A 72,089-nucleotide genomic window follows, 5' to 3' on the forward strand; every position below is an offset into this window, starting at 1 on the left:
TTTATTAGATTGATTTTGGGGGAAAGTGCTGTTGCTACAAAATTATATCTTCCCTTCAATAAATATGGTTTATATTTCCATCTATTCAGGTATTCTACTATGTTCTTCAATAAAGTTTTATAATTTTATTGATAAAAGTCTTGTGCATCTTTTGTTATATTTATATATAACATATATTTATATGTAACAAATATATGTATATATTTGTTTATAATGCTAGGTACCTTATATTTTATTGTTACCGTTGAAAAATATATCTTTTTTTTAAATTACATTTTATAATTTTTGTTACTGGTGAATAGCAATGTTACTGATTTTACATTCAACAACGGTTTTACTGTTTTGCATTCAACAACCTTGATAAACCCTTATTTATAGTAGTTTGTAGATTCTTGAGTAGTTCTTATTTTTTTTCTTTCCAATCTTTGTAAATTTTGTTTCTTTCTCTTGTCTTATCACACTAGTGAAAAGTTCTAGTACAGTGTTAAATAGAAGTGATGATAGAACAAATCTTCATTGTGCTCCTTATCTGAATGTTTCACAACTATAGATAATTTTTGCTATATAATTTTGAAGATTGCTATAATTTTGCTAGCTACTTTTGTTTTGTTTTTTTAATAATCTAGCCAGGAAAATGGGCTTCTCCTTGGGTTTTTTTTTTTTTCTCCTTTTTTTAAAGGTATGCTTTTTGGTGAGGAAGATTGGCCCTGAGCTAACATCTGTTGCCAACCTTCCTGTTTTTGTTTTTTTTCTCCCCAAAGCCCGAGGACGTAGTTGTATATCCTAGTTGTACGTCCTTTTAGTTCTTCCGTATGAGATGCTGCCTCAGTGTGGCCTGACAAGTGGTGCCATGTCCGTGCCCAAGATCCAAACCGGTCAACCCCATGCCGCCGAAGCGGAATGTGCAAACAACCACTCGGCCATGAGGCCGGCCCTGCTAGCTGCCGTTAACCAGGCTAAGAAAATTGCTTTCTACTTCCAGTTTTGTATGGGTATTACTTATGAAACAATGTTGAATATTATCACAAGTTTCTATACATTTTTTGAGATGATCATATGGTTTTCTCCTTTAACCAGTTAATATGGTAAATCTCATTAATAGACTTTCTAATTTTAACCATCTTTGAATTCCTAGGATGAATCCAACTGAGTAATGATGTATTTTTAATAGGCATTTCTGGATTCAGTTTACTAATGTTTTATTTGGGGGTTTTGCATCTATATTTAGAAGTGAGATAAACCTTTAATTTTACTTTCTCCTACTGTTCTTATCTGATTTTGCCATCAGAATTATTTTCCATCATAGAATGAGGTAGGCAGTGTTCCCGCATTTTATATTCACTGGAACAGTTTGTTTAAGATAATGATTATCTGTTCTTTGAAGTTTAGGTCTGACTGGTAAAATCTTCTGGGCTTAATGGGTTGTTTTATTTTATTTTTGGGGGGAGGAGGGTGGATTTTAAAACTCCTGATTCAAGTTAGGAATCTAACCGAAAATTCTGTTTCTCCTTGAGTAGTTTTTTAAGTTATATTTTTCTAAGAAATTGTACATCTTCTGTATGTTTTGAATTTACTGGTTATCAGTGTCAAGTAGAATTGTGCACAAATGACCCTAAGAGCTTGCTCTCTGGGTAGACTGGGCAAGAAGCCAGCTAGGACTGGCCCTGCCTTCTCCTAGAGGGAGGAGCTGCCCCCAAACTCAGCTTCCCACAGAACCAGTAGCTCCCTTCCTTTGGCAGGAGGGCCTGCAGCTGCCCACGGCTCCCCCAGGTCTCCAGGTGCTAGGGGTGCTCCAGTTGCTCCAGCAACTGCCATAAACATTGGGCACTAAAATCCAGATCACTCTGCCAGGCCGTCCCTTGGCCTCCCACGGACAAGCTCATCCCCCAGTTCCTGACGTGAGTCTCCATGCAGTGATGGGAGCACGGTGAATCACATATCTCATCTCTTCTTGGTGGCTCTTATGTTGTAGGTTTCCCCCAATAAAGCCTGTTCATTATCTCAAACTGTGGCACACTGTGGAATTCATCCTAAGCCCAGAGACCTGACAGGGGGTGATAGTGAAGGAACCTACCTTGCACAGCACTGGTACATAATTGTACTTAGTATTATGATTATTTCTCCACTATGCTGTTGTTTATATCCCATGTGTCATTCCTGATTATTTATTTGTGCCTCCTCTCTCTCTCTGTATCAGGTACACGAAAGGTTTGCTGTAGTTGCCTTTTACTTTTATTTTGGAATAATTTCAGATTTACAGAAAAGTTGCAAAGATAGTACAGATTCCTGTAGAACCTTCACCCATCTCCCCTAATGTTAACATCTCACATAATCATGTACATTTAAGAAATTAGCATTAGTACAGTTAGTTTAGCATAACACTACTAACCACAGTACAGACATCATTCAGCTTTTACCAGTTTTTTCCCTAATGTCGGTTTTCTGTTCCAGGATCCAACCTCAGATGCCACATTGCATTTAATGTCATTTTATTTAATTTTTTCAAAATGCAATTGTATTGAGTAAAATTGGCATACAATAAAATGCACCCACTTAAAGCATACAATTCAATGGTTTTTTATTATATTTACGAAGCTGTGCAGTTCTCACCATAATCTAATTTTAGAATATTTTCATCACCCTAAAAAGAAACCCTGTACCCATTAAGCAGTCACCCTCCCTCCTCCAGCCCTAGGAAATCACTAATCTTCTCTCTGTCTGTATGGATTTTCTTATTCTAGACCTTTCATGTAAATAGAATCATATGATATGCAGTCTTTTATGACTGGCTTCTTTCACTTAGCGTATTATGAGGTTCATCCATATTGTAGTATATATTAGTACTCCATTCTGCTTTATTGCTGAGAAGTATTCCATGTATGGATATACTACATTTTGTTTATCCATTCACCAGTTGATGGGTATTTGGATTGTTTCCAATTTTTGGCTGTTATGAATAATGTTGCTATGAATATCCGTGTACCAGTTTGTGTAGACATATGTTTTCATTTCTCGTGGATATATACCCAGGAGTAGAATGCTTGGTCATTTGGTAACTCCATGTTTAACATTTGGAGGAACTGCCAAACTGTTTTCTAAAGTGGTTGTGCCATTTTATAATCTACCAGCAACATATGAGGGTTCCAGTTTCTCCACATCCTCATCAACACTTGTTATTACCTGTTTTATTTTATTTTGTTATGGCCATCTTAGTGGGGTGAAGTGGTATCTTGTGGTTTTGTTTTGCATTTTCCTAATGACTAATGATGTTGAGCATCTTTTCATGTGCTTATTGGCCATTTATATATCTTTTTTTTTTTTTTTTAAAGATTTTATTTTTTCCTTTTTCTCCCCAAAGCCCCCGGGTACATAGTTGTGTATTCTTCGTTGTGGGTTCTTCTAGTTGTGGCATGTGGGACGCTGCCTCAGCGTGGTTTGATGAGCAGTGCCATGTCCGTGCCCAGGATTCAAACCGACGAAACACTGGGCCGCCTGCAGCGGAGCGCGCGAACTTAACCACTCGGCCACCGGGCCAGCCCCGCCATTTGTATATCTTTATTAGAGAAATGTCTATTCAAATCCTTTGCCCAATTTTTGAGTTATTTATTTTCATATTACTGAGTTGTGAGGGTTCTTTATATATTCTGGATACAAGTCCTTTTTCAGGTATATGACTCTATTTTCTTGCAGTCTGTGAGTTGTCTTTTCACTTTTTTGATGGTATCATTTGAAGTGCTGAATTCTGTAATTTTGATGAAGTCCAATTTATCAAAATTTTTATTTTATTGCTTGTGCTTTTGGTATTGTATCTAAGAAGTCATTGTCTAAGGTCATGAAGATTTACTCCTGTTTTTTCTAAGAGTTTTATAGTTTTAGATCTATGATCCATTTTGAGTTAATTTTTATATATGATGTAAAGTTGGGGTTCAATTTCATCCTTTTGCATGTGGATATCTAGTTGTCCCAGCACCATTTGTAGAAAAAACTATTCTTTCTCCATTGAATTTTCTTGGCATGTTTGTTAAAAATCGATTGACCATTAATGTAACAGTTTATTAATGCCACTCTATCTTGATTTCCATAGCTTTGTAGTAAATTTGAAGTTGACAAGTGTAAGTCCTCCAACTTCATTCTTTTTCAAGATTGTTTTGGCTATTCTGTGTCATCTTATTTTAACAACTCTTGGTTTTGTGATTTTTCTCTATTGTTTCTTAGTTTTCTATTTCATTCATTTCTGTTTTTATTTTTATTATGTCCCAGCTTCTACTTTCCTGGGTTTGTCGTATGTTTTATAACTGGAAAATGGGCGTTTCTCATTACTTTTCAGGCTTCTTTTCTAATGTATGCAATTAAGACCATAAATGACTCAAGTTCTGCTTTAGCTGCATCCCACATGTTTTATTATGTGTTGTTGTCTTTGTCTTTTAATGCTGAATATGTACTCATTTCCCTCAAGGTTTCTTTTTTGACACATGAACTATTTAGAAGTGTGTTTTTATGTTTTTTGAGAGGTTATCTTTTTGTTAACTAGTTTCAAATTATACTACATTGTAGTCAGAAAGCCTTGACTTTTCTGGTATACACTGAATCACCTAAATTGTGTTGTTCCAATCTTTCATATTCTATTTTTGTCTGCCATATTCTGAATGTGAATTTGTCTGTTTTACCATCTCATTCTCTCAATTACACTGTGTTGTTTGGTGCATAGAATATCAGAACTGTTGAATATTTCTGGTGAATTTTTCATGTTCTCATTTTGCCATGACCTTCTTTATCCCTAAAAAATCAGAAAATTTTAAAGTCTTTTTTTGTCTAATATCAACATAAGTACACCATCTCTTGGCCTCTGTTGTGGCTACTGAGTAATGTGCTGTCAATTTTTTTAAATGTATATTTACCTGGTATAATTTTTTTGCCATTCCATTATTTTCAGTCTTTCTGAGTCTTAGATTTTAAGTGTGGCTTTTGTGAACAGCATACGGTTGGTTTTTTGTGTCTGGTATCTGACAGTCTATTTTTAAATTCATGGATTTAGAATATATATATATATATATAAAATATGTACATGTAATGTATACTAATATAATATCATTGTATCTATCTATATAGTGATATAGCTTGACAGGCAGTGTTCTAAGCACTTTACATGTATTAACACATTTCATCCTCACTACACCCCATTGATGTGGGTACCATTAATATTCCCATTTTATACAGGAGGGACCTGAGGTACAGAAATATTAAGTGACTCACCCCAATTGACATAAGAATTGTGGAAAGCAGATAGAATGTTAGAGAGGAGCTAATCCTGGAAATTCTAAGAGGCAGGCAGGGTCGAAGGATGGAAAGCGTTCTTGGAAGACCAGGGCTTTCAGCTCACAGTCATCAAGAAATCAAGCTAATGAGTAGTACCTTCCAGCTAATAAGTGGTAGTGATGGGGTTTGAACCCAACAGTTTAGTCCCAGATTCTGAGCTTATAACTCTCATACAACAGTGCCTTTCATAGGACTTGTTCTTTCCTCGGTGTTTTAATTACATCTTTTAGGCCTTTAATAATTTTAAACATGATTATTTTACATTCTCTTTCAAATTGTCATTCTCATGTGAAGTTTTAGGGAATCTTTTGGTGCTATTTGTTGTGTCTGCTGGCTCTCACGGAGGATTTTGTCCTGCGTTTCATCACTTTTGTTTGTGAGCTCATCTTTGGAGAAGCCCGTTTTTCTGTGAGACTCCCCTGTGGCCTGGGTTTCAGGTGTGTCCCTCAAGAGCTGTTCTGCATTTGCCACAGAGAGATCATACCTGGACCACCTTTTTGGTCATTTATCATCCTGGAGGTCATTTATACTTGTGGTTCCTGGGTCATCTGCAAATTTGGACCTTCAAATTTGGGGGAGAAACAGACCTGGGGATTTTGTTTCTCAGATGGACATTTTTCCCACCCAGGCAGAAGCATACAAATGCCTTTTTGTCTCTCTGTGGCAGTGGATCCATTTTTTCCTAAGCTACTCTTTCAATGAAAATGCGCTTTGAAAACTGCTCTCTCCGGGAATCCCAGGCCTGACCCCAGGTGCAGCAGCATCTCACATCCTCACCGCTCAGTTTGTTCTGCGTCACTGACGCACTTGGGCCTTCCTTTCTCACTTGCTTGTTCATTCACGCATTTAAAGTAAGTTTTGCTATATGTTATCAAGCATTTCTGGGCAATATGACAGGAGAATTTTCAGCTTATCTTTTCACCTCATCTTCTGAGGATTGGAAGTCTCATTCTACCTTTAAAAAGGTATGATGTTAATTATTTTCTCTTGATAAGAATAATAAAAAAATTGGGGGAATGTATAAAAGTGTTAGGAGGGAAATGTAAACAACTCATGATTCCACTACCTAGAAGTGACCCCTGTTTATGTGTTTCTCTCTTTTATCCTTGTATGGGCCTAGATAAACAGGCACGTGTATGTATATATATATATTAGATAACTGGATTCCTATGTGTGCATCTGTTTACTACTTTTTTCACCTGCTCTTATATTTTGATTATATCATTAAAATTCATTAAACTTACTTTTCTGTACCCTGCAACCTAGAAATAAAAGAGGGAATACCTACTCTAAGAGTCCCCTATAATCCTACCTAAGTTGGTGCCACTGATAAATGCCTTATATTAAAGCAAGATAATGTTGTGTCTTTCCCACAGAACTGATTTTTATTGACTATTCTGAATAACTAGTTATATTCTGAATATATTGTCTGGCCTCCAATTTGCTGCAGCTGACTCATAGATGCTCCCCCATTCTAGTTTTCTTGTTGAAACGTCTCTGTTAATGAAGTTTGGAATGTCTAAAGTGGCCTCCCAACACAGTTGCTGTGTAAGGGCTGTGGGAGAACAGAATTTTATAGCAAGCCTCTCCGTGGGCCAAGGTATAAAGACGGTCTGAAACCATGGTTGGGGAATGACGAGTATGCTGGATGGAATGCCATTCATTTCTCTCTTTCTAAAAGCAGTTTGGCTTCAGGAGAATGGGCGTTGTGTTTCACTTGGTCTTGCAAATGTAGGTCTAACTTTGGCACCGCCTTTCCATCTGCCCTCCAGCATCTGTGCCCCAAGTGACATAATGATTGTGGAAGGCAGACTGAACATTACAGAGGAGATATCCTGGAAATTGTAAGAAACAGGCAGCGTTGAAGGATGGAAAGAATTTTTGAGAATGAAACCAGGGTTTTCAGCTCACAGTCATCAAGAAATCGACTCAGGGCCTGGCCCGGTGGCACAGCGGTTAAGTGCACACATTCCGCTTTGGCTGCCTGGGGTTCACTGGTTCAGATCCCAGGTGCGGACATGGCACCGCTTGGCAAGCCATGCTGTGGTAGGTGTCCCACATATAAAGTAGAGGAAGATGGGCACGGATGTTAGCTCAGGTCCAGTCTTCCTTGGCAAAAAGGAGGAGGATTGGCGACAGATGTTAGCTCAGGGCTAATCTTCCTCAAAAAAGAAAAAGAAAGAAAGAAATCAACTCAGACTCATGCAGCATGATGAAATGTGTGTTGCCTCTTAGCCCTCCCCAGCTACGTCTATGCATCACCATGCAGTGTCTCACCAAATGGATTTGAGTTCCAAACTAGGTTCTTGAAACTCAAATTAGTTCCAAGGTAGGTTCTTGAAATTTATAGTGGAAACAACAGTCTTAAAATCCAACACTTCTGATTTACAACAGTAGGATTTATGAGAGAAAAAGGAATTTCAAGTTTCAAAAGGCTGTCCCCTAGAAAGATGAATGTACAAAGTTTATGTTGTAAACAAGATATTAGAAAGAAATTAGGAGAATAACTAGATGACTCTACTTTCTGCAGATTAGATTACTCAGACTTTACTCAAAAACCTTTTTATTAGAAAAAAAGATATAAAAATATTTACTTGCTGGTGGGTTCCTGAAAGGGGCACACAAATGTCTGGCAGTGGCCAAAGACCTGGGAAGGGCTGTCATGCAGAATAAGGTGGGTGGAGTGTGGTCTGCAAGGACAAGATGACCTGGGATCAGAAGGAATGCATCGCATCTTGGTTACACCTCTCTCCAGGGGGATGAGCATGGACTAAATGCCTCCCCTGAGGCCAGGATGCCCAAGAAGTCCAGAGATGACAACATGGACAGGAGGAAATGTGTGAGAATATTCTGAATTGCGTGAAACCTCAAATACCTGAAAAATGCTGAAATGACTGAGTTTGCCTGGAGCTTACTTGATTGCTTTTCTGCCATCAGGTGGAATGAGGGCTCAAAATTTAATTGTGTTACAGGAAAATAAAGTTCAATCATTTGCTCATTTGAGTTCATGGCTTATGAAAACCTTGCTCCCCAAACTTTGACAAGCAACATGAGGAAATTTATTGTAAGTATGCAGGTGAGTGTCTCATGGAATCCAAGAGAAAAAATGTGAGCTGGGCTCAGAAAGGAGTAGAACCAGGTACAGTACTGGAACGCCAGTGGGGTCTTTTCTCAGCTCTCATTGCTGCCTCTTTCTGCATAGCTGCTTCCCTCTTTTCTCTGAGGACCAGCTTTCTCCACTTCTGTCGTCCATGTACCAGAACATAGTAGCATTTAGATCCTAAGTTATGTGACACACTTCTAGCTGCATACAGACTCTAACTGTCTGTCTCTTGGTCTTAATTCCAAATTCTTGTGCAAAACCTGATTGGCCCACTTTAGTCCCATACCTGTCTCCCTCAATTCAATCAACAGTGACCCGAGGGGCAGTGGCTTTTTGGTACAAACGTGACTGCTGTGGGTCCATCGCCCTGGTTCAGCCTGCAGTCCCTGGGGAGTTGGAAATGATTGTGAGCTGGGAAGACACCCCAGAAGGTGACGACTTCTCATTTCCCATCTACAGAGTAGGGGGAATAATATCTATAATGTCTCTACTGTCAAGTGAAGGCAAAGGGTACTAACATGTATTGACTTCTCTCCATGTACCAGACATTGTAGTAAGTAAATCAGGCTATCTTAGCTCATCCTGAAAACAACCCTAAGAGATGGGCATTTTAATTTCCATCTTTATAGAGGAGGAAATCGATGCTCACAGAGCTTAAATCTCATAGCTAGTAAGTGACAGAGCTCAGATCTGAACCCAGATAGAACCAGTGCTGCAGCGGGGGAAAGAGCTATTATTAAGATTGAGATAATGTCTGAAAGCTGTGCACTACATTCTCAGCTATTAATAAATTGCCTGGGACAGTATCTTACATGTAGTAAATGCTCCAAATTAAAGGTCTCATTAATAAGAGCACCTGACCTTTCAAGGAGTGTTTGGCTCACATTAATCCACCAAACACCTCTGGGAAGTGGGCATCCATCTGCCTTCAGAGGTTCCGCCAAGACATGTTTTGTTCAAAATGAAGAGGGAGATGAAAACAGCAGCCGATACCGGTTTTCACTGTAATTGACCTTCAGCCACTATTTGGTGCAATGGATGAGAGAGTTTCTAGAGTTTTCATTGCTGCTTCGTGTTGAAGTGTGAATTTGCCAGCTTAGGAGCCTGTTGTCACAGAGTCTCCGGGATGTATCTGTGTGCTCTGATCTTCTAACCTCCTGAAGCGAAATATAACTCTTTTTGATTGGTGCTGAGCTGATTCACAAAGCTCAGATATTCTTCGTAAATGCTTGTCGAATGAAAGACCTGTCAACAGGTCATGATTAATCACCTACTGTATTCTCAGCCCTAAGAATATTAAGCCCTTAAGATACAATCCATGCCTCTGAGAGTAAACAATCTTTTCTGTGCAATCAGAAACCTGAGAACTTACTTATTAGGGAAATACAAAGCAAAACCACAACGCGATTACCTCTTCAGACTCGCTAGGATAGTTATAGTCAAAAAAACGGAAAATAAGTGTTGGCAAGGATATGGAGAAATTGGAACCCTTGAATGTTGCTGGTAAGAATGTAAAATGGTGCAGCCGCTGTGGAAAATGGTTTGGCAGTTCCTTAGTAAATTAAACGTAAAATTACCATATGGCCCAGCAGTTTCACTCCTACCCAGGTGTTCAAAAGAATTGAAAACAGGTGTTCAAACAAGAGCTGTAACACAAATATTCACAGCAGCACTGTTCACAATGGCCGAAACACGAAAACAACCCAAATATCCATCAACTGATGAATGGATAGACAAAATGTGGTATTATCTGTACGATGGAATATTATTGAGCCATAACAAGTAATGAAGTATTGATACATGCTACAACATGGACTAAAACCTTGTGCTAAGTGAAGAAGCCAGACACAAAAGACCATATATTACAGGATTCCATTTCTATGAAATGTCCAGATTTATTTCTATATATACATTATATGTATATTTATATATATACAGAAGTGTAAGAGTTATGACCAGAGAAGAGAGTGTCCATGTGGAACGCCTTGCGATTCCTCCTGGGCATTCCATCGGCTGGCCTGTCTTCTAAGAGCTGGAATCAGAGCACATTAGCCTGGGAGCTGCTGTTGGAAACTGACCCATCTGGTTATTCTAATTTATTTCAGAAAAGAAATACCACCAGATCCGTATATTGATATATCAGTATCCTCACTGCCAAATGTATATAAATCAGACAAGACCCTAAAACTATTTATGTATTATACTTGTGGCTACACTTCCTACTGTGTTTTTTTCCCCACTGTTTTTTAGTTATTATGAGTCATGTTCAGCTTGCTAGACTCTGCAAATCCACGCCTTTTCAAGAAGTTTTTTTTTATCATGTTTGTCTTGCCTAAAAGCTTTATAGTTGTAAAGTTGTTTTTTCTTCTTTTTTCCCTTGAGGTATAATTGACATATAACATTATATTAGTTTCAGGTGTACAGCGTAATTATTCAAGTTTTGTATATATTGCAAAATGATCACCACAATAAATCTAGTTAACATCCATCACTACACATAGTTACAAATTTTTTTTCTTGTGTTGAGAACTTTAAAGATCTATTCTCTTAGCAACTTTCAAATATGCAATACAATATTATTAACTACAGTTACTGTGCTGTACATTACATCCCCAGGACTTATTTATTTTATAACTAGAAGTCTGTACTTTTGACACCTTTACCAATTTCACCTACCCCTCGACTCTGGCAACCACCAATCTGTTCTGTGTATCTATATGTTCAGTTTTAGGTTTTTTTAGATTCCACATATAAGTGAGATCATGTTTAATCTGTCTTTCTCTGACTTATTTCACTTAGTATAATACCCTCAAGGTCCATCCATGTTGTCGCAAACTGCAAGATTTCACTCTTTTCTGTGGCTGAATGACATTCCATTGTGTGTGTGTGTGTATATATATATATACATTTTCTTATCCATTCATCCATCGATGAACTTTTAGGCTGCTTCCATGTCTTGGCTATTGCAAATAATGCTGCAATGAACATGGGGGTGCATATATCTTTTCAAGTTAGTGTTTTCATTTCCTTTGGATAAATACCCAGAAGTGGAATTGCTGGGTGATATATGGTAGTTCTATTTAAAAATTTTTAAGGAAGCTCCATGCTGTTTTCCATAGAGGCTACACCAATTTACATTCCCACCAACAGTGCACAAGGGTTCCCTTTTCTCCATCCTTGCCAGCAGTTATTTCTTGCCAAGTTCCTCTTTCTCAAGATCAGTACCTTGCACTTGTCTGTACAGAATAATTACCTTGTTGAAATAGAGACCTTTTGAGGTGTCTTCCCAGTTCAATACCCCCCTTTCCTTGAGGAAATCTTCATCTCCATGAGGCAGTCATCTTTGTGATTGATGACCCTGCTTTGCCGGCCGTGAATGGACACCTGACTTGAGATGAGGTAATCAGATTGGAGTTGGGATTCAGAGATGATTGACTCTGCCTTTTATCTTGAATACGGGTTATGGAAACTGATGAGTGGAAGCTGCCATCATGGCAAATTATTCTCTTCCACATGCCAGGAGAAGCAGAGAAAGTAGACATTTAAAGAGAAGAAGGGAACTGATGTGCAAAGTAAAGGATAGTGGGAAAAAATGATCTGGCCAGAGAGAGAGAGACAGAGTGAGAGATTGGAAAAGAAAGGGAGGGAGGGAGAGAGAGTGAGAGAGAGGGAAGAAATAATAGTTTCTGGTAGTTTTCCAATTCCTGGTTCTCGGCTCTCATGAGGTCCACTCCTGTCCTTGGGTCCTGTGAGACACTTTGGATCTTGATATAAAGTTCTCCCAACTATTTTGCTTTTACCTAAGCCAGCTTGAATGAGTTTCTGTTATTGATGAACATAAGAGCATTTACTAAGACTACTAGAACCTACTTCTCCATCTTGTTTTGAGCCCCCAAACAGAAGAATAAACCTTGATTCTTTCTGAATTAATAAAACAGTTATAGACATTTAGATCTGGAACCATCTAATCCAAACGATTCCTTTTATAGATGAAACACTGGTGTCCAGGGAAGTGAAATAAGCTGCCCCGGATCACGCCGTTAGGAGGGAGCAGAGCCGGAACTACAACTGAGATCTTTTTTTGATTATTATTGAGGTCATAATAGTTGACAGCATTGTGAAATTTCAGTTGTACATTATTATTTGTCCGTCACCCTGTAAGTGCTCCCGTTCACCTTTGTGCCCACTCCCCAACCCCCTTCCCCTTGGTAACCACTGAACTGTTCTCTTTGTCCGTGTGTTTATCTTCCACATGTGAGTGAAATCATATAGTGTAAAACTGAGGTCTTTTGAATGCCACTCTGGTGTCCTTTCCGCTAAACAAGGCTGCCTTTTCGTGAAAACGGTTAGCATCACGCTTGGTGCAAAGAACACCTGCTCCCTGTTCTAAATGATGTGGTAGGTCTGGCGAAGAAGGAGCCCCACCTCCTCAGACACAGGAGTGAGCGGGCGGTCCAGGCCGAGCATTTGAAGTATCCTAGACTTTTGGAGTGGAGGGTCCAAGGATGGGTTTCTGCTCCACGTAGAGCTCCTTAAGGACTTTTTAGGGAGAACGATCAGATACTTAGAGAAAAAGAGACGATATGAATCTCATTCTCTGAGCTCTGAGCCACTGAGGATCATGTGAGCTTAGAGCTGCTGGGGTTGTCCTTCCAGCATGAGAAGATAGACTGCTGAAGAACAGGGCCAGCTCAGAAGAAAACAGAACCAGGAGATGGAGAGAGACAGACGCCCAAAGACTTGATTGGAGCACCTGAGTCGCCAACGCCGAAGTTACTCAACTCCCGAACTTCTCAGCCACCTGCCCCCGTGCAGTTCCTTTTGGCCCGAGCTGGTTTGAGTTGGCTTTCTAGTCTGTGCAACCAAGTAAGGTGGAATACCAAAACGTTGATTACTGACCATAATTTAGTTTTATATACTTTTGCTTCTTATTTTTATATGCTACAGCGAAGATATATCTTTGGGTCGTTATAAATCAAGTTAATTATTGTGGTTAAAAGTTTAATTAATATGAGTTATTGAGCCTACATTAGGTGCCATAGTGACAAAGAAATACAACTGTATTTGTGCTTTTGTTTTCCAGGGGAAAAGAGTAAATTTCTCTCAAGGCAGTAGTTCTTGGACTTTTTTTGTTTGTTAGTTTCTGGACCCCTTTTACACTCTTTTGATTTATTGAGGGCCTGAAAGAGCTTTTGTCTATGTGAATTATAACTACCAATATTTACTGTATTAAAAGTAAAGAAACTGAGAAATTTTTACAATATGTATTGATTCATTTGACAATAGCAATGATGAATGCATTGCATGCTAACATAAGTAAAATCTTAGTATTATTATAAAATTAGTTTTGACCTTGCAAACCCCCTAAGATCTGTTCTAAAGGAAAATGGCAGTTTGTTTCAGAATAGGAAAAAGCTTAACGGAGGACAAAACTTGGAAAGTGAATTTTATTTGCCTTAGTTCATAATACTTGAGTCTGAAAAGGAGCTCTGTGCTGTGTTAAAATCTTAGGAAAGTTTGCCCAATTTTGGTAGGCTTGTTGCCTTGGTTTACTGAGTAATGCCTTGGCCTACAATGTAAAAGGTTACTTGCTGTGTAATCTGCCTGGATAGCAAAGATCTTGGGTCTTACCACAATAATTTCCTGTGCTTTATGTTGACTTTACTATATCCTTGATTATTTAAGGAAGAAAAAGAACAAAGGTTATTTGATTGTGAAAGAGCCAAGGTTCTTTTTAATCCTGTTACCATCTCTGTTCATTTTAAATGCTTTATTATGACTCTAATTACATAGGTAATTAATTATCGTTTCTGAGGCATCCATGGTCCTATCTTAAGTATCCAAATATCTTCAGACAAGCTTTTTATTTTCAACCTCCCCAAAATTAGATCTTAAATTTCTGAAAAAGTAAAATAAAATCAGGATTTGGGGGGGGGGGCATTCTTTAATCATAATTTTTTTAATTTTTAATTTTTTTTTAAAGATTGGCACCTGAGCTAACAACTGTTGCCAATCTTCCTTTTTTATTTTTTTCTGGTTTTTCTCCTCAAATCCCCCCAGTACATAGTCATATATTTCAGTTGTGGGTCTTTCTAGTTGTGGCATGTGGGACGCCGCCTCAGTGTGGCCTGACAAGCGGTGTCATGTCCGTGCCCAGGATCCGAACCAGCGAACCCTGGGCTGCCGAAGTGGAGCGCACAAACTTAACCACTCGGCCACAGGGCTGGCCCCAAATTTTTACATCTTTTTATTGCGGTAAAACATATGTAACATTAAATGTACTATTTTAACCATTTTTCAGTGTACAGAAAATCAAGATATCTTTTACGCCTAAAACTATCTTGAGATTCCTTAGAGGGCCCCTGGAAATCATAAAGACTTGTTCTTTCACCTTATAAAAAGAGAGGTGCTAGGTTTGTTGGTGTGGTACTATTGTAGGAGTCTCCTGAGAATGCCTGTCAAATCAGAAGAGGAGCTCAGCTTTCCCTGGGTTAAATTTATATGGATAAAATATTGTAAATATAAATATTTCAGGAATGGGATGCTTTGTCAGAGGTCTCTGGAAACTTGTCAATGTCCTGTCCATGATCTGTATTTTTACCCTCAAGGAAAATACTGATCAAAATTCTCGTGAAATAGCTGTGTTGTGCTTTCCTGTATTTATCAGAATCCTGCAACCCTTTGCCTGGACAGCAGCAGTATAGTGTTCTCAACCATAATTTCAGTTATTATTTAACTGGTTACTCTGGCCTGGCCATAGTCTTATTTCTTTGATTTGAATCTAGTATCTTCTAGGTCAGTGGTTTTTCTAGGTCAGTGGTTTTCAAATTGGGATGCACATTAGACTCACCTATGGAGTTTTATAAAAACACAGCTGTCTAGGCCCTACTCCTGAATCTCTTTACTTGATAATCTTAGTATATTCTTGGTATATTATGTTTCATGATCATTATGTTATATCTCAAGATTTTCTTTCTCTATAAAAATTATGTTTCTCTATCTTTATGAATCCTATTTCTTTGAATATAAGCGTAATCATTATTCTTAGGGACAGTTTTTCTATTTATTCCTTTTTTGTTTTGCAGAGAAAGATTTGCCCTGAGCTACATCTGTTGCCAATCTTCTTCTTCTTCTTTTTCCCTCCCCAAAGCCCCAGTGCATGGCTGTACACCCTAGTTGTAAGTCCTTCTAGTTCTTCTATGTGAGCCGCCACCACAGCGTAGCTACGGACAGACGGGTGGTGTGCTTCCCTGCCCGGGAAACAAACCCAGGCCTCCAAAGCAGTGAGAGTGCCGAACTTTAACCACTAGACCATCAGGGCTGGCTCTATTTATCCCTTTTATGGAGTGGCTTTATTACCTTTCTTTGGCATGCTATAGGAACAACCACATTTCCTTGTTGGTTTCGTTGTTAATAGGCACCCTCATCAGACCTTTCACGTTCGAGGGTTACCAGTTATGAAGTAACCATAGCCGTCCTAAGTCTCTGCCATCTACAGATAGTTTTTGTTTTACTCTGATGCTTTCCTGCAGGCTCTGCTGTAAGCCACAGCCAGGTTTTGTCTCAACCAAGAAGGATGGTCTCAGGGCCTTTTCTCTGTACAGAAAAGGACTGTACCAGTTACTTCAAACCATCCACACTTCAAAACTTAGCCTCTAGAGTACCGGCTTCTGAGCTGGCATCTCTTAGACAACTTTCAGACCATATGGGTGGACTGAGTCAAGATCTCCAGGACTGTCTTTACTCAAGAAGACTGCTAACCCAAGACCCACGTAATTAGAATTGATTACACAATCTGAATGAACTGACAAGGGGAATTTCACTGTGGTGGTTTCTTTAGACTGTTGTTGATTTTGTTTCAGTGTTCTATATTCTGATTGTATAAATAAACCTTTTTCTTTCTTCTTAAGTTATATCTGTAACCTATAAAATTTAGGCTCTGCTTTTGTAAACTGAAATAAAATATTTTAAAATTATATTTGATCCTCACCCACCACACAGAATTCAGAAACTCTTACTGAGTCTCCTTGCTTTTCATGGCAATATAGTTATTTGCAAAGGTTTCATAAGAATCTGCTCTCCTCCTTACCAGGATACAAGTGGATGAATCGATTGTACAGCCAGGGCCTGGTCTGAAGTGCCATATTTGAGAACGGTGCTTAATTCATCAGATATGACCAGCCACTTTGAGAGAGCTAAGGTTGACTGTACTTAAGGAGCCCATGCTTACTAAGCCCTCCTAGGAAAACTGGCTGGTGTCAGGCTTATAGGATCCCAGCCTTACAGGAAGTGAGGGAGGTTACTTCCTGGCAAAGCAGGAACCTTCAGAAATTTTGAGGACTTTAAGAAGAAAGAAGGGGCGGGCCCCATGGCTGAGTGGTTAAGTTCACGTGCTCCACTTTGGTGGCCCAGGGTTTCATCAGTTTGGATCCTGGGCGTGGACATGGCACCACTCATCAGGCCACACTGAGGCGGTGTCCCACATAGCACAACCAGAGGCACTCACAACTAGAATATACAACTATGTACTGGGGGGCTTTGAGGAAAAGAATAAAAAAAAAAGATTGGCAACAGTTGTTAGCTCCGGTGCCAATCTTTACCAAAAAAAAAAAAAAAACGAACAAAGAAACTCACCCAAATTTATAGATACCATAGGTAAAATTTGATGGCAAAAGTTTCCTAGCCACAGGAGAGCAAATCTTTTACGAGATCATTCTGGGATTCCTTATGAAGACTTGTAGACAGAAATTAATTTTGTAGTTGATCAAGTTACAGTATGGACCTGGATTTTGCAAATCAAACTTAAGAATAATGTTTTCTTTGAGGTTGTTATGATCACAAAAGGAGAGGGGAGAGCAGGGACAATTGTGAAAAACTTTGACATGAAAGACCAAAAGGTTATTTGGTGTCTTCAATGGAAAATGAAGCCGTTTGAGAGCACACCCTTCAGAGTTTTCTGACTATAGAGTTTGTGATTTTCATTGTCTTTGAGCTGTTTTATAGAAACCTGATAGTAATGCAAATAATTCTTGCCCTTAGAAATAAAAATTGTGTCCAGTAAAATGCAATTGATTATCACTCTGTGGATATGAACCAATTTTGTATCTATTTGTGCATTCATTCCTGATTCAGCTATAAAAAGGGTATAAAAAACTTCGCATTCTCCTTTATAGCATCTTACTGGTTCCCTCATTAATTAAAGAGTTAAATAAAATCTTTGGTGTTTCATTTTCTATTTATATAAGTGTCATGATTTTACCTTTTAAAAAAATGATCATTTAACACATATTTGGCTTTTTATATTTTCATGCTCCTTTGCTCTCATGCGTCCTTGGTTACACCTTAGGTGTGTTTCTTGTCAACGGTGTACAGGTGAGTTTTCTTTGATTTTTTCTGACTATTTCTCATCTGTGGGTTAAAAATCCATTCGCATTGATGATGAGCACACTCACGCTGGAATTATGTACTCCATCTTATTTTGTGCATTTTCTTTATAATGATTTTTCTTGGCTTGTTTTTATCCCTTTCCTGCTATCTATTGGATTGATGGACTTTTCCTTGTTCCCCATTTTCCTTTCTTTCTACTTATTTGGAAATTTCTCATTCTGTTTCTAACATATAATGGTTATCCTTGTGGCAGAGCCTGCTAGATGCCTCTGCAATAGCCATTCTCCTATTTTTCCATAGCAAGAAAACTCTGGGAAATACAACTTGCTGAAAAACTACACTTCCAAATTTCTCTCACAGATAGAAGGGAAACATCATGTTAGGAGTTGGTTGGGACTTCTGGGAAGGTTTATGAGAAGAGTAATGACAGTTCGCTTGTGTTCCTTTGTCCTTCCCTCCTTTATCCTGCTTGGAATATGGGTGTGATAGCTGGAACTCCAGAAACCATCATGCCCCAGGAGGCAACTTTAAGGATGGAAGCCACAGCTTAAGGACAGTAGGGCGGAAAGAAGATCCCGAGCCCTAATGACCACAGAGTGGCCAAGTCTGCCCTGAACTGCCCACCTCCAGATTTCATTCATGTAAAACAGAGATCAGATTTGATCTTGTTCAAGTCACTCAGTCAAGATTTTTATTATTAGCTGAGTGCAATTTCTCACTGATACACCTTAAATTTTTCAACACGCATACTTGATTTAACAAAATCTAAAATTAGTCAATACGTCTACACACATTACAGACCAAGGACCCTACGAGTAGAATCTTGCATATAGAGTCAAATTTCTCACATTTTGTGTAACTCCATGCTGATTCTTTGCACACACGCTCACATCTTTATTTTCTCAAATTCTTACGAGTTCGCAAGGTATGTACCCTTATTTCGTTTTTACAGATGAGGAAACTGGGGTTCCCAGGGGTTAGGTAACCTATCCAAGGCCACACAATTAATGGCAAAGTCATGATTTGAGGTCTTTCTACCACCCAAACCTCTCCACTGCGTCACAAATCTGAACTGCACTCTTTCCACTAGTTGCTTCCCCGGCGTTGCAGCAGAGGACACTTACACTGTCCGTCCAGGGCAAGGCTGCGTCAAAGCACACTGTGCTGCCATCCAGATCGTCGAATGTGATTAAATGTACATATCATAAGAGATCAGTCTGCCAATAAAATGACAGCAGCTTCTGGCTTTGCAAATGACCTAGATCCAGCCTCTTCCCAGAGGAAATCCACATCCTCGTAGGAGATCTGGAGTGATACTCTTGGGATGCCTATCTAGAGGATGAGCTCCTATAACTCGGTCCTAATAAGCCTCAGCAGACAAATAAAATAGAGTCAGAACTATAACCATGATCAGAAAGGGAAAAGAGGAAAATGTTAAAACAAATGTTTTGCCGCCCCCCCCACCACCCCCACCCCCAAAGTCTGTGTTTCTCTCTCAGCACCACCAACGAGAGATTGCTGGAAAGGAAGTTTTGTGTGTTGTCCTGAAGGAAGGCAGTGAAAATGTTTAGAAATAGGGAGCAGGAGAAACTACGTTAGTTGAAAGTCAGGGCAAGGAGGGGAATGACTGAGCTACATAGATACCGAAGTGTTTAAATGAATAAAAAAAAGAAATTAACAAATCAAACCAAATCAAATTACTTCTGTTTCTTTGATATATATATAAAAGTAAAATGTTTACCAGGTGAATTTGATCAGATAGACATGTTTTGAAGGCAAATGCAGCCAAATTATGTAACCCAGAGCTTCCTCAAATTCTAGATGTAAGCCTTTTGGAGGGATGACAAAAAAGAAACGATATTGTAAAAACTAAGATTGACAGACTCAGAAACAAAACTCAGGAAGAATTTTTCTGGCCAGAGGGCAGGAATGTTGAAATAAATCCTTCTCCTGGGCTTTATGGAGTGTTTGGGTCACAATCACTCATTTATGGAGATTTTAAATGTTTGCTTATCTTCCAAATTAACTTTTTTTCGAACTCTAGTTGTAAAGAAACATAAAGTTGGCATAAGCTTAACTCCCACGTCTACCTTCTATATATCCTCCCCGTCCTGCTGCCCAGTGGGTGTACTGAGTATACTGGGAAGGCGAGGGGTAGCTTTCATCCCTCTCATGTTGCCCTCCTGGGTGTTGCTTCTCCCCGTCCCAGGTCCTTTCACCTGTCCCATCACTGCTGTGACAAATCACACACTTCTCTACGGAACCTCACCTCCTAGAACTTGGGGTCTACAATCCCTCTTGATACAATGTGACTACCTTGGGCTCAAAGTGTGAATGTGGAACCAGCCACACTTCCCTTTCTGCCTAATTCCTGATACCACATAACCACCAGGCTGTGTAGATGGAGCAGATTTACCAGAGGGTAGAGCTAATTAAATGGCTTTACAATGCGGGGGAACCTAAAAGGTAAAATTACATGTTAAAATTACACTAGAATAAAAGCCACGGAGGACCTGGGAACAGGTGTGGGTGGAAGAGTCGGCTCGCGCAGAAGAATCTGGGGTAGGCTTTGCAATTCCACATGGGGCTCCGGAGATGTCCCCACCAGCGCGGGATTTGAACAGGCCTCCTCTTCTTACCAACACACATCTCCCAAAGACAAACAGTGGTTCAGAGAGAGCGTGAAGTCTAAATTCATACGGGGGAAGAGAAACATTTCTCTAAATGTAATGAAGACTGCACAACTCTCTGCCCACCAATGGGGATATGTTTTAATTTTCCTTCTATTGCCAAACAATGGCCAAAGGCAAAGCATGAAAAAGAGTTCAGGAGGCCCCAAGGTTCCTTCACCCTCAGGCCACACAAAAGACCTGGCAGGAGTTCCAGAATGACCGCTGTCCTGTCCCTGGGACAGGATGCCTCCAGGATTCTGTCCAAACGAGAGGAAGGCTGAGAGATTTATCACCTTCCTGTCTAAGCGACTGACTTTTCCAGTTGCGTGAAGGAAACCAAGGTTCAAGCAACTTCTGTAGCTGCACTTTCCAGGACTCATTTCCACTGCTTTATGTGCACACTCTTTCCATCACTTAATAAAAGTGACTGAAGCAGAGCTAGTGCAAGACTTTTCTCTCTAAATCTGTGGTTCTCAAATGGGGGCGATTTTGCCCTCCAGGAAACATTTGGCAATGTCTGGAGACATTTTTGGTTGTCACAACAGTGGGGGGACTGGAGAGAGATGCTACGGGCATCCAGTAGGTAGATGCAGGGATGTTGCTGAACACCCTACAGTACACAAGACGACTCCCCACAAGAGAGAATTATCCAGCTCCAAGTACCAGCAGGGCGGCTATGGAGAAACCCTGCTCTAAATGCTTGGAAAAAATGAGATTTCTCTTCCTCCGTGACCAGCACTCACCAGTACTCCTGGCACTCCTGAATTTTACTTTAAAATTCATCAGCTGATCACCCTCCAAATCATCCCCAAGAAGCAGATGAAGAGTAATAATGGCATTTACTGAGTTCTCACTATGTGCCAGGTTCTGGGATGAGGACTTTACATACTTATCTCACTATTTTCCCCATTTTCAGAAGAGAAAACTGAAGCTCAGGGCAATTAAGTAAGTTGCAGGTGTACAGAAAACTTAAAATCAGGGGCCGACCCGTGGCCAAGTGGTTAAATTTGCATGTTCCGCTTCGGCAGCCTGGGGTCTGCCAGTTGGGATCCAGGGTGGGGACCTACACACTGCTCATCAGGCCATGCTGTGGCAACATCCCACATAGAAGAACTAGAATGACCTACAACTAGGATATACAACTATGCACTGGAGCTTTTGGGACGAGAAAAAAAAGGAAGATTGGCAATGGATGTTAGCTCAGGGCCAGTCTTCCTCATCAAAAAAAGCATTAAAAAACGCAAACCAAAACAAAACCGTACCTTTAAAATCACAGAGGTGGGAATCAACCCAGAACTCCAAAGTTTCTGCTCTTGAACTCAATGCCTCTCTAAGGAAACTAATAGTATCCATTCAATTCACCGAGCAATTGCTTTATACCCAGAATTCTATTTTTCATGATGAGAATTTTTCAACTTCTGACAAAAACTGTTCGTTAAATAAATATAACTTTGTAATTATGGTCATCCATCACTTGGAGCACACGATGGATTCTAAAACACATGTGTTTTTAAAACTCCCTCCCTCCCAAAAAGAATAAAACCTATGTATTTTATATATTTTAGTCTCAAATTTTAAAAATCTCTTCATTTTGGGAACTTCAAGACTGATGCATATCATGTCTTAAATGGCAGAACCAGGTAAAATTGCAAAGAAGTTTGTTCTGTCTTGAGGTCCCATACTAAAAAAAAAACAAAGAAAGAAAGAAGAAAGCAACATCTTGTAACATTTACAGCAACATATTGAATTTTTTTCTTCACGTGCCTGTCTCCTCCATTGTCCTGTGTATTAGTTTTCCACTGTTGCATGGAAAATTAAAACAAACTTAGCAACTTAAGACAACACTCATTTACTAGCTCAGAGTTCTGCAAGTCAGAAGTTCCAGCACAGCCGAGGCAGAACTGAGTTCTTTCCTCAGGGTCTCCCAAGGCTGAAATGATGGGATCAGTCAGGCTGAGTTCTGGTCTAGAGGCTCCGTGGAAAACCTGCTTTCAAGCTCATTCAGGTCTGGCAGAATTCAGTTCCTTGCAATTGTAAGACTGAAATCTCATTTCCTTGCTTGCTGTTGGGCAGGGGTTGCGCTCAGCTTCTAGACTCCACTCGACGGTCTTCCAGGTGGCCCCCTCCATCTCCAAAGCCATCAATGGACAATCTCCCTGATGATAAATCTACCTCATGCTTTGAATCTCTCCCCAGAAAGAGCCCAATCCCTTTTACAGGCTCACCTAATTAGGTCAGGCCCACCAAGGACAACCTCTCTATTTTAAGGTCAATTGACTTGAGACACCTGCAAAATCTCTCACAGCACTTAGATTAGTTTGCTTGAATAATTGGGAGAAGGTGTGTGTGTACCAGGCCAGCAGGGGTCTTGGGAGGTCATCTTAGAAGCTTGCCTGGTTTCCACTCTGTAAATTCCTTGATGGCAAAAACTGGGCCTTGTACAGCATTGTCTGGTACCCAAAAGATGCTCTATAAATGTTCACTGAACTGAATTGTTTTAAAGGAACTGGAAACTTATAAAGTCAGGAAATTGTCACACTGGAGCATTAATTTCCAGGTAAGGACAACTCCCATGAGGAAAAAGATCAGATAAGATGCAATGCCCAGGATGCCTTTGATCTGATCACTATCCTGACCTCTTCCTCTACCAAAAGATTAAGTGGAGTTTCTACTTTCACTATGGGAACGAAGCTTTGATTTTTAAGAGAAGGGAAAAAGAATTCCTCTCCCAGAAATGTGCAAGAGAAACAACTTTCCGTTTATTCTATTCTGTTGAGTGAAGAGTATGTTCAGTGGGTTCATGGCGTCATGAGCTTCCCTTGACTAGTCAGCTAGCTCTTTGAGGGTGGAACCACATATTATTCATAATTATGTCCCTAGGGCTAGCACCGTGCCTGGTTCAGAAGACAACTTGAAAGATAAAGGTTGACTGAATGTTTGTAGAATGAATGCTATTTAACGTGTCTCTGCTAGTAGTCATTCAATTCCTGTGGGCGAGGGCTCTGTCCAAGGCATTTTCTGCAATCCAGCAATGCCTGTCCGTTCCTGGCAGCCAGTGAGCATGCAACAGGTGCAACTGCTGGGCCATGCACTCTTGCTTTAAAATTTACTTTTTCCTCTTCCAAAGTAGCAGTTGATCATTTTAGGTGATGCAATACGAACTGAAACTGCATAATAGTCAAGCTAGTCTTATGGGTCTTATTTCTAATACTCAGCTTGATATTAACGAAAAAAAGAAAAAACTTTCATCTTCCTTTCCAAATGGCATTCACATTAGTGTCTAGTAAATGTATTTAGGGGAAACATTTCTTTACATCAATAGGAGTACAGGGCTTTGATTTCTGGAAAAGAAAAGCTCCGTTTCCCTTGGACTTTCCCAGTTCCTCCATTGCAGCCTCAGACAAGGTACAAGTTATCTGCAATTCTGCGGGCGACCCCTGCATTTAAATGGCATTCGGGAAAAGGTTTTCCCGGCCTTCTAACTCCAGAAAAACCCTAATGCGGGCGGCGAGCGCTCTCCGATTCGCGGTAACCCGGGACGCCGCGGATTTTCGGGCCCGCGCTGTGACGTCACCGGGCTCAGAGGCCGCGGCGCCGGCCTCAGGCTCCGGTGATTGGCTGAGGTCCATGACGTCAAGGGCCGGGGCGGCCCTGGGCTCGCGGGGACCCGGGATGCTCCGGGTTCGTTTATAAAAAAGGTGTGGGGGGAACGGAGGGGCCCGCCCCCCGCCGCGCCCCGTCCAGCCGCGCCCGCCTCCGACCGTGCCCGGCCCGGCCGCGCCAGCCTCCCGGGCGGCCCGAAAGGGGGCGGGCGGGCAGGCGGGGAGGCGGGGCGGGGAGGAGGCGGGCGCGGCGCCGCGCCGTCCCCGGCCGCCGCCCGCCCCGTTACACACAGCATGTAAACAGTCCCCGCCGGGAGGAGCCCGGGGACCGGAGGGAGCCCGCGCTGCCCGGCCCCGCCGCCTGCCCCAGAGCCCGCGGAGCCGCGCGCTGCCCGCCCGGGAGGAGGGCGCCCGAGGAAAGAGGAGGCGGGCGGCGCGAGAGGAGGCTGGGGAGCGGCGGGCGCGGCGGGCCAGGATGGATTTCCAGCAGCTGGCTGACGTTGCGGAGAAATGGTGCTCCAACACGCCCTTCGAGCTCATCGCCACCGAGGAGACCGAGCGCAGGATGGATTTCTACGCCGACCCCGGCGTCTCCTTCTACGTGCTGTGTCCGGACAACGGCTGCGGGGACAATTTTGTGAGTGCATGGGGGAGGGACCGCCGCAGCGCGCGCGAGTGTGGCCGCCCGGCCGCTCCCCGGCGCCCGAGCTCCCGAGGTGGGGCCCTCGGGGGGGGGGGGGGGGCGTAACCGGCTCGCCGCCGCGCGCCCCGCGGCTCCGCAGGCAAGCCCCCGGGCCCGGTGCAGTGGTGTCAGCGCTCCGGGTGGGGCCGGGTGGGCGGCGGGCAGGGGCGCCCTTAGGATCCTGGGAGCCGGGCTGGGGCGGGCTCTTTCGGGGACACGACCCCGTAGCCAGAGCGCGGTGCTCGGCTTGAAGCATCTCCGGAGTGTCGCCGCGTCGCCCCAGCACGTGCCGGGGCGCACGGACCCTCCCGCAGGACCCGGAGTCTAAAGCTTCCTACGCCCAGGCGTCCCGTCCGGGTGAGGAATCCCTTTCCCCTCCCAATGCGGAGATACAACTCCTCGAGTTGTCCCCGCCCGGGAGAACCTCTCGTCCCCCGTGTTAGTCCCTGCGCTGCCTGTTTGGACACAAAGCCCCTGTCCACCCTAGCGATGCCCCAGCTCCTGGACCTTCTTTGCGGAATTACACCCCGGATCTTAAAAACGCACGCGCGCGTGCGCGCACACACACGCGGGCACGCCTATCCCCCTTTCCTTCTGTGCTTCCATTGCGCCGCTATGAGCCTCCAGCGAGGTGTGTGGGGCCCGAGTGGGTTCTGTCCCGCGGAGGCGGCGGCCAAAGCCCTGCCGAAGCCCTTCGGTTTTCCCTGATGAGGAATTCTCCCTCCCCGCCCCGCCCCGGACTCGGGGGGACCGGGACCTGGAACTGCGGTGTCCCAATCTTGGACTTTGCATCCTGCGCCCACCTGGGGTCTTGGCACAGGCAGTTTAGAAAGGGGATGCGGAGAGCAGGGGAGTTAGGTGGGAGGTTCGGAGACTGGGCGAGGATGGCGCTCCATGAAGTGTTTGTAAGGACGGGGAAAAAATAATGGTCCCCAAATGTAAGATGGAGGCGGCTGTAAGCTCGGGTTACTGTGTGGTCGCCGGCTTGAGCCTGGAGCTGGCGCTGCTGCCGCCCCTGCGGACGGAGGTGGGGTGGCGCTGAGGCGCAGCCTGGCGCTGGCTCCTCAGGTGGGGTGAGACAAAGCTGGACAGGGGTCCGGGCCACCGCGCGCCCCTACCACCCGCGGGAAGTTCGCGAAGGAGTTAGAGAGACAGCAAGATCGCCTTTCTCGGCCCTGGAGAGGTGAAGGCTTGTGTCTGACTTGCCCATAAAGCGCGCCCCTCCCACCAACTCCACCCCGCCCCGCGGAGGCGAAGAACCCACCTGGTCCCCAGCCATGCGACACTCTAGAAGAGGGATGGCCTTGGGTAACAGCCAGATTTGAGTTCTGGCTGTGTGACTCTGGTCACATGCTTTCCTCTGAGCTCAGTTTACACATCCAAAATATGGGTATTATGCCAGCGCCCAAGTGATGGGATAGAAAAAACACCGAACAGGCTCTACTCCAGCAGGGCCCCCCCAAATTTGAGTCAGAGATCTGGGGTTCCCCAGAATTTAGAGCTTGTCTCTTTTTCTTTTAAAAGCCTTCATTTTCTCATCTGTAAAATGAGATTAATCCGAATGCTTCTATCACAGGTACCTGTGAAGAGCAAGTAAGCTGTGAATATATGTAAGACACTGTTAACTGTAGTGAAAGGAAGTAAATAAATGTTGTTGGGCAGAGTGGGCGATCATTAAAAAGGGATTCACTCCTTTGTAAGAGTGTGAGAAAGCCACAGGGATGTAGCGGAGAGGACACCAGGGTTGATTAGGACTCCATTCTAGCCCCGGGGTCCCTTAGTCTGTCAGTGGCCTTTCCCCTTCCTTACTGTGGGACATAGGTAGATAAGCATCACTCGTGGTCGGGATTTTCCCCGGGGAGTTCCACACAGCCTCCCTGCTGAGACTGCAGGAGAGAGACATCCACAGAGAAATTACTCCAAGCAGAATTAGTGGGTGGAGAAAACACAAGGCTATTGTCTGGCCTTGACTATATGTGTATGAAACCATCGTTCAGAAACATCACGTACATCAGGCCTTTTTCAAGGCCACCCATATTATATTTTAAATGTTTTCCCACCTGTAGGAGTAAAATGCTTAAAATAGCCATTTGCCAACAAATGAAATAGATAAGGAAGAAAGAAGGTGGTGGGAAAAGCAATTCCTTGGGTACACTGAACTTTCTCAAAGTTTCTGGAGGCCATAATGGACAAGATGCCAACCGCTGGAGTTTTCTTAGCTCAGACCTCTCCTGGAATCTGTCCTGGGCCAGGTTCGTCAAGCTGCTGTTTGCCTCTACTAAAGGAACTCAGGCACAAAGTAAATGTCCTACCTCTGTTCTTTTCTTTAACCCCAGGAAAATTAAGCATTAGAAGAAATTCAAGAAGAGTAGAATTCCTGTCATCTGAAGGATTTGTTAATAATAAGAGTGTTTACCTAGCATTTCTCAATTTACAGTGTGTTCACATCATTCATTCATTCAGCAAACATTTATTGAAGGCTTACTTTGCACCAGGCCAGGGCTACCTGGAATGCAGATAGGGTCTCTGCCTTGGAACTCCTGGGGCCATTTATCCTATCTAAGAGGCACTGTGGTGTAGTGGTTAGGAGCACACGGACTCTGGGGTCAGGCTACTTGGGTTTGTACCCTGGCCCCCTATGTCTAACTGTGTGCCTTAGGAGGAGTTATTTAATCCCTCTGTGCCATGATTTCCACATCTGTCGAATGGGGATGATAATATTACTACCTTCGTAGCAGGCTTATTTGGAACAGTGCCTAAAATGGGGGTGATCATATTAGTGCCCTCTGGCAGAGTCTCCACGTGGCAATCACTCTGGATCTATTTAAAGTGTAATCCAGGGCTGTCTCCACCACTCCCCACCTCACCTAAACTGACTTCCCATCACTTTTACAATAAAACCTAGCCCCTCACCCTGGCTTCCAGCCCACACGTAATCTGTCTCCTGCCACCTCTCTGACCTCATCTTGAACCATTCTTCTCCCTTGCTTACTATGTTCCTGCCACACTGGGCTTCAGACATGCCAAGCTCATTCCTGCCTCAGGGCCTTTGCACTTGCTGTTCCCTCTGCCTAGAACACTCTTCCCCCACATCTTTACATGGCTAGCTCTTTAATGCCATTCAGGCCTGCCAAAAACCTTCTTCACCACACACTCCCTCTCCTCGCCCTCTTTTATTCTTATCATGGCACTCATTAGTACTTGATAGTCTCTTGTTTATTTTCTGCCTTCCCCACTAGCCTGTAAGCTTCATGAGAGCAGTGATCTTGTCTGACTTATTCATCATTGTATCTCTGCACTTGGAACAGTGTCAGACATGTGATGGGTGCTCGATCCATGTTTGTAAGAATGAATGAATGAATGAATGACAGTCTAGTGTAGAAGATAGATGTTAAATTTCAAGAATGACAGCGTCAAGGAACAATAATAATGACGACTACCACTTATGTGCAGTTTACTATGTATCAGACACTGCTCTAAGCCCTTGGCTTATGTGAATTTATCTAATCTTCGTGAGCTCACAAGGCACTCTCTATAATTAGCCCCATTCTGCAGATGAGGAAATAAGCACAGCGAGGCTTCCTAACTTTCCCACAGCTAATAAGTGTAGAGCAACTTGAACCATACCCGACCCTGAAAACATAGCATCACAGGAGTGACAGCTGGGGACCCAGTTCAGACTGTGGTTTCAAGGACAGCTTGTTACTGGGCCTTACAAAAATTCTAGGCGGTAGGTTCTATTAGCCCCATTTTATAGGCAAGGAAACAGGCTTAGTGAGTTTAAGGCACTCATCCAGGACGGTCCCACTAAGAAGTGACAGCCAGGACTTGCGCAGACGCCCAGAGGCCACCATGCAGAAGGTCCCACAGGCCAGCAGCTCCAGAGGCCCAGGAATAAGGACTTCCTTTTCTTTTCCCTCCGCTCCGGCAGCTCCTGGGCCCCCCCGTGCACTCTTTCCCCTTGTGGCCTCCCAGGCCGGCCTGTCCAGGCCGTCGCTTTCCCGGCCGCTGCCCTGATGCGGCCCTTTCACCGGGATGGCCTGCGAGGTCAGGTCCTGGGATAAAAGGAAGTTGCCAGAGCCCCGCGTGTGCTGGCAGGTCAGGGAGGGAGCTGAGAGCTCAGACAGGTGGCACTCTCCCCTCTTCTGCCAACTCAGAAGGTCCTGGAGTGCTCTGTCGGCTTTGAGGAGTGGGCTTTTGGCGGCAGGGTTGTACCGGATGGACAGAGGTGCACCAGGTGGACAGGGGCGCGCGTGGGCTCGTGCGCATGCGCTCCCGGGCATGGCCGCGCCGGTTCCCGTCCCCTTGTCCTGGGCCCTGAGAAAGCAGCTCGCTACACAAAGGGCACTGCCCCGCCCTCTTTAGTGCCTGGGCACTGATGGCTGGAGGAGGGAAAGACTCCCTCATTGTCCTGCTTTTTCTGCCGACCCATCAGAAACATGTTTGGATCTAAAATTTTGTATAGTTTGAATCCCTCCTCAGTACAGAAACAAAGATAGCAGCTGTCGAGGTATTAAAGAAAAAGATTTTATTTCTAGAAGGACTATGTGGTTTGATTTTATATGTGTCTGCCTATGTCTGTATATATTTTTCCCCCGTTTTTGTTCTAGGCATGTCTCTATTCTTAATTATATGACCGAATAGCAACCTTTTTATTTTGGAGAAGAAACTACAATGTGTGTAAATGAGATTGCATCGTGTTTATATGGTGGTATAGGGGAGAGAGCACTTTCTTGTTTAATTTAAACTCTGCCCTCAGTTTCCTCATCTGTCAAATGGGGATAATCATACCTATGTTACATTATTATTGTGAGGATTGAATTGGGGAATAGTGGCAGACTGTAAAGCTTTCCGCAATGGCTGCACATTATTCGTATAGAGAGGTTATTTCAGGGAAAGATATGTCCTTCATATATCCCTGGAGTGGTAGTCCTGAGGAGAGTAGAGTTATGCCAATGAGAGTTCAAATAAGTGGGGATAAACACTTACTGGGCCCCTGCTAAATGAGAGTCTACAGGTTGTCTCCTATAATCTTTATAACCACCCTGCAGGGAGTATTCCGTGACTCTCAAATGAAGGAGCTGAGGCTCGATGAAGGCATGCACACCTCTGTTGACGTCCTGGATCCGCCCCTTGCTCCCCGTGTGACCACAGACAAGTTGCTTAACCTCTCTGAGCCTCAGTTTCCTCCTTGGTAAAATGGATCAGTGGTTGGCACAAAGAGCAGGTCGTAGGTATGGCCAGCCATGCCCTTCCCACGTTGGGTGGCATGAGATGGCTTGTGGCTTTTATCTTCTTGCGCCCTCTCTTCTGTGGACGGCAGTCAGTTTTGAATTAAGCCAGACTCAAAATGGACTCCCCAGTACTGATGACGGCAGAAAACCCTCACATCAGTATCACGGTGAGAGTGAGGCCCACCGCCATGGCCCTTTGACTCAGATAATTGAGTCCAGGGAGGAGAAATGGGTGTGTCCTTGGCTCCCCTGCCACCCCCCCTCTGCCTGAGCACCAGGAAGTCAAGCACCATCCAAACAAGTGTTAAAACAGTAGAGGCACACCGACGGGGCTCCAAAAGCTGTTTGTGGGATGGAATTACCATAATGATGTAATACCATTTCTGGATAAGCTGGATGTTCTCATCTACCCTGTAGAACACAGAAAGGTGCTCATTCTCCTATGTGCAGGGCACTTGGTTATATTGTCTTAGGCTGGGCAGGCTTTCATAATAAACTCTGGCCCAACTTAAGAGCAGAAAAAGGGGCCGCAGATGGCCTGTTCTAAATCGCAGTGTCCCCAGGGCTTTTCAGCTCCTAACTGGCAGGAGTCTGTAGGAAAGAGTAGGCTGCCCAGGGTAGGTACCGCGAGGGCCACTTCACTGCCGCCTGTGCCGTCCTGAGATTTGGTGTTGGTTTAAGTCCGTGATGACATTAAGACTTTTACATATAACACTCACCCCGACGCCCACGTCCCCAGATACATCGTTAGTCCAAGTTCTTCCCTAGTTCTGCTTCTCAGAGTGTGGTCCCGGCGTCGGCCACAGGAGCATCACCTGGGAACTTGTTGGAAAGGCAAACTCAGCCCCACCCTGTCAGAAACTCCAGGTGAGGCCCACCAGTTGAGTTTTAAAAAGCCTCCAGGTGGTTGTAATGCACGCTGGGGCCTGAGCACCACTGCCTTCTCCTCCTCCTGCAGCCCTTCCCTGGCGTTTCTCCTGTTACGGCAGGCGAGGGCTGCCATCTGCCTTAGCCTGACTCCCCTACTGGAAGTCAATGCATTCTGTACCTGGGTTTATATTTGCCGGGAGTTCCATTGTTCAAAGCCACAGGTTCTCTGACCCCTGCTGTAGTTTTTTCGTGGCCAGAGTGGGTGTTTGGTTACACATGCTTAAAATATTTTCCGAGTCGGAGTCATTGTGGCCACACCCTGTGGTCAGGGCTCTGGGTCTTCAGTTGCCCATTTGTCTTTGTACAAGACTAGACCCCAGATCCTGTTTTCAAGAGCTTTAGGCCAGCCACTAGATGTTCTCTTGGGCCTCCCCTGGTTTTGGAATGGGCCCGTCTACTTTTTCTAAGGGGGAACCATCCTGCCCCCAGCCCCTTGCCTGGTAGTTCTGAAGGGCTGGTCTGTTTTATCTGTGGGCACTGCCTCTGGAAAGTGATGGAGGCAAATCTGTGTCCTCTTCTTAGCAAGTGGCCAGGCACATTAGCCTTGCACTGTTTGTCCTAATCTCACTTGGGTTTGTCTTCTTTTCCTTCCCGTTTCCCCTTTGTCCTTATTTTCCCAACTGCAGACTTATTTTTTATTTCATCTTATTTTGTATTCTATGGATTTTTGCTGACTGCCTTGATTGATTTTGGAAGGAAACAGTTTCCATAAATAAAACTGAATACTTTTTGTATGAGAAAGAATGGAGATGAAACAATTAGCATTAATTAAGTGATGTCTTTTAAGTGGCTGTGTACACCTAGGTCTGTCTGGTTCCAAACCCCGTACTCCCTCGCATATCATATGGGCAGGCATTCAGGAAAAACTTTTTTAAACCCGCAAAACCAACACGACTGGGAGTCCAGAGTGAGCTAGACAGCCAGATGAAGGAATTCAGGCCGACTGGACAGAAGGTCCTTTAGCAGATGTGGAGTCTTCCGTCCGCAATATGGCCACAAAGCGACAACTCCAACAGCGGAGGAGTGAGCATTGTGGCAAGAACAGTCTCCTCCTAAGGTTAGAGGTGCCCTAGAAACCCTGCACTAAAGAAACCGCTTACCAAGCGGTGGTGGGTACGCTGCAATTCTGTCGTTGTTTGAGTGACAGACTTTCCTTAGTTTCCTTTGTAATTTAAAGTTCAAATGCACTTTAAAAAGAATAGGTATACAAGGTTTTCAAGATGCCTCTACTTCTCAATTAACTATAATCCAAGTTGTCTTGGACGGTGTTCTCAGTGAAGCCACATTAGGCCTCTGCTTTGCTCAGCGTGTGACCTTAGCCTTGTGGCAGGTGGAAAGCCTGCCCCGCCCCCATTCTCCTCCAGATGCAAGAGGGGAAAGAGGGTACTTACGTCACCATTTATTGAACATCCACTGAATGCCAGTCAGGCACTTAATAAACTTTTTACTTTTTCTCTAATCTTCCCAACAAGTCTAGGGAAGGCAGGCTTAAAGTTTTTTATTGTGTGGTGCTAGATGTTAATCTCTTTAACTTGGATAAGAATTTGAAATACGCTGGACCTTTTTAAAATTTGAGTATGAAAATGGGTACTGAGCAGAACTTACATTAAAGTGGGACTTTATTGTTCTTGCTGAATCCCCACTGATTAAGAATCAAGTGCGATAATGGATATAAAAGCACTTTGTACTGTTATACTTTTGTACGGTGTAAGAGACGATTACATAAATGGCATTTTAGTGGCTCGACAACTTTAAGGGTCTCTAATTAATGGGGAATCGTGTTTGAGCTATTCGCTAGCGTTAGAGAGTCTAGAAGTTGTCTCTGTTAGCTCAAGGCAGAAGCGACTCTAGAAGTCTGCTGGAATTAGAGCAGCGTGTGTCAGAAATGGACCTTTACATCTAGGAAACACAGATAATTAGGTGTGAAGATGGCATATTAGCACCCAGTTAGTCTCTCTTGGACCTGAGCAGTATTTTAGGTCTATAGATCTAGTTATTAGAAATGCTACAATGAGAAGAAAGGAGGTAAAATGTGTTTACTGAGTGATGGGCATATAACTTTCTGGGGTGATGCCCTAATTGTTTGTATTAATAGAAGGGAACAAGTGTGTGCTTGACATGGACCATTTCTCCAAATAGATCCTGTCTCCTGCTGCCTACTCCCTGCTTCTTGCTCTCATCTGCCAGATGTCTTCCTCTCTCCAGGCCTCTACACTTTTCCACCAGTGTTGAGCTGTCATTGATCGCCCCCTCTAAACATTCTTGGTACCTGACAGATACCCTGATGTTTGTTATCCTGGTAGCCCAGTGCCCCTCCCTGCTCACACACAGAGCCGGGGGCTTCCGCATCTCCATCTCTCAAGCTTGTTTCTTGGGCTTATTCCAGATCCTTGAACATTTATGGGAGAGACTTGTCTAGTGTTAAACATGTGCTAAGACAGACATCCTCACATGGGGAAAAAAAACTCATTTAGCCTTAAGAAAAAATAAAACCTAAAACCAACCTCCTCTGGGTGCATGTTAACATTGTGAAGCCATGTTTGGGTATGATGCCCCCTTAAAGCATCTTAAGGGAAAGTGGGCTTTCAGAAGCCTTTGTTTCCCGGTAACTTGTGAATGACTTTCTGTCTGTTCTCCTAAGTTCACTTCATTTTGAAGTAAATTTACCTTCACTCCCACTCTCAGGCCAAGCTGGGTAAAGGATGTCTCGTTCCAGGTCATTGGTTACAAACTATGCTTAATCAGTCCTTCAGCCATAGCTGAAGCAAAGTTAAGGATCATGCAGCCCCTTGGTTTCCCCTCCCTCCTGTGTTAAAACCACCCTTAGTCTGCACTAGAAGGGGGGAAGTGGAAATCATGGGTGGGGGACTACAGATCCCACTGCCCGTTTTACTCCATATGAGCAGGTCTGGTGGCGAATTGAGCAGGTGAGATTACGGACCAAAACTGTGGGGTTTTCATAGGGTCTGCTTTTTCTGATCTCCATCGATGCTAACAAATAAAAAATGAATATATGAATTTTACTCTAGAATGGAGGCCTGCAAGTTCATGTCATTAAAAAAAGTTCTTGGCTTTCTGTGTTTCACACAGAGTGTAATGACTGTATGTCTTTGTTTTCTCTTCCCCTTGCCCGTGGGCATGCAGCACGTGTGGAGTGAGAGCGAGGACTGCCTGCCTTTCTTGCAGCTAGCACAGGATTACATCTCCTCCTGCGGCAAGAAGACACTCCATGAAGTCTTGGAAAAAGTCTTCAAGTCTTTCAGACCTGTAGGTGCCTGCTTGGCTTCTAAAGCTGTCTTGTTCTCTACAGTGATGGTGCTTTGAATAACATGGATTGTGGGGAAAGTGGGCAAAACCTGGGATGACTAATTGTTTTTCTCCTGTTTGCCCTGTGGCTTAAAGATAGCAGCTAGCGGAGGGAGGCTGAGGGCGGGGAGGGAGGGGGAATGGGATGTGACACAGCTGTTTGTTGCAGGGAAGATGGTTATTTCTAGCATCACTTGAGTTAAGAATCTCTGATAGGGTGGGAAGCAAACAGAGCCTTTATAAGACAACTGAACATTCCTGGTCTCGTCCGGCAGATCTAAGCCCAGAGTCCTTGGAGGTGCTGTGGAGGGTCTCTTATAGTAGTAAGGCCGACATTGGGGGGATTTCCAGAAAGCTATATAAAGGATGTACCTCCATATCTGTGGGTATGGAGAAGGATGAAATTGGATACGGCTTCTATTCTTTTCTCTTTTTATAAACTCTCTTGTAGAGAGATTCCCCACCCCCGCTCAGGATTTAGGAATCTGTATGTCTGTGGCTATGTGACAGTTTCTTTTCATCCTAACTGAAAAATGTGAAGTGAATACTCACCCCTATTTTGAAGATTACCTGTTTCCCTTTATCTTTATTGGAAGATAAAGTCAGATCACCAGTGTCGTGACACTTGCCCCCAGTTCGGGTCCCTGCCCACCGTAAATCCTCTGCGTGGTCAATGATGTTTGCTCTAGAATATCTATTTCTTTCTTTTTCAAGTCTTTTAAAATAATATCTACTTCTCTGCTGAAGTTTTCAAGCTTGTCTTTTATCTCTCGGAACATAGTAGGCTCGGTTGCATAACAGACTGTGTGTGATAGGCCTGTACTGCAGGGTTTCTAAGTCTGTTTCGTTGTCTTTTGTTTCAACTGGTTCTCACTCCTGGTATCTTGTTTCTTTGTGTGTTGGATTATCTGTGTGTGCTGGTCATTGTATTTGAAAATTTACATATAGGAATAAAGTGAGGCCTAAGATGATGGTACCTTCCTCCAGAGAAGATTTTTCTTTGCCTCTGCCAGGGCCTGGGGCCTCCATCAGTCTGACACCACTTTCAAACAATTTAAGACTCATGGTTCTTGGAACTCTCCCGGTGATGAAAAGCCAGGCCGCAGGTCTGGTTTCTTCTAGTTCATCCTTGTCCTGAGGGTGATCTCAGTCTGTGGAGGCTGCTATAATAAAATACTATTGACTGGGTGGCTTATTAACCACAGAAATTCATTTCTTATAGTTCTGGAAGCTGAGAAGTCCAAGATCAGGGTGCTGGCAGATTCAGTGTCTGGTGAGGGCCTACTTCCTAGACAGACGGCCATCTTTTCACGGTAACCACACGTGGTAGAAGGAGAGAGCTCTCTGGGGCCCCTTTTATAAGAGCACCAGTCCTTGTTATGAGGGCTCTGCCTTCATAACCTAATCACCTCCCAAAGGCCCCACGTCCTGGCACTATCACCTCCAGGGTTAGGATTTCAACTTAGGAATTTTGGGAGGACATGAACATTCAGACCATAGCAAAGGTGTAGGCCTTTGGGGTCCCAGCTTAAAATGGCGGTGGATTATCACAGTCTGCTCCTTTGGAAGACTCTGCGTTTGACTTTGGTCCCCCCAGCTCTTAGAGTAGGCCAAGAATGCAGTCAAGTTTCTAGCTGTTTCTGCTAGGTCAGCTAATGCCCTCAGGACAAAAGCAGCTTTCTATGTTTGATTTACTTCTCCAGGCTTTAATTCTTCAATGTATTTAAGAAGGCATTTGTCATATTTAATCCAGCTTTTTCCTTTCTCCTCGGCAGAGTTGGTCCCAATCATTTAATCCACCGTTAGAAGAAATGAAATTTCATGGCTTTTGTTTCTCGGTCTGATTTGTATCATTCATCCAACCAGTTCATTTTTTTGTTGTTAATTATCTAATCCTGTTTGGCTCATTCAAAATAGTTTTTTGACTTAAAAGTACTGGCCTCTCCCACTTTCGTTCATTCACTATGTGTTTACTGAGTACCCACTGGGCATTTGGCTCTATTACTGCTCTGTTCCGAGCACTTGAATCAATCAGAGCTTATATTCTAGTGGCGGGGGAGACAGGACAAAGTACAGCGTATAATGTGTTAGTGATGAGTGCCAAGGAGAAAAAAATAAGTCAGGGAAAGGAGGTAAGAAATGTCAGAGGTACTGAGATGTTTGATTAGGGGAGCATGCAAGGCTTCACCGAGAAGGTGACTTGGAGTAAGACTTAAAGTGAGGTGTGAGCCATAGGAGATCCAGAGGAAGATCCAGGTAGAGAGAACAGCAAATATGGAGGCCACAGGGGAGGAGGGCACCACTGTTCAAGGCCAAGGAGGGGCTGGTGTGGCCTGGGTGGAGGGGGGAGCAAGAGAGGAGTCCAGGAATTTCAGGGGCTGCAGGTCACAGGAGGACCTGGCTTTCCCTCTGGTGTGATGGGGAGCCGTTGGACGAGTCTGAGCACAGAGGGATCTGACTGCACATTTTGAAAGGTTCCCTCTGACGGGTTGAGAATAGGCCGTAAGGGAGGGTGGGAGCAGGGAGACCAGCGAGGAGGCCATTCTTGTCATCCAAGTGAGAGGCCATGGGGCTTGGACTGGCATGGCCACAATGAAGGTGGAACAAAGGGATCGGATTCTGGAGATGCCTTGAAAGTAGACGCAGCCGGACTTGCTGGTGGATTGGAAATGGGGGGGCGAGAAGAAGAGAGAGGACAGGAAGACTCCAAAGTTCCTTGCCTGTGTGATGGCCTGTGTGATGAAAGATGTGGTGGCGTCATTTACTGATTTGGGGAAGGCTGCAGCAGGAAAAGTTGGGGGATGATGCTATCAGGAGCTCAGTTTTGATCATGTCAGTGTGTGAAGTGCCTATTAGACATCCGAGTAGAGATATCAAGGTAGGCAAAATATTTAAAAAATGGATTCCCCCAATTTTTTTTTTTAAAGATTGGCACCTGAGCAGACATCTGTTACCAATCTTTTGTTTTCTTCTTCTCCCCAAAGCCTCCCAGTACATAGTTGTATATTCTAGTTGTAGGTCCTTCTGGCTCTGCTATGTGAGATGCCGCCTCAGCATGGCCTGACAAGTGGTGTGTAGGTCTGTGCCCAGAATCCGAACCAGCGAAACCCTGGGCTGCCAAAGCAGAGTGCGCAAACTTAACCACTCGGCCACAGGGCCGGCCCAGATTCCCCCAATTCTTACCCAGAAAAATCGTAGCAAATGATACTCACTTTGCAGCTGGGTTCTTCACAGGGGTTCGGTTCATTAACCTGCCACCTGGTTCTCTTTGTGTGGACATCATCTCTGGTGGCAAGCAAAATACTGTCGAATTGACTTAACTGGAGAAGGTGAGCTCCTGCCAGAACTTGTTTTGCTGTTTTTCTTTACCAAGTATGTGGCTGTATTTCTGCAACCAGACAGCCACGTGTGAATGGGAAAAAAAACGCAGTCCAAACAAATCGAGATGCGTTGCTGAAAGCAGCTGGATCGATTGAATGCTCTCAGATCAAGCTGCTGCATGTCACGGAGACCACAGATTTGATCTAAGGTTGTTGGGCTTTTGGGGGTCATTTCTAAAGCAGAGCCCTACATTGTGGGCCGCGATGGTGCTCCCAAGGTGAGGAGGCCTTGACCCAGTACACCGCCCCCTCTGGTGGGGAAGGTTTTGGGTTCTGGGTGCCCTCTGGCTGGGCCTTTTTGCCCCTCAGGGAGAGGCCTGTGTGGGGCACCTTCTCAGGGTTACTGAAGGTGAAGTGCACACGGCCTTAGGTTTCTCTCAGTCAGGATGTGCCCCAGGCCGGATGAGAGGGAGTGGTACAGACCAGCACGAAGGACTGCTGGAGATCAGCGGCAGCTCTTACCCTCTCCACCTCCGCTGCAGAGTGCGTTTCTCCCCACTGCCGCTCTTTGTCTGTTTATATAAGGAAGCTTTGGGTTTAGAAATAAGACGCAAGAAGGAGTCTTGTTGCTGTCGTAGTTGGAAGTATTTGTTAAAGTAACGCATAGCCAAATGCTACAAGGTTATCAAGCAGGTAAACTTCAGCATATCATTTCCCTGAAAGTTTGTGGTAATCTGATCAATTCATGCAGCTGCTTTTTGTTTATAGTTGGAGAAACCACTGGAAGAATATTTTCACCTTCATCTTAGAACAGCCTCATCCGTGGCTTTGAATCCTTGTTTTTCCTTCGCCAGCCCCTGCCCTGTGCAGTGTCTCCAGAAAGATAAGGGCCGATCTGTTGACAGCCTGCTGCTGCCTTTTGGGGCATCAGTCGAGCAGAATCAATTAACTTTGCTGGAGCCTGTGCGCTCCTGCCTGCGCGGGCCAAGAGTGGGTCATCCTCTGGCCTTCCGCAGTGGTCCTGCCCGCAGCCTCAGCGTGCACTTGAGCACTGTGCATCTTTCAACGTACTAACTCTGTAGACCGTGTGCTTTTCTCCCCTTTCTCTTTCTGCCTTCCCCTCACTGAAACAATCAGTATCACAGTCAAAGTCCACTCCCTCCAAAAAATCCGTTACTGGATTTGGAAAGAAAAAAAAGTTATTTTTTTTCACCATCTTACTCCTCCTCTTTTTCCTCTACTTCTTTATCACATTTTCAACAGACTGTGTTGATCTTCCGCTCTTTGCCAGAGCACGGCTTTGGAAGTGAGGGGCAGGGCGCAGTGCCCAGTTCTTGTCCTCAAGGAGCTGACTTTCTTAGGAGAGTCAGCCACAGAAACATACAGAGAAACTCCGTGTTACAAGACACAGCATTCGTTGTGGTCCAGACACTCTGCTACTGTACACAACAAGCAAGGGAGTTCCATTCTCTGCACCGCTCACTCCACTTGGCTGGTTCTTTGGGGAGCTATTTCCCGAGAGGACGCTAGTGAGTGTGTACTGCAGGGTGTTGTTTGTGGTCTCTCCCCAGTCCTGTGAAATCAGGGTACTGCAGTGATGAGGAATCCAGGCTCTGTGGGCAGGCCGCCTGGATTCAAATCCCAGCTCTGCCACTTGCTGGCTGTGTGACCCAGCCAAGTTACTTAACCTCTCTGTTTCTCAGTTTCTTCATTTGTAAAATTGGGTAATAAATGATGATTATTACCTTAGGGTTGCCATGAAAATTAGACGATACATTTCTTGTGGGGTACTTAGTACAGCACATGACACACGGTAAGCACTGAATAAATGCTGGCATTGATATGGACGGGCTGAGGACACTAGGCAGAATACCTTTGAGAAGTGAGCAGGATTTAGTGAAACGTCTTGTAAGAATCTTAGATTTTTGATGGAGAGAGAAAACAATTGGCTAAGTTATTTCAACACATGCTTAACAAAAACATCTGGTTAAGGTGAGAGATCTTAAAGAGGTATTGTCGGCTCTTATAATCAAAAGTTTATCTGGGCTGGCCCAGTGGCATAGTGGTTAAGTTCACACACTCTGCTTCACTGGCCTGGGGTTCGTGGGTTCAGATCCTGGGCACAAACCTACATACCACTCATCAAGCCATGCTGTGGTGGCGTCCCACATACAAAATAGAGGAAGATTGGCACAGATGTTAGCTCAGAGACAATCTTCCTCAAGCAAAAAGAGGAAGATGGGCAACAGATGTTAGCTCAGGGCCACTCTTCCTCATCAAAAAAAAAAAGTTTATCAACATTGGTTTGGGCACAATAATAAACATCCATTCAGTACTTAATCCATCCAACTCACTGTGTTAGATGCTAGTGCTACAAAGAGGACGAATGGATGCTCTTGTCCCCCTAGAGGGACATATGATCAAAGAGCCTCTGAGTGGCAGGATTATAAGTGATAATTATTTTCTTCTATTCTGCATTTTGTAAATTTTCTGTGGTGTCACAGAAAAGATTTATAATCAGAAACTGTGTTTTGTTTTTTAAAAGGCTGTGTTGTCTATGGTGTGTCAGAAGGGCGCAGAATATCAGATGTGAGCAGGCTCATTGAGGCACGAAGTGCTGGGCATGGCTTTGTGAGGAGGTGGGACTTGAAGAAATGGCAGAATCTCGTTGTGCTCAGAGCGGGAGGAAGGGTGGCCAGGGAGAAAGTCCAGGAGGTTCATCTTGGCCCCTTAGCTCAGCGTCTTACAGAGGTCCCTGGGTGGGGGAAGTGGCTCAGCCCTGCCCTGGCCTGCCTGGCTCCCATGCTGTGTGGCATCTAGCAGGTCGCTCAACCTCACTGTCCCCATCTTTAAAATGGGGGTCATACCTATTTCGCTGTCCTCTGGATTTGCGGGGGCTTCAAAGTCAGACTGAGAACACAGAGGGCTGTCAGAGCCCAGCCAGCCTGCTGACGTTCGTCTGAATTTCTGGCTCATAACGGCTGTTAGGAAATGCTAAGTGGGTAGACACATACTCTGTGGGTGCAGCGGGGCAGCTCCCTTCCTGGGGTGACCCCCATTCTGTGCCACTCCAGGGACCCCCTAACTTGTACCTAGATTCTTTCCTTCCTGCTGGAACGTCATATCCAAGTGATACATGTAGGCAAGTGACAGTGCCAAGCAGCCCATCACTGCCATCCGTGGGCAGCTGGGTTTATCCATGTCGTGTGACCAATAATGGCTTCAGAGACTTGCTAAATGTGAATTAGAGAATTGTTGGAGTCCTACATTTTTCTTGCTTAAGTGGCCCGCGGGTGACAGTTGCTGGTCATCACATGACTGAGCTAGATAATAAAATAGTGGTTATGGGTCTAAATAATGGTGATTGTGCCGTTCATTTTTTTCCTCACTGTTTTTGTATCTTTTACTTAGTGACGACTGACAGACTTTCCCCTGGTTAAAAACCAGTTCACAAGAGAAGAGTGCTTACTACTTGCAGTTTAGCTGTGAAACCAAACCTTACCTCTGCCCTTCAAATCCTCTCAAAGCTTTATTTTATTTTCCTGGAGTATGACTCTTCTCTCTCACCAGCGCTGTGGATGTTGGGGTCATGAGGCATCTGTTGCCATGACGATTTGTGTGCTGTTTTGGTTGCTGTTGCTTTGGTGGCGCTACCTGGAGCTAGAGCCCGTGGTCCCTGTGTTTTCTCACTCTCATTGACCCTGGTCCCCTCCCTGGGGATGCTGTGTAATCCACATTTTTTCTCTCGAGAAGCAGAGACACTTCTGCCAGAAAAACTCCCCTAATTCTAGCTCACTGGCATGAGCAAGATGGATGTTCTCAGTCTGCCATTTACAGCCGGAGAGCGAGGGCTTAAACCCCACAGGAAAACTTCCCTTTAGGATCCAGAAAAAGTCTCTTCTCCTCTTCTAGTCTGGTCAGGAGCCTGGACGAAGAGAAAGAATCCACCTGTGGGAAGCTCCCCCTGTGGGTCAGAAAGTCTGATAAGAAAAGATTCTGCACACATGTGGGTTTTAATGAAAGACATTGAAAGTTGACAGTTTAAGTTGATCATGGCTTTTGGTGCTTGCTCACATTCTGAACATTCAAGCCCTTGTCTTTTTAGAAGTACAGTGGCCCCTAAACCTAAGAGAGCACTTACTATTCTTGCCCATTTGGGTCTTACGTCCATCTTGCCACCTACCTCTTTTTTTTCCCTAGTATCAAGAAGACAGACTGACCAGGATCCCATCAGAGGTTTCTTGGTACCACTAGCATCATTGATCATTAAGATAAATAGTGGCAAATTCCCCGAATGCTTTATAGTCTCGATACTCAGAGTGTGGGTCCTGGACTAGCACATTCCTGTCACCTGGGAACTTGTTAGGATGCAGAATCTCAGGTCCCACCTGAGACCCACTGAGGCACAATCTACATTTTAGGTAGATCCCTGGGTGAATCATATATACACGAAAGTGTGAGCAATGCTGCTTCAAAGAATCCTCTGGAAGGAGCTTAGAGGGACCTGTGAAGCCACAGGGCATCTCTTGGAAGCGTGAAAGCCCTGGCTAGTGGACTATGTTCTCGAAGGCATAGACACCTCCTCCCCTTCTTTTGTAAAGACACTCACCCACTGTGCTGACTCAGTGCCACCTTCGGAGATAGCAGATGCTAAGTGCCAACTGAATATAGCCTCAACTAGTTTACACCACTTACCAAAAGACCTAGGGTTTGTCCTACAGATAACCCATACTCTCTGGGGTCTGAAGAAATTTAATTCTCAAGGGATGGCAGCTCTCCCTTTCCAGTAGAACTCTGTTTGGATGGGTGACCATAGGTTATTCAAAGGAAGCTTGGTGGACAGCAAGACCCTGGAAATGCCAACACTGTTGTCCAGAGTAAGCATGAAGGTTTTTTTTCCAGTCAGCTGAAAAAACTTTACTCAAATAGTAATGACTGATTATAGTGATCAAAACTAATTTAAATATGGCAGACAGGATTTTTTGCCTGTCTCCTTTTCCTTGTAATAATGTGTGGGTGCAGTAAAAGCAAGGACTCCAGGATTCTTACCAGTCAATTTGGACTCCTGTCTCTGAGATGTCTTCTTGACTGTTAAAAATTTGGATCCAGAAGATAAATTTAGACTTACCCACCATGGATGAGAGTGAAGACAGAGGTGGGAATGCTAGATTATTACATATCTGTAAGAGATCCTTTGGATTTCCGGGCCAATTCTAGTTCTAGTGCTTTTTCTGCCCTCTTCTGCATGCTTCCAAATTGTACATACTCATAATTTTAGACATGAGCATTGCATATTGTATTTTTAAAAAGGTGTGTACCCAATACAAAATATTGAAGCATCCATCCATAGGCACAGCGCTGACAGCTGGAAGGGAATCGCCTGGGTGGCCTGGTGGTTAGGCGTGTAAAGTCTGCAGTCTGATGTCTTGGGTTGGATCCTGGCTCTGCCGCATCCTGGGTAACTCCAGGCAAGTTACTCAACCTCTCTAGGTCCTACCTGTAAATGGGGGATAATGATAGTCCCTGCCCTACAGGGTTATTATGAAAACAAAGGCATTAATATCTGTAAAGCTGCTAAAAGCATTGCCTAGCAGATAGTAACTTAACCAGTATTAGCTATTGTTATTAAATCTGCAGTATGATGGATTTGGTTGGTTCAGTGGAATGCTGAATGTAAGCCTGAAAATCAAATGAGGAGGCTGATAGACTTGAGTTCACATCTTCTTGCTTCCTGCAGTGGTAATGAACAGTGAGGTGGCCCAAAATCAAGGGCAGCGGAAGAGAGAGGGAGAAGCAGGGGCTGGAGGTAGTCACTTATCCCCTTGAATAGTTGAACAGCTTGTGCTTTAAAACGGGAAGCAGGACAACATAACACAACTAGATGCATTGACTTAAGGCCCTACAGTTTGCAGACCATGGCCACCTTCACTTATTTAATCTCCATAGTTTCTCTGTGAGGTGGAGGAGGTGTTAGGGTTCCCACTTTACAGAGGGGGGCGCTGAGGTTTGGCGAAGGCAGTGGCTTGGCAGAGGTCCCCAACTAGAGCCCTGGCATCTGGATGCCAGTTTCAGTGCCTCTTCCACACAGCCTCTCAAGGAGTCTGCAGACTCTGAGCTGAGGTGCCTTAAAAGTCCAGAGGGCGTTGAGAACCGCTTCTCTTCCTTCTCCCTTCTGTAAGGGCGAGGACTGGTCGTCTGAACACTTCCTGCCAAAGGGAAGGGCCTCCCCACGTGGCTGATGCTCTAGACCTCGAGCCACGTCCTTTGGGTTCACATCTCAGTACGGCAGCAAGCTAGGAAGAGGAGACAGGGGAAGCGTGGTTTCATGTGTGACTTGTTGGATCCCCATCTACAAGCCACTCTGGGCCTAGGAGAGAGAGGGTCTTGAAGGGACCCATGGTTGGGGTCTGTGTGAATTACCTGAGTGTATTATGAAGAAGAATAACGAATGGCACGTCTCTTTAGAACTGGATAGCAAATATGTAGGTACATACCTCAACTGCACCCTCTTTGCCCATGACAGCCATTGCTAATTGACTGTGGTCTTTCCTACTGAGCCTCAGAATCCTCCTGAACCCAGGGCTCTAGGCAGCCACTACCAGTCAGATTTGTTAAGTGAGGGGCAACCCATTGGCCATTCCTCTGTTAGGTATCCCTTCAGTGCAATGAGGAGTTACATTTATTGTTGAATTAATGCATCGTCTTTTGGCATTTAGTTGGTTCTGGAGTTCTTGGTAGTGGCAACAATATTTATATTTTATCACTTACAAATATTACCACTCATTTGACACTTTCACCTTGCTGTGTCATCAAGCAGCTCTTCAAATAAAAATTGAACACCAAGATATGAGTCTTCTGTGTTCATTGTAACCAACTATCTTTTCTCTCTCTTTAGAGGCAAACTTTATCTTTCATTCCATCTGCTAAGACATGGAAGGGAGACAGTAGAAGGAGAAACGGGCTCCTCCCTTCTCCCAAGCACACACAAGATTAGTACAAACTCTGGACAGACTGGGATGTGCTCCTCTGCCCCACCCTTCCAGGTCAACAGTGTCTCTCTGAGACAGCACTCAGCTCTAAGGGGCAAGCACATGTCTGCAGTTGGCTGTGTCCACCCTGGCAGGCCACATGCATCATATGACCAGGAGTGCCTAGCAGATGATTTTGTCCTCAGTGTGTTCACAGGGCTCTGTGAGACCTGCAAGAATGGCAGTTTGAGAACTTCAGAGTAAAGACATTATTTTGATCAGGACTCTGCGTATCTTTTTCTCATTTTTGCGTTTGGGAGGGAGTGGGAAGGAGAGATGGTGGGGGCAGGACACCGGGCAGGCAATGCAAAGTGAACAGAATGGTCCATCTTGTTCGGTATCTTAATGCAGTTAGCATCTGGATCATAGGGCCAGTCAGTGAGGTTGCCTGAAAGTGGTTAATCAAGGGGCCATCACCTGAGAAAGTCCTTTGGCCATGCACAGACTGTAAATCGAGGAGCTGTGGGATGGAAGCCCCGTGATCACAGACAAGGCCCAGGAGCACCCAAGGCCATGGCTTCCCGCCAGCACAAGAGCTTTTTGTTCATATTGATCAGGCCCAGCAAATGGCATTCACAGTTTCTAACCAAAGACCAGTCAGTGCTTTAAGAAAATGTTTACTGTGAATGTATTGTGAATTTCCCTGGTGATAATTGTAGAGCATTTGGAAAATACAGAGAAATAAGGAGGACAAGATTTATTCATAATCCCACTGTCTACAAGAATACTTTTAAAATTTGGGTCTATTTCATGGAAGCCGTTTTTTCTATGTATGTGTATAAATTTTAAGAAAATCTGTATCATAATGAAAATGCAATTTTTATCATGCTGTTTTTATACTTAGCATATTTTTTATATAATTAAAGTATTCATCAATACTGTTTTAAGTGAATGTGTGATTCCATCTTGTAGATGCATCATAATTTATTTAACCATTTTGTTGAACATTTTAGTAGTTTGCACATTTTTATATGTGTGTTATAAATAATAGCAGCATGTATTTTTAGGGGAGGAAATGTAGAGGAAATAGATTTTTGACATCTCAGTGGGACAGTCAGCACTGCTCACTGTACTATTGCTGATGTCCCAGATGTATGTGTGTGTGTGCGTGCGTGCGTGCACCTGCATAGATATTTTATCTTTGTGCGAAGGTGGTATGTGATGCTATGTTTTGATACTTAAAAGTAGAGAACCTCCAAGCTCCCCAGTAAAACCTAGCCCCTTTCAGCCTCAATCCATTAAAGGATTGACGTTTCCATCTAATGAGTTTATAAACATAATTATGGGGTGGTTGACTCCCGTGGGAAATCTGAGCTGCTGTTTGGTGCTGCTGAATTTGGGTCCGATACATTTGGTTGTCTTCCTGCCTGCAGACCGTTTGGCATTCACAGCTGCTTCTCTTCTCTCCCCTGTAGTTACTGGGGCTTCCAGATACCGATGACGACGCGTTTGAAGAGTACAGTGCAGACGTGGAAGAAGAGGAGCCAGAGGCGGACCACCCTCAAATGGGGGTCAGTCAGCAGTAAACTTCTGAGGGCTCCTGCCTGAGAAGGAGTGAGCCCCGTGGTACCCGAGGTGGGGTCACGTGCTCCCGGGTTAGCATTTTGCGTTAGCACTTCAAAACAGGACGTCTGACTCCCAGCACCCGAATTAAAATGAAATACCTTTTTAACAAAAAATCTGGGATGAGCTTTGCTCAGAAGTGACCTGAATCTTACTCCCGTTTCAGTGGGTTTCTATGGAGTTGTCTCGGTAGCCTTTGCCGTTTTGAATTTAGAGTCCCTTTTGTGGCTGACCGTTCTCTCTTGAGTTTGTGTTAGAGGAATGACGTTTGCTGACTTGAATGTAGAGAACTCTGAATGTATTACGGATATATTTTGAGTGCTCCCAGGTGACATTATTGAGGGAAAGCATGGCAGAGAAGAAATGCAGTCTGCACTTTTTGTGTACCTTTAAAGTGTCCGTAAGTGAAAGGTTTGCTTAAAAAGCATGAGTTTTAATATCTAGTCATTAAACTTCACAAGTGCAAATACGAGGGCAGAAAAGGATAATCACTTAGTTTTGGGTGAAGAGGATAAGAGAGGCCTTCATTGAAGTGTTCTGCCATTACTGAGTTACCTGGATACGTAGCAGCTGGTTTGTGGTTAGATATAAACCTTACTTGCACGTTCAGTTATTTTCAAACATGCTAATTCCAAAGCCACTTTTAAAGTCTAATAGTGGGAAATATAAATGGGGTGAAAGACCTAAATTATTGATTTCCTTAAAATGTTGATAAACCGTCCCACATATAAAATGAAACGTTTACCTTCTCTCTTTATCATGAGATGGCAACTTGTTAAATCATGAAAACACCCACAATCCAAGTGCCACTTACACGTTGAAGCCATAGGTAGATTTAATAGGAAAATAAACCAGGACAAAATTTTTTAAAAATATGACGGAATCCTTCTTTCCTTTCTTAATGTCTTTTTATCCTTTAAAAAAACAAGTCAAGAAAAGGATCCCACTGTATAACGTATTAAAAAATTATAATCAAGTGCTTCAAGGAACCTAATGCAGCGAATTTTTAAAGCGACATGAACACGGGAATCTTTTAATTGTGGGTTAGCTTGGTGCAAAGAGGAAGTTTCAGTGATCAAAATATTCAGACAACTCACAGAAACAATTACTGTAATAACTGGAAACACTGCTGTCATCATTTAGTCAACAAATATTTATGGGGGAAATTGTCCACAATGCTAATATGGAATTATTGAAAACGTTCACTTTCTTGGGCCCTCAGCGTCTCTGGTTCTAATAACTTAGGATGCAGAGTCCCTCTTTCACAGCACTTGACTGAACATAGCATTCTGGGGTGGGAATGTTTGTGACATCCACACACGTGCCGTTAGGTTGTCAAAGTTTTGGACTTCAAAAAAAGCAGCAGCGGCGGAGGCCACAGAGCTTGTAGGAGTCCTGTCCATCTCCCAGGCACGTCGGCGTAAACCTGACTCTCTCAGCCTTTTCCGTTTGATTGATTGGTGCTCTGAGGAACACGGCTGCTCGTGGTTAGAACAGTGTACTGCAGTGCCAAGTCATCGGGTAAAATAATAGAACGGTTTCCATCTGTGCTTTGGTACCCATGTTTGTTTCTTTCCTTGGAAAAACATATTAAAGGTTAATTTCAAGTAAAATGAATTTCCCTCTGAGTAGCGTGTGAACACCCCACCCCTTGGTGTTTCACCCCGTGGGGTGAGCGTGCTCCGTGCTTTACTCCTTGTCCTGTTCTCAGAGGCTCTGTTCCTGAGCAAAGCTGATTGTGAGCTGTACCTTCTGTAGGTATCATACGCCCAGGTTTTTGGGGAACTTCTGTTTTAACCCAATAGGCTGCGAGAATGACTTCGGCAACTGAAATGAAGACGCTTGACTAGCTTGCTCTATTCAAAGGTAAACTGGAATTTTATACTTAGAGGCTTAAAATCTAAATTTACGTATGTTTGAAAATGGAATGGACATTATTATAAGATGTATTTTATCAAAAAAGTGTTTAGACTTTGATCACATACATTTTGGTATTATTATGTTAATGTTCTCTGTTTATGAAAACTGAGCTGCGCTATATTCAGCCCTTCAGTGGGCTGAGGAGTAATCTGGTCTTTGTTCCACCCCAGGGGTAAGGGACAACATCATGTATGTTACTTATTTTGTGGCAAAACCCCCAAAGGCGTTAGCCAATCGGATTGTTTCCTGTAAGACTGCCCTTTCTCTGGTTGTGCACACACCCCAGCCAGTGCTTGCTCACACACGCACACACTCCCTGCTGCGCTGTGGATTCTGTTTGGGTCGTGTGTGGCATTAGAATTTGCACAGGATAGGGCTTTACCTGGTTCATCAGGGAGTCTGACGGCCCGTGGTTCTTGATATGGAGGTGGTTCCGTGGCTGGACAAGTTCCTGACTTTCACAAACATATAAACACACTTACCAAGGGGGCGGCATGGCACAGCGGGAGGAGCGCTGACCCGGGAGTTAGGAGAGAGACCTGGGTTCTAGTCCTGACTCTGCCAGTGACTGCATAATCTTGGGCAAGTCGCTTAACTAGCCTGAAACAAGGGGTGTTTGTCCTTCCTGCTTAGCCACTATCCGTCCATTACTGCCTTCTGACCTGTGTGTGTGTATGAAGAGCAACACTCAAGGAATCTATGGGGAGAGGAGAAGGAAATACATTTTAAATCTTGTTGTCCTTAGGATCCTGGGCACAAGACTGCCTTAGAACGTGTTTCTGTTGGACTGTGAGTGTCCAAAGCCCCTGGGGCCTGATCCTGAGGGCCAATGACATTCTCTTCCTTCGGTGAGCGGGTAAAGTAAGGCCGCAGAAGATGTGGAAACGTACTTGTCCCGGTTGTGCGTGCTCCGCCTATGGAAGGCATAGCTTTTCTTTGTGCCCTGATGGACTGGGGCTTTAGACGTGAAATAAGTTTAACTTAACTGAGAGGGGGAGGTTTGCATGAAGAATAGCTGGAAGAGAGTAAAAAACGCATTCTTTTACTTTTTTACCATGTCCTCCAGTAGAGAGAAAGAGAAGTAATAGAATGAGTGAGAGTGAGTGTGTGCATGTGTGTCTGCATGTGTCTGTGTAGGTGTGTGAATGGGGGAATGACTGATTGCTGGTTGATCACTGTAGGCCAGCTGTAAAATCGTGCCTATGATAATGTTACAAAACCTTGATCCTGGGTCTGAGTAAATCACAGAGACATTTTTCTTATGGCCGCTTGGTTACTTTTCTCTGCCTGATAATCGTACTGAGCAGACTTCAGGGAATCGGAGAATGACCTATGGAGCCAGGAGGGAGGTGAGACCCCACACAATGCCTGCCACCACCCTGGACTCAGTTATACTGAGGCGTCCACTCACGTCTCCCTGGCTCATAGCAGCACATAGAACTTCTTTTTTTCCATGACTAGAACAAGAGAAGTCTCTCATTTAGGCATTCTCCTTGTATCCTGGTACCAGAATTGGGTTTCCAGTGCACTTAGGTGAAAACCTCTCTCCTCTCATAGTTACTGTCATTTTTCATATATAAGCAGAAACCTTTCACTAGCACAATTACGTCTCTGAATATTGTTTCTGTTTCGTAAGAGCACAAAGTGTATGGACCTAGGGGAGCTGTGACACCAGAGCAGCATTGGAATTTGTATTTTAGGAATCTGCCTTGCATATTAAAATCTACAAGGTGGGAAAGTGTGCTCTGAACAGATCTGCTTTCCCACAATTTGACAGGCAGTTAGGAGCAGACAGGATGTAATCGGGGCTGGGAGGAGATGGGTAAGGCAGAACGGGAGAGTTAGAGTCTGATTCTAAAAAAAAAAAAAAAAAAGAAACAAAAGGCCAGGAGGCAGTTATCATGTAAGGCATAGGACAAGTGCTCCTGGCTGTCTTACTAGGAAGGAGGCTGCTTTCCTCAAAGGGACTGCCTGCCTTTATCGCAAGGCCTGTGTTGGGGATGGCTTTCTGGCTTTAAAAATACCACCCAGCCAAGGAGACAATGGGTGTCCTGCAAAGCTGGTGGGGTTCTTTTGCTCAGTAAACCAGCTGCCAGCCAGAGAAGCTTGTCTTTCCAAAGTGCTAACAGATCTGAGAGGGGCTCCAAACACCTGGCAGGAAGAACATGAACCAAACTTGATTTCGCTGTCAGCTGCGGAGGAGGCCATGGGTCAGGAATGCCCCCGTGGGCCAGAAGGCAGAGCCCACCTACCCCACCGAGCTTCAGGATTGTAGAAAGAGCAAAATTAAAACGTGAGTGATCGCAGATCCTTCTTCCACTATAGTGAGTGTTAACTGCAAAGAGATGCCATTGCCGCTTAGTCTTTAGATTTCCAGAGAAGCCTAAAATTCTTTTTGAACTCAATACTAATCCTCCTTACTAAATACCCAGTCAGTTATCTTGGTTTTGTGATACTAGGTATAACATGAAAGGCTGAAGTCTTTTTAGATTTTATACAGAATAATTCTAAAACTTGCCAGAATGCCAGTAGCCTCTGGTGTCCATGGCAACCTGGTGTCCGTGGTAAAATATCTATAGCTCATGTTCACTGGGCAAATTGCTAAATAATATGTTGTCTTTGATATTTTCATTTAAATTTGGATTACAAAAATAGAGGACCTCTGAGCATTTCACGTTAGAAACCCCATTTAAAGCACTGTAAGGCTGAATAGGCACAAAGAGTTAAAAAAGTGCACCAGGCCACATAAAAATAAACATTTAATTTGCTGAGAAGTGTATTTGAGTTATTCGGTACCACAGAGAAAGCTGACAGTCTGTTCTTTGTAAAACTGCCTTTCCCTGGTTTTTCTTATGTCTTTGTTTCTTAAGATTCATTTTTTACTGTAAGTACCTTCTGACGGCTAGGCGGAGAAAGATGCAGAGCAGTGCTCTGTAAAATGTCAGCGCTTTAGAGGACAAAGTAAATTGTTAATTCGAGGGAAAAGCTGCAACTCTCTGTGACCCATTCTTAATTTGTGTATGAGAGCAAAGTTTAGCCGTCTACACTAGAAGCAAAAGCAAGGAAGAGTTTTGGGGGTTTTTTTTAGGCAAGAAATGTTTCCTGCAGGTGTGTACGCTTTCTCTGCCTATTTCCTTTCAAAGAAATCTCTTGTAAATGACAAAGCTGTGAAATGGGTTGCCAAAAATTGTTGCCCTTCAGTAGATGCTTCAAGCGGTGTAAATCCTCAATGGAACCCTGTCCACATCTGCTCCTTCCCCCTCCCCTGAGAGTGAAGATCTCATGCAACGATGTAATTCCCATACGCTTGCTATTAAAGAGCCTTCCAAACTCGGGTGATGTTTGCCTCTTCTTTACTCCCTCCACAATGGGTGGTCCTAGAAGACACCTAATGTGATATAAACAAGGCACAAGGAATAAGGACCATCACGTGACTTTGTGGTGCTGTTGTTGGGGCTGAGTGGGGGTGATGGCTGGGATGCTAGAAGGAGGAGGTGGTTACATGCACCACTGATAGGATTCAAATGTTAATCATTGATATGTTTTGAGACATTAATATGTCCTGATGCTGGAGCTGGTATTTAGTAATTTTCCACTCTTCCTTCTAACTAGTACTTTAGCTGTGTATGTGAGGACCCTATTTTTTCTGTCCTGGTTAGGAATCCTTTGTGGCTCCAATTAGAAAGCTCTGGTCATTCTATGACGACATGACACCATTTCCCCACTACTTTCCTCCCAGTTATTGTTATACAGAAACAATGGCATTTAAAGAATAAATCCGGAAGTTGGTGGTAAGTCCCATTATGTGAGTAAGAGCAAGTTTCTTTCCCCAAATGAATAGGTCTCCATAGATTGTTGATTTAGATTGGACATTGCCTTAATAAGGCACAGTGTAGAGGCTTGTGTGTGTATTCCAAAGAGCTTAATTGGTGGTTCTTTGTTTTCGATGTGGCTGTTGTCAGAGATTGCCCTGAGTGGTGGGCTGTGTGCAACCATTCCGGACCTCACCCAGGCTAAGATTCTGACCTCAGCGTGATGGGGGCGTATCTGCTCCCGCTTACACACAAAGCCTTCCTGGAGGGAGAATTCTTTCGTTACTGTTATCTGATCACTGTCACAGGTAAAATGCCACTGCCTCTTTGTCTGAGTGCAGGGGCCTTCGGTGGAAAGAGCCACCTGTCCCCTTGCGGTGAATCATTCTGAGTCGATTGGCTGGGGGGAGAGGTTCCAGCCCAGTCTCCTCCTTCAGTACCTGTGTGACCGTGGGCTTGCCACCCCTCCCACAGCCCCCATCTTTGTTCCCTCACCTGTAAGAATAAGAGTAAGGACTTATTTCCAAGTTCCCTCCAGGCACTAGCATTGTGGGGATGTATCTTCTCTTGGCTAGTGAGGTAAGGAGGGCGGGAAGCAAAATTATGTGGAAAATAGTGTCTCAGCAAGCCAGGGCTCGGCAAACGATATTAGCAAAACTGTATTTCTCTGATTTTGAACCCATCTTCCTAGGATCCCTTTTAGAAATAAAGAGCCCAGCCAAAATAGCGGGTGTATATCAGCGCAAATGCTGATGTCCCTGAGTACTTTCTCCTGCCCTCCTACGCGTCCCTTCTCTTTGTGATCAGTAACATGGAACAAAAATCGACAACGGAAGAGGAAGATTTGGGGTGTTTTGCTAGGAATGTAATAAACAATCTCTTTTCTTTTAGAAATGAGTCCTGTTTCCACAGTAAAGTCAGGCCAGGTGGGACACCCATTGTCCCTCATGTTCATTGTGGGCGTGAATGGGTTGAAATAAAACAAAGTAAGCAACCACCCCTCCCCCAAATTCCCACACCGACCCAGTGTCTGGACCCTGCACCCGAGCTGGAGCAAGCGGGTGTGCTGCCTGGATGTGGGAGGGTCTGGCAGATCGTTCTGCTGGTGCCTGCTGAATTGGGGTGAGCGGACCTTCCTTTCTCCCTGGCCATCTGGCACTTTGGGAACTCAAGAAATGCATCCTGAAATAGCTGGCACTGTGTTTTTCCTCTTAGTTCCGTGGTAGGCAAATAACTTTGGAATAGTTTCCCTATCTCTGGCCCACCTTTTTCCTTTTTTGGAGCAGAAAACAATGACATTCATAAAAAATCTGGGCAAGCTGTAATTAGGCAGCCCAAGAATAAGGTGGGCATTTCCTATTAGGTAACGTTTGAAGGAGCAGACATATTTTCTAGGAAAATATGACAACAACACGGAATGTGAAAACCGGCAGTAAAATTAAGTTGGTCCTTGGGGGTGCTTTTTAATTGGAAGCCTCTAGAGGTCAGCAGCACATAAAGAAAGGGCTTTCTGGTTCTGGGTAGTCCTGGTGCCCGTTTCCTCGTGGAGCCTTCGGGAGAGGAATGCTCAGGAGAGGAAGGTGCAGTCCTCTCTATGCATAAATCCTGCCTTTTGACTTGAGGGCTTTTTCCCTTCTCCTCTGTCTTTCTCTACAGCTGCCACACCCCCGTATCTACACCGGAGCTCAATAAACATGGCTTATTGACCGATCGATGAAGCGTGGCATTTAGTGCACTCTGAGAAGGGCTGGGGAAATGCCAGAGATGAGACGGACGGCACATTCCGTTTTGCTTTGAGCCAACTGAAAAGCCACCCTGTTTCCAACGCAGCTGGGCCTTTCTGATTATTGGCCAGTGGGCTTTGCTACACCCCGCCACTTCCCACCAAGCTTCGGGGTGCTGTGGGCAGTGCAGGGCCACAGGCTTCTACTCGGAACCCAAATCTGGCTCCTTGAGGCCTCCACAGATAGGCGTGGGAAGGGTTTGAGCATCTTTAGATGGTCTGGCCAGAATTGAGGTAGTTGGAGCTCCTGAGAACTGGTCAACACTCCTGGGGGCTCCTGGGCACAAGATGAAAAAGCAACAGGCAGTGATGGCTTCAGGCTTCATGGGCCACCAGAAGCCAAATCCAAAAACAGGGGCTGCTTGGGAGCTGCCAGCACGCCCAAAGTTGCCAGGGAGTTCCTTTTAGCCCAACAAGGAACAGGAAGGCCTCTCTTCCCCTGCCCCTCTGTTGTCCAGGGTTTTTATTGTTCCTGTCAGCTGAATTAGGCCTAACCCACACCACAGTCAAACAGTGTTGACAGTTGTCCTTCGCTGGGTAGTGGGCTGAGCCTGGGACCCACTCCCTGAAAATCAGCATTGATGGAAAGGATAACAAACATGTCACAAGCACAACAGAAGCCCAGACGCCCCCGAAAAACATCCCAACACTGAGCAGCCTAGCAGCAGTGTCACTGCTGCCTTCTGGGCTCAGAACGATGGTTTTTGATCCTGTGGGTGATGATAAGGTCCAAGGTCACCCTGCTCCCCAGTGTTCGCAGGATTCTTTGTGAGTATGGAACAGCCTGATGGCTTTTCAATTGTTGTGTCATGAAGCAAACAGTGCTGAGTGAATACCCCAACTTCAGTATGCTGTTACATACAAAATTTATTATAACAGACTTTCATAAAGCCCTTCCTAAGTACCAGGGCCGGTACTAAAGCTCCTTGTAACTTCTTGAATCCTTCCAACATAGGGTAGATGTTATGATTGATATCCCCCTTTTACAGATGAGGAAACTGAGGCACAGAGAAGTTAAGTATCTTTCATAAGATGATCACACAGCTAGTAAGTGCTGGGGCTGGGATTCAAACCAAGGCAGTTTGGCTTCAGAGTCCTCTTAACTATTCTTCTCTGAATAGTGTCATCAGGGTTGGTCTTACCTTTTTTTTTTTTTTTTTTTTGCTGTGGAAGATTTGGCCAGAGCTAACATCTGTTGCCAATCCTCCTCCTCTTTTCGCTTGAGGAAGATTGTCCCTGAGCTAACATCTGTGCTAGTCTTCGTCTACCTTGTATGTGGGATGCCACTACAGCATGGCTGATGAGTGGCGTAGGTCCATACCCAGGAGGCAAATCTGCGAACCCAGGCCACTGAAGCAGAGCACGCTGAACTCAACCACTAGGCCGTGGGGCCCGCCCTGGTCTTACTTCAAATGACATCTCTGGTTCTTTTTGCCCAGCACTCCAGAGGCCCTACCCTTAAGCTTCATGCAGTGAACGTGGTTGGCTGTGCACAGGTCGGAATGAAGAATACATTTCAACAGCTCATTGCCTTGCCTGTGATCAGGTTGGCCGTGCTGAGTGGATTAAGATGATGATAATGGATACATTTTTTTCCACTGTCCATGCTCTTGCAAAGATTTGAAAGTGACTGGAAGAACTGGAGTGACAGGTTTGTTGAAATAACTTGGTGATTGGTAGACTCAGAGGCCCCTCAGGCAGGGGCAGGGCTGCGCCAACAACCAGCATGCCTCCTTTCTGGACCCTTCTTCCTAGGTCTTGGTCCTGAACAGCCCTTTACGAGACCATGACAGACTCTTGTAACAACAGAAGCGGTTGTTGTGGACTCCTTTTCATGCAGGGGCTTTTACCCCAGCTTCCTCTGAAATAACCCGGAGCGGAAACTTGCTCTGTAGTCAGGCCAGAGCCTGGGATCAAGAAGAGAGCTCTCCTTGCCCACACACACCTGATGACAGCCGGAGAGTCACCAGCACGCACGACAGCTTCCGTCTCACTGTAGCTCACTGAGCCATCCAAACCCTTCCAGCCCTTTCCTGCTGAGGCAGCGACGCACACACCTGGATGTCCTTGCCCCTGCTGCATAATTCTCGTGCTCGTCTTCGTACAGTATTGTGTCGAGGGAGTGGAAATTGGAGAGCACATTTCAAAGGCGATTCGCTTTGAAGCTTGTCTGTTTGTTTGGATGACCTCTACCGTTGTTACCTCCACAAAGGCAGGGAAGGAAAAGCCTGCCATATGCGTATCCCATAGGAAGTGTTGGCTCCCCAAGCCTGCTCTTCTTCATTCTGAGATCTGAGTGTCATCCCATGGTCCCCTCATGACTGGGACCCCGTGGGTGTGGGCACGTGAGCCTGGGCTCGCTGGTGACGGGCTACAGGGAGAGTACGCTAAACCCAGGCTCAGGGCTGTTCCGTTTTCCAAATGCTGCGCAGATGACAGGAAGGAAAGCAGAAAAAGTGAGTCAAAAACAAACCTTTGGACGTATAAATTCTCCAGAGGACTGAAGCTGCACAGGTTTGGAAAGAGGGCACAGTGCCACATGGGGACAAAGAAAAGTTGGCCTTCTGGATCTGACTCTTGCTTCCCGTGTGGCCTTGCTCTTTCAGATCTTTAGTTTCTTCTGCACAGAAGTGTTAAGGGCCACTTTGAGCCTCAGGCTGCAACAGGCTAAAACGATCCAAACCGTTGGGGAGAATCAACTTTAAAACAGGTCTGGAAAGTGTCAGAGTTTAACCATTTCTGACTCCAGGATTCCCTGTTAACGGAAATGTAAATCTAATCACTAAAAAGGACATGCCTGACAGAGTCTGCCCCCGGCTGTCAGTCTGCAATAGGATTTCAAGTTGAATGTGCCTCTCGTCAGGTGCCCCCCTGAAGGCTGTCTCCAGGTCTGCCTTGCCCACCACACCCCACCCTCCCTTCGTTCTCTCCTCGCCCAGCTTGCCACATTGAGCACTTTATAATTCAAAGTTCATCAGCTGGATTTAACGTGGGGATATAATTAAATCCTTTACTTGACAACACTACTTACCTCAGAACCATGGCCTTCATATTTGCAAGTGGCCTTAGCTTTCAAGCTGGACTCAGAAAACTCCCTGTATGGAAAATGACTATTATTAGGTAACCCATTCCATTTACAAGCTGGCTTGTCCGGCCATCGTTAAAACTGGTGATTTGGCTGAGGAGTGGATTATGCTTGGTGGTAGAGCTCAACTTTCCTGATCTCTTTTGATTTCCCCTTCCTTCAAAGTCTATTTCTGACCCTGGCCAGCTCCCAAACGCCTCCTGAAACTCCTTTCAAGAAGGGCTAAGTGAGATAATATGAGGGATTTGGTGTGAAGCTCTTGCCGTGCTAGAATCGCAAGCCAGCGCCCCTCTCATGGCGGGTGAGGAGCGTCTTCTCCGTGTATACCTCGCAAGCTTTTGAAGATCTCTTACCCAGAAGCAAGCCAAAAATGTCATCCAGATCAACGCTAATGAACTCATCAGACACATCCACACAGTCTAGTGTCTTCAGAACTCTGGCCAACTCCTTGCTTCATGCATGAAAGCATGCTCCCTGGGGTGCACTTCAAACCTTGCTCTGACCCTGCCCTCTTCTGCTCTGGAGGAGCGCAAACAAAATTGGCCACATGCTCTTGAAAATTCCATTTGGAAGCTGGTGTTGGTGACTCGGGATAGAATTTTGACAGAAGGAAACAGATGCTGAGTCAGGTGTGCTGCTTGCTGCTTGAAGTGCATCTCCCGGGGGCGGTCCTGCCTGCTGCTGAGGGGGAGAGTTACAGATGTGGAGCTGGCAGAGCAGCTGCTGGGAAATACAATGACCTTGGTCTGTTAGTCCGTCATCGAGACAACGGCACTTTTGTGAATCCTCCAGAAATGGAGCTTTTCATCTGGCACCACAGTGTGCTATGCTTTTGAGCAGTGATGTCACAAGGAGGCAGAAAGTAGGGAATTCATTCTCTTGGGCAGAGTGACTAATTCTGTTTCCCAATCTCTCCACATTTACTGATGTCATCCGTCCATCTTCCCAAACCACGGCAGCCTGGGGGTGAGGAGAGAGGCACGGCTATAGACACAAAGTCACATTTCTCTGGCTCTGACACTTACTCTGGGGATTCCCAGCCCCCCTCAGATTCCTCCCAGATATTCTGGGGTGGTCCTCAGGATGTCTTCTGTGTGGTCCACAAGCTTGCCTTTGGTGGCACCTGGCGTTCTCCTCTCTGGCTTTAACTCACGGCTGTCTCTGCTAATGCTGCAGAAATCCCAAATGGTAGCTGGGTTGCTGGTGCCCACAGATGGGCCCAGTTCTTGTCCACCAAAGGTGCCCACTTTCTGCTGCCGCCTGCTGGTGTTGGCCCTGAGGCTGCCAGTGAGGCCCTGGAGGCGTGGTCCAGGGTGCTGGCACCAATGAGGGCGCTACCCTGGTCACAGCTCTTTCAGTTTTTATTCATCTTTTATTCTGGCCACTTGCAAAAGGGGCAGGAGTCCAAAAAGTTGGACGCTTCTCTGAGTGATGGGCTCAGAATCACCTTTTCATCCAGCCTTTCCCAATGTCATCCTGGAGCCCAATTTATGGGCCTGACATGTTTCCCTTGATTTCTGTCCAAGGAGACACCTAGCTCCTCCTTTAACAGGCTTCTGGCAGGTCCACTTCCTGTCCTACCCATCTGTCCACAAATGGCAGAATCTGGGACTTGCCATCCTCTGGAAATAGGGTGAGTATATCCCTCGGTTGCCCCCCCCCAAGGTGCTGAGTGTTGGTGGTTTAGCCAGAACTGAGGAAGGCTGAACGTTTCGGGTGATTTAAAGTCCTTCTTCCCATACAGGAAGTACTTGAGTGAGGACCTGTCATCAGGTGACTCCACACCTGTGAAAGCTATTATGCTCAGAGGTGAATATTAAAAAGTGATTTCTTGACCCTCAGAGTACAAAAGCCTGGGCCACCGATCCAGGCTGTAGATGAGCAAGTCCCAAGCTTAGGCTCTTAAGAACCCCCTGGGGAGCCTGTGAGACATGCAGGTTCTTGGACCCCCCCCACCCCAGAGCCTGACGGACACAGACAGCCACGTGTTTACAAATCCTCCAGGTGGTCCTGTTACAGGTGGCCCATGGATCACACTTTGAGAAGCCCTGGGGTTGAGCTGGCCTCCAGGCTAGGAATCATTCACCATGTGGAGAGGGCCAAGGCCCATCATGTGGTTCCCGTGTGCCTGGCACTGGGCAAAATGCCCTCGTGGTCCTAAGACATCTTATTCCGCAAAGAGGAAATCCTTACAGAGATGCCACAGTTTTATCTCGATTAAAATCTCATGACTTGGAGAAAAGAAAGTCACTCCTCTAAGCGCACGTGGTGACAGAACTGGAAATACAATCTAATTCTGCCTGTTTGCAAAGCCTAGTTTCTTGTCACAGGACGTCACGTCGCTCCTGTGGCATTTGGGGAACAATAATGGGCAGAGGCCAAGTTGTAATTGGCAACAGTGCTTTATTACAGCTGAAAACTGTTATACCACCCTCCGTACACCGATCGGCCCCAATAGGAAAGAAATGAGATTATTGCAAAGGGACCAAAAAGCCTAAGATTGAATCAGAGGACCCCATGAAATTCACCACATATTCCATGATATAAGTTTACCATCAGGCTGACCAATTGAAGATTACACTTACCAGAGGAGGACAGAGGGCAGGAGACTGCATTATCTAAATACATCATTATGTACTCATGTCTTTGTTTACTTGTTTATTGCCTATTGGCCTCACAGGATCATAAACTGCATGAGGACAAAGATCGTGTCTGTTCTGTTCTCCACTGCATCCCCAGGCTTGGCACAGTGCTGGCATGTAGTAGGTTCTCGAGAAACTTTGTGCAGTGAATGAATGAATCAATGATTGCGGGGTAGGGAGAAGAAGGCAATGTTACTCTTCCTCCTGCGCACGTGGAGAGCCTGCTTTGCTCTGAGATCAGCCTGCTCTTGTTCACTCACGTGTTGAGTGGCAAGCACTGGAAGTACACAGCCCCCAGGACACAAGCTCCAGGGACCTGCCTTTGACCTTCCATCTCAGGGAAACTCTCGTGTCCTAGAGTGGGGAATATTCTCGGTAACTCTCTAAGACTTCTGAGTTTGCCCAGGGAATGGGAATAAGAGTGGGTGGATGGCACAGGTCTCTGTGCCCCTACCCCATGATCCCTGAACCACCTTTCAGGAATGGTCATCAGTAGACAGGAAAGTCGTGAAGCAGACGCAGGCCTGGATGCCTCCTGGTGGGAAGACAAGAACATATGCTGTGGCCCCTCCTGCTTTCTACAAGAGTTCCAGTGTAGGGTAGGGGCTGCCCCAGACGTGAGACACCCACTTTTTGGTGGCTGGTGCTGTTCTCCAAGGCTGCCGGCCTCTACACCATCTCTGAGAAGACTCAGAAACTGCCCCATTCCAGCAGGACACCCTGGGAGCAGGAAAATGGCCCGTGTGCCTCCCAGGCAATGGTGAGAGATTGCTGTGGCCTTGGTCTATAAAAGGTCGTAATCTACTCAGGCTGCTGTAAGAAAATTCCATAGACTGAGTGGCTTATCAACAACAGAAATTTATTTCTCACGGTTATGGATGCTGGAAGTCCAAGATCTGGCAGATTCAGTGTCTGATGAGGATCTGCTTCTTGGTTCACGTGTCCTGACATGGTAGAAGGGGGGAGGAAGCTCTCTGAGATCTCTTTTTTTTTTTTTTTCCTCTTAAAGATTGGCACCTGAGCTAACATCTGTTGCCAATCTTTTTTTTCCTTCTCCCTGAAGCCTCCCAGTACGTGGTTGTATATTCTAGTTGTAGGTCCCTCTAGTTGTGCTATGTGGGACGCCACCTCAACATGGCTTGGTGAGAGGTGCCATGTCGGTGCACAGGATCCAAACCAGCAAAACCCTGGGTCACCGAAGCAGAGCAAGTGAACTTAACCACTTAACCGCAGGGCTGGCCCCTGGAATCTCTTTTAAAAGGGTGCTAATCCCATTCATGAGGGTTCCACCCTCACGCCCTAATCACCTTCCACAGGCCACATCTCCAAACACCATCACAGGGAGGATCAGGTTTCCACATGTGAATTGTGTGGGGACGCAAGTATTCAGTCTACAGCATCCAGTCACCTTGGTTCCCGCATCTAGAATGACATGCATCCAGGCCCCTGTCGTTTGTTCTCAGTCACAGGACCCCTGGAACTCCAAGGCCTCTTTTTCCAACACTCTCTCTTTAAAAGAATCCTCCGTGAATCCTCACCATCCCCCATCAGGCCCCACACTTCTGTGGTTAGTGAGGGAGTGGAACAGGTTCCCGAAGACCTCGCAGGGCCAGTCCACCAGAGCTGGGCCACTGATTCCATGAAAGCTGTTGGCACAACCAGCTTTTGAGATTCCTCAGAACCCTATTTGTTTCTCACTCCCATCTTCCTTTTTTTTCCAGTCACTGTATTCCAGTTGGTGCTCATTTCCTACTCCTGGGTTCACACCTCCCTTCTCGTTACTGCGCTGACATGCTCTCCCGTTACAGGCCTGCCCTTCTCCCTCGTGACTATTCAGGCAGGCTTTGGTTACCAGATATGGTCACCAGCCATAGACTTGACCTTTCTGCTTCAGACCCCGTAGAAGATTGAGTGGCATTACCCTGCTATTTTCAAAATGGGCACAGAAATTTTGGTTTGAGAGAGCTGTATTAGAGTTCTGACACCCTCTCAAAGCCAGGCCCCTGGGTGGCAGAACTGGGTTCTGATTGCGACCAGATTCCACCTGTAGCACCCTCTTCCAGCAGGGTCTGTGTTGACTTCCGGGAGCTCCAAGCCATGGTTAACGCGTTCCCAAAGACACAAACTGGATCCAAGAGGATCAGTGAGTCTGGAGTGATAAAAGGTTCATTTACTTGCCAGTCAGACAAAACCTCTAAGCCGTCCAGACTCTGAAACTTCTGCCGGCAGAAGGAGTCTGACCCAGGTGCTGGTCTGTGATGGCCCCAGGCTATTGGATTTGAACAGCTGCCTACTGACAGCACCGGCTCCTCTCCTGGGACTATCTTACCCACCACCAAGCCTGCAGCTGGTCCTGTGCAGAATGTATAACGTGGTGCAGATGCTGTTCAGGCTACCAGCCAGTGGAAGCCCTGCACATACTTCTATTTATAGGGAAGGCTTTCCTCGGGCACTCAGATGGTCTCGGGTCTACTGAGAAGTAGGCAGAGTCCTGACAGATACTGCAGAGCCGGGCTGCAAACCTCCTTTGCCAAAGAAAGGCGTTCTGCCACAAACAATGGTAGGGTGGCCCTGGCGTGATGTCAGATGAGTTGATGGCAGCTGCTTGTGAGTTCCCTCTTCTCGTTTACAGCTGAGCACTGCCAGATCCAGGGAGCAGTCTTGGGCTTGGAGTTTGGCGAATGAATTGCACCAAAGCCAAGGACTGTTTAGCTCTAGTTGGCTTAAGTAAGGAAATGGCCATAAGCCATAAGCTGTTACTTAGTTCTGGCTGCCTGTTTCTTTAGAAGCAATGTAATTGCTAAATGCAGTAGAATGGGCAGCCGGAGCCAGCGCAGGGGAACAGTCATGGTGGTTGGCCAAGTAGCCTGTTGGCCTTCCCCAGGGCCTTCTGAAGGTCCATCCCCCACCCCACCGCAGGCCCAGCCCCTGGAGGGAGCTGCAGCCCACAGCTGGGCTGTTCCAGGTAAAAGCAGGAAGGTCTGCTAGTGACACTGGTTTCCACATGCAGCCTTCAGATTTTCATTCATGAGTTAACCCTGACCACACCCGAGAAGGCAGAAGAACTGACCTGGTGGTTGAGAGTGTGCACTTTCAAGAAACAGAGCCAAGCTCAAGTCCCAGCTCTGCCACTTCACTAATTGTGAGTCTTCGAGCCAGTTCCCTTTGTTTCTCCAACCCTCAGATTTCCCATTAGCAGTTTGGGATAAATAACCCAACAGAAAAATGAACCAAGGATACAGAGAGGCAAATCACCGAAGAACAAATACAAATGACCAACAAATATGTGAAAATGTGTCCAAGCTCACTGGTCCCCAGGAAGCTGCAAATTAAGACAAAACCTTATTCTTGGCAAATTTTGCAAAGATTGATAACACCCAGCATTGGCACAGAGGCCCTGTCACGCACTGTTGGTGGAAATGTGAATTGGTTCAGCTACGTTGAAAGATCATTTGTCAGTCACTACTAAATGTTTTCTCTGCAAACCCTTTGACTCAACAATCCCACTTCTAGGAATCTGTCCTGCAGAAATAACTGTGCATGTGGATAGGGATGTTCATGGTAGTATTGCTTGTAGTATTGAAAAAAAAAAAAGGCAGGAAGCAATCTAACTGTTCATCAATGGCAGGAAGGTAACAAGTCATGGGAAGGTGGCTGCAGGGGGCTCCATAGGGTCTGATGTGGAAACAATTCTAATATGTGATGGGAGAGAAGTGAGGACAGCAGAACACAGTAAGGAGACATTCATTTTTTACTCTTTACTTAAATCTATATTTTTGCATCTTTTACAATATATATTGTCCAGTTATTCTAATCTTCTGTCATTCCAGTTCCCCACAGAGCTGTCGGAGGGAGCCTGAAATGGGAAGATTGTAACTGGAGCAGAGTTTAGAGAAAAAGTTTGAAATCCAGAGTTCAGATTCAGACATGTTAAGTTTCAGATGCCCGTTAGATATCCAAGTAGAGATGCCAAGCAGGCAGCTGGGTGGAGAAGTCTGATATGGGGTTTGAGAATCACACATAATCCCTAGGACTTATGGGCAGTGTGGAGAGAAGTTCCGTTAATAAGACAGCTCAGGGCTCAAAGCCAAGTGCCGTGGGCACCCAAGCCCTAGATTCCAGTGTCCTTGGCGTGAATCAATTTCTGGTTTCTATTTCAACAACTGTAGTGTCTTAGTCGATTCTTCCTGCCCATTGGCATCACTGGCACCTTATAAAAGGCTCCCTCCATCTCATTCTTGGCGCTGCTTCCTTCTCTTTTTTTGAATCTACAGCTCTGGCTGAACTCTTTTGATGGTCTCTGGGATCCCCAACTTTGTCTTCTTTTGACATCCTGCCTTTAGATCTCTGTTCCAAGCTTCATGGCTGCAGCGAAGCCCTTCCCACTCCTGAGTAACTCCACCCACCCCTCTCACCCCACTCCCCAAACTCCAGCCCAGGTGGAGCCCAAACCCCTTACTCACTTAGGAGATTTCAACCTCCGCACACTTTTTTGCAGTTTCTCCTTTAATTCCCAAAAGGCAGACATATTATTATCACTTTTATTATTAGCCCTGCCATCTTGGCAGATAAGAAAATTGAGATTTAAAGAGAGGAAATAACCTGCCCATATTTACCCAGATGGGAAGGGTCTCAGTGTTCTATTGCCATGTGACAAATTGCCACAAACTTAGCAACTTAAAACAACACATATCTAGTATCTCACAGTTTCTGTGCTTCGGGAACCTGGGCACATCTTAGCTGGGTGCTCTGCTTCAGAGTCTCTCATGGGCTTCAATCACTGTCAGCCAGGGCTGGGGCTTCATCTGAAAGCTCGCCTGGGCAAGCATCCACTTCCAAGGCACTCAGTAGTTGTTGACAGAATTCAGTTCCTTTTGACCTGTTGCACTGAGGGTCTCAATTCCTTGCTGGCTGTTGGCTGGAGGCCACTCTCAGTTCCCTTGCCATGTGGGCCTGTGCGATGTGGCTGTTTACTTCATCAATTGTGTGAGCTGAGAAGGCAATAGAGAGTCTGCCAGTAAGACAGAGCCTACAATCTCTTATAACCTAGTCTCAGAAATGGCATCCCATCCCCGTTGCTATATTCTGTTGCCTAGAAGGAAGTTCTGGGCCAGCCCACTCAAGGGGAGAGACTACACAAGGGCATGAATGCCAGAAGTGGGGATCATTGGGGGCTGTCTGCATCAGCCTGCCACAGGAAGTAACACCTGGTGTCTTAACTCAGGTGTGTCAACCTCCACCGCTTGGGTTCTTCTTTCTATGCAGGCCTGGATCCTTGATAGTTGTTCCCTGCGAAGGCCTGAACTAAAATGTAACAGTGGTATCATTTTCCTCATGTGACTCCATCAACTAAAAACTCCTTGAGCCCGGGGTATTGAGTAACCTGATTTTAACAAGTAAGAAATGGGACTTTCAAATTAGCGTGCTTTTCCAAAACAGAGTGTTATTTAAAGCTGACTAGCTTAAGTGATGAAGGGAGGAGCAAATGGTGCCCTGTTATAAAGGCAGCTGATAATAACTGTCATCACCTTTTAAACCATTCCTGTACCCATAGACCACTGGTAAATAATCCCCGTATGCCCAGCCCAGCAAATTGACCATTTGTTGAATGCTGCTACTCTGGAGAATTCAGGGGGTCAGAAGAGCAGGAGAAAACCAAGGATACAGAGAGGTTTCTGTGCTTCAGGAACCAGTCACATGAGCCTTCTCTGTGAATCACCTTCTTCCAAGCCACCTGGGTGGACACAGCTTCCAGTCTCTGTCATGAACCAGTCCCTGACAGACAGAACGTCCTTCTGTGGTGACAGCTGGGAGGGATGGTGAGGGTCAGCCCTCTCTTCCCCACCACCACCACCCCCCTCCAGAAAATTTCAGACAGGGACGATTTCCAGCACTGTGGCTTCTCAGCAGCCTGGGCAACCATCTAGGGCATCCCTCTGCTCCCACGCCTGTTTCTCAGGCTGCTGCTGCATGGGGCTCTCTCCTCACCGCCCCCACTCCTCGGAATGGTCTCTTAGTTTCCACAATCCCCATTCATTCATCTTGTCATCTGGGACCCTCTGTCTCTAGCTTGACCCGGATGTATACATTTACTTAAGAACTCACTATAGGCTAGATATTCTTCTAGGCACTGAAAAAGATATATTCTCTGTATGTGGATATACATGCACATAGATACCTATGACATAGAAGCTAAGAGCACAGCTTTGAAGTCAGCTGGATGCTGCCATTTAGTGACAGTGGACTCCACTTCGGCAAGTCACTGAAACTTTCTGAGCCTCAGTTTCTTCTTCTATAATATGGAGATCATTATGCCTACCTTGCAGGACTGTTGTGAGAATTAACTAAAATAATTTGTGTGTAGCACTTAGTACCGTGCCTCACACATAATAAATACCCAGTAATACTTCTGTGTGATCAGCACCGGACAGACCATTAGCAGCGATTCCCCATCCCTCCAAACTGTAGGCTCCATGAAGGCTGGGACCATATCTTTCTTATTCACAGTTGTGTCCTCAATACCTGGTACAATGCCTGGTGCATAGTAAGTGCTTAATAAACATTTGTGGCATCGGTTAATAAATGAATAAATGTTACTGCAGTTAATGACAAAATATCTATCTAGTGCAACTTTCCAAAAAGCTCAAAGATCTCTCAATATCATCTAATTCAGTTTCAAAGTCCACCTTGGATGGTAAGTAATAGGTTTGGCCATTTAGTGAGGCATTTGACCAAGGCCTCAAGGAGGAGACTTGCCTTGCCTAAAACCGTCCACTTCATCTGGCCTGGTTATAGGTTTGGGATTCAGATTCTTGGGCTCTCAGCTCACTACTACATACCCGGTATGTTGAGACCATCTTCCCAGCCTGACCGATTTAGTAAGTAGGTAAAAGCCCCTCTGAATGGGGACTTCCTAATTCCTTGTGACCATGACTCATTTTGGAAGAAACCAATCAGTTGTCCCAGCCTTTGGTGCTGAGCAAGTGGTGGAACAAAAACCAGCTGCCTTCTACGTGTTAGTCCACGAGTATGGTCTGCAGGACCCTGCGGAGTTCGTGCAGTACATCCCTGGCTGATTTTTCTGCATGGCAAGTCATCTGCTCAAGCGTGACCAGCAGCCCTTCTTGGAGAATGAGAACAAATCTCAGTATCAGGTGATCTAGCTTCTAGTCCCAGCTGCACTCGCTGTGTGACCTTGGACACATTTACTTAACCTCTTTGCACTTTCATTCTCTCCTCTGAAGAGGAAGGAGAATAACACCTTGTAAGGATTCAATGACGACAAAAGGTACCTAGCGTGGTTCTCAAAGAATGGTTGTGGAGTTTGGATCTGAATGCAGGGCCAGCATGAATCATCCCACGTGGTGACAGGCCCGTGAAAATCTTCTGGTCCCTGCCCCCCGCCACCGGCCCCCATAGTCTGGCCCAATTCCCATTGGTATTTTGGGTGAGGCAGTGATTTTCAAAGTTTATCTTAAGCAGAACTCTTTTGTCAAGCAAACAAAATGGAATGGAACTGAAGTATATGAAACTGATGCAGTGGAACTCCCTTGTTATAACAGAGCTGGGGGACTACTTAGATCTCTGTCTGTGACCTGCCCCTCAACATTTTGCGATGGCCTCCTATGTATCTCTATGAGCTCAAAAGCTTCCCTGAATTTGGTTTGAAAACAACTGAACTAAGATATTCTGCATAATCCCTGTCAAAGTAATATGAGCACGTTATTATAATGTAAAGGCTAGCTATATTATTATTATTATTAATTATAGCTGACATTTACTGCATTGCTTCTCAAACTTTAGCTTGCATCAGAATCACCTAGAGATCTCATTAAAGCAAAGATTGTTGAGCCCCACACCCAGAGTTTCTGATTCAATAGGTTTGGGGAGGGACCAAGAATTTGCAATTCTAATAGATTCCTAGCTGCAGATGCTGGAGCCTGGGAACACACTTTGAGAACTGCTGATACACTGTGTGCTTTCTGTATGATAGGCATCTTGCTAGTCCCTTTGCCAGGAAAGTTTTATTTAATGCTCACAACTATGCTTTGATATCTATTTATAGCTCTTATTATATTATTTATATTTACAGATGAGGAAACTAAGGCTTAGAGAGTCCAAGTGACTTGCTCAAGGTCTTACAGCTACTAAGTGGCAGATTCCAGTCCAAGTCTGACTCCAAAGTCCTTGCTCTTAACCGTGACATTGACTTGAAAATGTAAGATATAGGATGGGTATACTTATTCCCATAAACTTACGTACATTCATTGACCCGGTACAAATAACTTAATGAAATGAACTGGCTCTGAGGGAAAAGGTTCAGCATACTTGAGTTTTGATGGAGAGCAGAAAAACAAGACAAAACAGGAATGCCTGAAGAATAGACCATTGCTTATCATGGTCTGCCCATTTGGGGCATCTGGGCAGCCATACAACTTTTCAGGGTAACTTGGAGATATTTGGCCAAGAGAGGCAGTACTTATGACAAAGGCTAGAAAACAAATTTCATTTTATTCATTTATTACTTCATTAATTTACAGAATACGTCTTGAATGCCTACTATATCCTGGATGCTGTTTGGTGCTGGAGATACAATGGGAAGTAAAAATAGACATGGTCCACAGCGCTTGGAGCCTACAGTGGACTCAACATTATTAAGTCTGATAACAATTTTGCCCAAGTCTTGAAATCTTGAAATCCAGCTTTGGCCACATGATTCTTTTGTGTTCCAGCTCCATATTGGTTCTGACTCTGCCAAGTCTTATTATCTTATATTATTCACTCTGTCTGTTGACCTAGTGAATTTCCATTCTGACTCATGTAGTTCAACCCAATTCTGACATCATGATCTCAGAAGTTTGCCTTCTCAATAGATGTTTTTTTGTTGTTGATTATGGACAGGATTTGGCTGGTGTTTGATAATTGGTAACTTGCAAATATGACTAATAGGTAGAGGTTTTTTAATTGGTCTGTTCTTGTGTTCTTACTCATTTTTGCTAATTACCCAATCTGTCTGATATGCCAGATGGATGCTTAATGAATGGTCTAATGACTGAATCTGAAACTCCATATTCAGTTTCAAGAGAATCACAGTCCTGGGAGGGAGGTTTGTGTAGCTCTCCAGTCTGCTATCCAGCACCTTTCCTTTTAGAGTAGGTTTTAGGTGGCCAGATTAGATCTTGAAGATCATATGGCACTGTTTGATTCCAAGGAAATTTCCCCCACATTCTGGGTTTAGCATGGTTTCTGTGAAAACTCATTTTGGGGAAAACTCTGTCTTACTTGTTCCAGTTTGGATTTGCTCACTCAGGCAAAGTTATGACCTATAAAAAAATGTAATAATAGATATGGTAAGCCTTGACAACTGAAAAGCCAAGTTTCAAGGCATCATGTGAAAGAAAGAAGAGAAAAAGGAAAGAAAAGAATGCTAGGAAAGAAAGACTCATAAGAAATCCATGATGTGAAACATTGAGTTTTCATAATGAGCTAAAGAAAACCTCTAGGCTGCCTCCTAGAGATACAGTTTCTTGCTATCTAATCTACAGATTTATTTGCATTAAAAACAAAAGTAAATTTAAGCTTCAAAGTAAAAACTCAACATTCGGGGCAGACATACGGACTGTTGCTTTGAACAAGTGGCAGCAGCCAATCTTCTTTCCTAGAGTTGGCCCAGAGAAAATTTTTGAAACACAGATTGGAATGATAGCTGGCACATGGGACCTGTGGAATGTAATAAGTGCTTTCAAAAAGAAAAGATGAACAGAGAAGAAGGAAGAGGAGGAGGAAGGAGAGGAGAAAGAGGAAGAGGAGACACTACCCACATATTCAGTTCTTTTGGTTGATGGCAAATTTTACTCACAATCCTAACAGACCCACTAGTGATTATTCTTATTTGGGTATTTCCAGTGGAAAAGCATCCAGTTTGTGAAAAGCCTCAGTAGTTGTGTTACAAAGAACATTACTTTCATCTGGGCACAAAATTAGCCTGGGCTGAATTACCCCCATTTAGATAGTTCTTGCTGCTACTCATGCCCAGCTCTGCCCTTGCTTTTGGCAGGGTACCCTCCTCAGCGTAACATTCAGCCCTGGCCCCATCCCCAGGTTGCCTAGCCTGGCCCCCATCAGAGCTAGGCGCAAAGGAGGATGAGGAAGAGTGGTTGGTATAGCTGAGTGTTTAAGAGCTTAGGCTCTGGAGCCAGAAAGACCTGGGTTCAAATCTCAAGCCTGCCTCCTACTACGTGACCTTGGGCCTCAGGTTCCAAGTAAGTCTTGATAATAACATGGGCTTATTTTAAAGATTCAATGAGATAGTGCACACTAAGGACTTAGCCCAGTGTGTGGCATAGGACACGTAATCAGCAAATGGTACCTGTGATTACTGGCAGTCTGGGTCTTAGTATTAGTATAAGTATAATGTATACTTATATAAGGTATATATAGTATTAGTATAAGTATAATGTATACTTATATAAGGTATATATATTTATACTATAAGGTATATATAAGTATTAGTATAAATATGCTAAGTATTAGCATAAGGTAGTACTAATAAGTATTTTAAAAGAGGAAAATAGGTGGGTCAAGAGCAATTCTCAAATGAATTTGTACCCGATTATGAAGTTTGTCAAAATTAGTTTCTAAATCCATTATATAGTGCTGTCCAATAGAACATTCCAGAATACTAGAAAATTCCTGTATCTGTGCTGCCCAATACAGTTGACAAATAAAAATGGCAAGCAATAGGATATTTTGGAGAATATGAGGAAGCCATTTGCTATAAACCTAATTCGGCCTGACCTTGTCTTTCCAAAAGGGCCTGACTGAGGCCGTTGAGCATGCATTGTATATCTGCTTTAGATTGTCCCTGAGGCAAGAACAAAGGCCCTTGAGGTAAAGGTGCAACTTCCCTGCCCCTCCCAACGTTGGCGTCTCCTTAAGGATTAAGCATCTTTCCTTAGGCTAGAAACTGATTGCTGCGCTCACCTGTGACTGCCCAGCTCGAGACAATAGACTTTGCCTCCTGCTACGCCCATCAAGATAGCAGACCCACTACCTGCTGTGTCCATCAAGTGCTGTGCCGACAGGGCAATCTTGTGACTATTGTGGGAGGGACATTTCAATCACATGTGAAACACCCTGTTTGGGGGTATATAATCACTCTGTGCACCCCACTTCTTCAGTGCCCTTTCTTCCTTTGGGAAGAAAGGCCCTGGGCCATGGTCCTCAGATTTCAGCTCAGAATAAACTCACCCAAATTTTCATTTACAGATTGGTTATGGATTATTTTCGTCGACACGGTATAGCCATTGCTTCATGAGCTATTGAACATTTGAAATTTGCCTAAAGGAAGTAAATTTTCAAATTTAATTAACTTACATGTAAATAGCCGTATGTGATCTGTAGCTACCATGTTGGGTATAAGATTTGTAAGATTAAAATTGCCAAATCTATGTAAGAAAAGGCAACATTGTGAGAGAACAATTAAATGTAAATATAGGAAAGCCTAGAGCTCGTAGGATTGAAAATATCTGAAGGAACCAAACTTTTAATGAGCGATGGACATAATTCTTATTACATCCCTTTAGCACAAAAACAAGCAAAATATGAAACATTTCTAGATGTTAGAAGTCAAACAGTCCAGTTTCAAGAGCTAATGACAAGTTGTAATTCCACTGAAATTGAACAGATTGAATTTTGACTTGGAATTTATAATCCCGACATTTGTGCCATTTGGTAAACAGCCCTGATGAACAGGGAGGCAGCATCAGATCTCGTCACCAAACTGCATCAAGCAGAGGAGTTTCCTGAAAGTCCTTCTCAAAGTACGTGTTGAACCTGTGCAGGTGAGAGTGATTTGGGGGGAAAGGTAACAAGGAGGTGGTGCTTATGTAACTCACTGCTGAGCTGGCCATGAGCTCACTCATTGGCAGCCTGATGAAAAAGCCCATATGGGGAGAAATGAATAAAGTTGGCATATTTTCTGTTCCTATTGGCACAACCCAAGATATAGGTATAAGTGTGTTTGTTCACTAATAACTCTAATGTGTCACAGAGATTGTGAGAGTGTCTAGTGTCTAAGGTAAATTTAAATATTAGGAGAATTATAATTTAGAGGGTCAAGGGTCTCAGATGAAAAAATAATGTTTCAAACAGCACTGGCTATCCATTAACACTTAATATTTACATGGAGATGCCACATTGTTGACGTAAAAGTGGCCCTACCTTGGGAGTGAAGAGACCTGGTGGTTTTGAGTCCTGGTTTCTGCCTGTCACCAATTGGGAGTCCTTCCGCAAGTTACTTCCATACTCTGTGTCTCACCGTTTCCATGTGTGTAAAAATGGGGCCAAGACTAACTATCTCATAAGATTCTTATAAGGGTTAAACAATTCAGAAAACTATAAAGCACTTTACAAATGAAAATTGTTACCATCATCATCATCATTATTTTGACTTTCTCAACAATCCTCTCAGCGAGCTAGATAGAGCAAGTTGACGTTTACAGATGAGGAAACGGAAGCAGGGAGGGCTGGAATGACTTGCCCAAGGTCACACAACTACGACCACTAGCGTTCTCATCACAGCTGTGAAAAACTGGGTGGGGTTTAGCTGATGAACACAAAGACTTCTTTTGAATCCTTTGCTTTAGAAATGCTTAAAATCATGGGATCGTAGAGCTGGAGTAGTCAAGACTGCCTTTAGATCC

General features: G+C 44.6%; 1 protein-coding gene across 1 annotated transcript; it reads left to right on the plus strand.

Moving 5' to 3' along the window:
- The first annotated feature begins 24,327 nt into the window (after positions 1-24,327).
- Positions 24,328-51,397, plus strand: MTURN (maturin, neural progenitor differentiation regulator homolog). The gene is made up of 3 exons (XM_046669584.1): positions 24,328-24,717; positions 34,071-34,193; positions 45,996-51,397. The coding sequence occupies exons 1-3, from the start codon at positions 24,556-24,558 to the stop codon at positions 46,104-46,106; spliced, it is 396 nt and encodes a 131-aa protein (XP_046525540.1). The 5' UTR covers positions 24,328-24,555; the 3' UTR covers positions 46,107-51,397.
- Positions 51,398-72,089: the final 20,692 nt, after the last annotated feature.

Source organism: Equus quagga, chromosome 8, assembly GCF_021613505.1.
Source record: "Equus quagga isolate Etosha38 chromosome 8, UCLA_HA_Equagga_1.0, whole genome shotgun sequence".
In the NCBI taxonomy this organism is placed as follows: domain Eukaryota; kingdom Metazoa; phylum Chordata; class Mammalia; order Perissodactyla; family Equidae; genus Equus; species Equus quagga.

Excerpts from the sequence above, each read along its gene's own strand:
- MTURN (XM_046669584.1), top strand. The coding sequence starts at position 24,556 with ATGGATTTCCAGCAGCTGGCTGACGTTGCGGAGAAATGGTGCTCCAAC. Across the intron at positions 24,718-34,070 it reads ACGGCTGCGGGGACAATTTT|CACGTGTGGAGTGAGAGCGA; the intron begins GTGAGTGCATGG and ends GTGGGCATGCAG. Across the intron at positions 34,194-45,995 it reads TCTTCAAGTCTTTCAGACCT|TTACTGGGGCTTCCAGATAC; the intron begins GTAGGTGCCTGC and ends TCTCCCCTGTAG.